This window comes from Dipteris shenzhenensis, chromosome 12 (assembly GCF_047967505.1).
Source record: "Dipteris shenzhenensis isolate YYH24624 ecotype China chromosome 12, Dip_SZ_1.0, whole genome shotgun sequence".
Lineage (NCBI taxonomy): Eukaryota > Viridiplantae > Streptophyta > Polypodiopsida > Gleicheniales > Dipteridaceae > Dipteris > Dipteris shenzhenensis.
The window spans coordinates 23348909-23409856 of record NC_141607.1 but is presented as its reverse complement, the minus strand read 5'-3'; the positions used below and the strand labels follow the sequence as shown (position 1 = coordinate 23409856).

At 41.3% G+C, this 60948-nt stretch overlaps 1 protein-coding gene and 1 pseudogene across 4 annotated transcripts; both read left to right on the top strand.

Annotated features, from left to right (window-relative positions):
• The first annotated feature begins 1125 nt into the window (after positions 1–1125).
• Positions 1126–5656, top strand: LOC147895994 (pentatricopeptide repeat-containing protein At4g39530-like; annotated as a pseudogene). Its single transcript, XR_015541910.1, has 3 exons — positions 1126–1382; positions 1502–1578; positions 1671–5656. The product of XR_015541910.1 is annotated as a pentatricopeptide repeat-containing protein At4g39530-like (transcript).
• A 12791-nt stretch (positions 5657–18447) lies between these two features.
• Positions 18448–29401, top strand: LOC147895993 (uncharacterized). Of its 3 annotated transcripts, XM_087383218.1 has the most exons (11): positions 18448–18568; positions 20078–20103; positions 20668–20727; positions 20819–20887; positions 26936–27048; positions 27213–27246; positions 27356–27392; positions 27504–27574; positions 27658–27808; positions 27925–27995; positions 28275–29401. In XM_087383218.1, the coding sequence occupies exons 1-11, from the start codon at positions 18475–18477 to the stop codon at positions 28908–28910; spliced, it is 1362 nt and encodes a 453-aa protein (XP_087239344.1). In that variant the 5' UTR covers positions 18448–18474; the 3' UTR covers positions 28911–29401. The 3 variants fall into 3 exon arrangements, with proteins under 3 accessions (XP_087239344.1, XP_087239345.1, XP_087239346.1); XM_087383219.1 differs by lacking the exon at positions 20078–20103; XM_087383220.1 differs by lacking the exons at positions 18448–18568; positions 20078–20103 and adding an exon at positions 20138–20405.
• The last annotated feature ends 31547 nt before the right edge of the window (positions 29402–60948 follow it).

Genomic DNA, 60948 nt, shown 5'->3' with positions numbered 1-60948 from the left:
ATCCCATTAAATTGGACACCAATACATACAATCACGTGTGACTTCCAAATAGGGAAAAACTACTTGAACACAATTTCGCATACACAATTCCCAATACAACCTACTGCTGCTCAAACAATCCATTGTTTGCAAGGATTGACACTGGATTCCCTTGCATTTGATCCTTCGTCCATCAAAGCACATGGCCTAGTGTATACAGCACTCACATATACGGAACCCAAACAACCTATACCTCCTAAATCCAATAGAAGAAAAGCATATCAAAGTAGATAAGAAATGTTATCAACGAAATGCAACACTTGCGAAATGAATGACAATGGATTGCACAACAAAAACACATCTCAACACATAAAAAACAACAAAATACATTCCAATCTCTTAACACAAGAGCCCTAAACTCACACTTTGATGACATATTACAAGATAAAAGCCTATTAAGGGCCACAATAATTTGTTTTCAGGAATTGCATAACAAATTCAACACACTATTGTTACCTAACTTCACATGCCTACAAAAAACAAATGGAGTAGGGATTGCAACATGTTACAAAAAAGAAATGCAATTGCAAGAAGAATTATACATACAAAACAAAGGTTGCGAATGCTTGTTAACTACCTTCAAAAGCACAAACATGGACAATTTTGCACTCATAAACATATACAATTCTCCTTCATCATCCGCTTCCACACTTTTGTATTCACTTCAACAAATTCTTTCAACCATGGAACCAAACACACCAACAACAATCTTAGGAGACTTCAACATTAACTATAAAAACTTTAACAATAAAACTAAAGACCTACATACATTCATGACAAGAATACATATGACACAATTAATTCACCAACCAAGGATTGTTCACGGCTCAATTATAGGCCACATATGGACAAACAAACCAGAACAACATACTCTAGTGACACTCACTCATTTAAACGAACATTCAATAACCTTAACTGGAGGCCTTATGAATGTAATTCAACTTGTTTGTGTGTATCTGGGAGGATCCAAGTAGGATGTAGCCGTCCACTCACATTTTTGGAGGATGGCGGAGAGTTTGTGCGTGCAAATTGTACGCTCTAAAATCACATCCGTGATACGTGAACAAACGTGATGATGGACCGGGAACAGGAATTTACGTGAGGTTCTTGCCGTTCCCCCACTGCAATAATGCTGAACAGAGAACTTGCGCTAATCATGAACCTGTATACGGGAGCAGTTAGAGATCCCTCAACCTTAAGCAAACCATCCTGCGCTCAGGTGCATCGTCCTGGGTTTTTTCGTAGCGGAGATCCACATTCCCACTGGCCGGCAGCTCATCTGCACACGCAATCGAGCCCTCTGATGGCTTCCCCCGAGGACAGTGGAGAGGTGGTGGAGGAAGGTACTGCTGTCCTTTAGTGTATTTTTCTCCCTATTTACATGAGTAATTTAGTTATAAAACAATTATGGAAAAGAAGTTTGCTGGTACCACCCAATTCTGGCAATTGTTTTTCGTTGTAGGAAGGTCAGGGACCGACCGCTTGTGGAAGAAGTACTTCACGGATCCCTCCCAGTGGTGGGACAACCGAGGGAGCAAAGTAGGTGTGCGACGAGTCTGAACTGCATGATTTGCACAAGTAAATCTGTAGATTGTCTGGTCTGACGAGTCTCTCCTGAATCCTAACAACAGCAAAACCCAAGATCTCCAGATTTCAAGCATAAGATTACCAAGGAGTCGCTATGGATAGACGGCTGGTACAATCCAGGTTGGGTTAAAGGCATGCTAGATCATATGCCCAGAGCGTCCACTGGTCGGGCTCAAGACCGTGGCTTGGTGGAGGAGTGTGGCAGGGCTGAAACAAACGTCAATTCATGTCAGGCACAAGAACTGCACGAGAAGAGTTTATGGGAAATGCTTAGTTTAGAGGAGGCCCTCACGTCTATGGAACGGATGCCCCAGCCGCCTTCAGTTCAGAACGTTACATGCATCTTGTATAAGTGCAGAACAAAGAAAAATCTAGCGTATGCCAAGCGCTTGTATGCCTATCTGTGCAAAAACGGGCTAGAAGATCATAGATCTCTTGGGAACCACCTCATCCAAATGTTTGTTCAAGTTGGAAGCATGTACGATGCTCAGCAGGTTTTTAACAAGGTGGTTGATCGGAATGAGTATTCTTGGACTTATCTCATCTGGGGTTATATTGAATTTGGGGATTCAAAACATGCCCTCGAAGTCTACCAGAAAATGCAAGAGGATTCTGTACAACCTAGCAAGTATACCTTTGTTGTCGTATTGAAGGCTTGTGCGAGGCTGAAAGATGCAGAAAGAGGCCGAGAAATACATGCTGAGATTGCCAGAAAGGGGTTGGAAAAAGATCTTGTTTCTGGGAACACCTTGGTGGATATGTATGCCAAATGTGGCTCGCTTGCTGAAGCACAAGAAGCATTTGACAAGCTGCCAGTTCGAGACGAGGTCTCATGGAATGCACTGATCACAGGATATGCCCAGCACAGGCTTGGTGAGGAGACACTCAAGTGTCTCGAACTGATGCAAGGGGAGGGTCTCTGTCCAAATAATGTCACATTTGTTTCAACTTTGAAAGCTTGTGGCAGCATAAGAGCCATGGAGAAGGGCCGAGAAACACATGCCGAGATTGTGAGAAAAGGGCTGGAAAGAGATCTTGTTGTTGCCAGCACCTTGGTGGATATGTATGCCAAATGTGGCTTGCTTGCAGAAGCACGGGAAGCATTTGACACGCTGCAAGTTCGAAATGAGGTTTTGTGGACTGTACTGATCACAGGATATGCCGAGCATGGGCTTGGTGAGGAAGCACTTAATTGCCTTGAGCAGATGCAATTGGAGGGTCTCTCTCCAAATGCTGTCACATTTGTTTGCAGCTTGAAAGCTTGTGGCAGCATAGGAGCAATAAACAAGGGCCGAGAAATGCACGCTGAGATAGCCAGGAAGGGGCTGGAAAGAGGTCTTGTTGTTGGTAACACCTTGGTGGATATGTATGCCAAATGTGGCTCACTTTTAGAAGCACGGGAAGCATTTGACAAGCTGCCAGTTCAACACGAGGTCTCCTGGAATGCACTGATCACAGGATATACCCAGCATGGGCTTGGTGAGAAAGTGCTCAACCATCTTGAACAGATGCAATTGGACGGTGTCTCTCCAAATGCTGTCACATATGTTTGCAGCTTGAAAGCTTGTGGCAGCATAAGAGCCATCGACAAGGGTCGAGAAATACACACCGTAATAGCCAGAAAGGGGCTGGAAGAAGATATTGTCATTGGCACCACTTTGGTAGATATGTATGCCAAATGTGGCTTGCTTGTGGAAGCACAGGAAGCATTTGACAAGCTGCCAATCCGAAACGTAGTCTCATGGACTGCTCTTGTGGCAGGATATGCCCAACATGGGCTTGGTGAGGAAGCGCTCAACTGTCTCGAACAGATGCAACTAGAGGGTCTCTCTCCAACTGCTGTCACGCTTGTTTGCAGCTTGAAAGCTTGCGGCAGAATAGGAGCTATAGAGAGGGGCCGAGAAATGCACACTGTGATAGCCAGAAAGGGTCTGGAAAGAGATGTTGTTGTTGGCAGCACCTTGGTGGATATGTATGGCAAATGTGGCTCACTTGCAGAAGCACAGGATGCATTTGACAAGCTGCCAGTCCAATACGAGGTCGCATGGAATGCACTGATTGCAGGATATGCCCAGCACGGGCTTGGTGAGGAAGCGCTCAACTGTCTTGAACAGATGCAAGAGGGTCGTCTCTCTCCAGATGCTGTCACATTTGTTTGCAGCTTGAAAGCTTGTAGCAGCATAGGAGAAATAGACAAGGGCCGACAAATGCACACTGAGATAGCTAGAAAGGGGCTGGAAAGAGATCTTGTTGTTGGCAATACCTTGGTAGATATGTATGCCAAATTTGGCTTGCTTGCGGAAGCACGTGATGCATTTGACAAGCTCCCAGTTCGAGATAAGGTCTCATGGAATGCACTCATCGTGGGATATGCCTCGTATGGGCTTGGTGAGGAAGTGCTGAACTCTCTCAAACAGATGCAACTAGAGGGCCTCTCCCCAGATGCTGTCACATTTGTCTGCAGCTTGAAAGCTTGTGGCAGCATAGGAGCGATAGACAAGGGCCAAGAAATGCATGCCGAGATAGCCCGACGGGGGTTGGAAAGACATCTTGTTGTTGGCAGCACCTTGGTGGATGTGTATGCCAAATGTGGCTCGCTTTTGGAAGCACAGGAAGCATTTGCCAAGCTGCCAGTTCGAGATGAGGTCTCATGGACTGCACTGATTGCAGGATATGCCCAACATGGGCTTGGTGAGGAAGCACTGAACTGTCTGGAACAGATGCAACTGGAGGGTCTCTCTCCAAATGCTGTCACATTTGTTTTCAGCTTGAAAGCCTGTTGCAGCATAGGATCAATATACATGGGTCGAGAAACACACACTGAGATAGCCAGAAAGGGCATGGAGAGAGAGGATCTTGTTGGCAGCACCCTGGTGGATATGTATGCCAAATGCGGCTCTCTTGCAGAAGCACATGAAGCGTTTGACAAGCTGCCAGTTCAAAGCGTAGTCTCATGGAATACATTGATTGCGGGGTATGCCCAGCATGGAGAAACTCAAATGGTTTTCCATATGCTTGAGAGAATGAGAGAAGAGAGAAAGCCGAACGGAGTCACATTGTCTATTGTTCTTACTGTATGCAGTCACACGGGTCTAGTGGATAAGGGCCAGAATTACTTTGAGGCCATGAGCAAAGACTATGGCATCTCTCCAACTGTTGAGCACCACCTGGGCATGGTTGATCTCTTTGGCCGTGCAGGCAAATTGAATGAAGCCGTAGCAATGGTGAAGAAGATGCCTTCTCATCCGGATCTTGTGGTGTGGCATACAGTCTTGGGTGCTTGTTGGAAGTGGGGTAATGTGGAGCTTGGAAGAGTAGCCTTTGAACATGCAGTGCAATTGGATGAAAAAGATGCTGCATCTTATGTCTTGATGTCCAACATCTATGCAGGTGCTCACATGCAGGAGGGAGACAAGAAAGTTCAGGCAATGAGAATAAAAATAAGCATGGAAGAAGCCAGGACAGAGTTGGTGGACTGTTAATAGGAGGATTGTGCATCATTTTTGGGAGGAGCACATTCCCACAGCAAAACTATATATGCAAAGCTAGAAGATCTTATCCTCAAAATGAGGAAGGAAGGTTATGTCCCAAATTTGCATTGGGTGTCACAAAACGGGTCATGTGGGCACAGTGAGAAGGTGGCTAGAACGTGTGCCATTCCCTAATCAATACACCCACGGGGACACCCATGTGTCAAAAATCTCTGGGTCTAGAAGGACTGTCATGTGACCATTGCACTGAGATAAAGATAGAGCAGAGAAATATTCTTGTTGAAGATGCAATCCGCTTTCATGTTTTCCATGAAGGCAAGTATCCTTGTGAGGACTATTGGTGACACTAGATACAGTGAGAAGACCTGAATGGGTAGAGCCACCATGCATGCATCCACCCCAAGGCAACTATTATCGAAAATCCATCAAAAAGATAGATATCCAAGCTGATTTCATTGAGACAGTCCTTTGTATGCTGTTTGAGGGACCAGATCCACGCTGCTCTCTCCGCGTCCGGCTGCATTGTCTCCCTGAGGATTGCTGGTCTGTGTCATCTGACTGAACAAAATCAATAATGACTAGGTTGTTGTTGTGTTTTGAGATGATGATGATGAAGAAGAAGACGACGACGAAGAAGAAGAAGAAGAAGACTCCGATTGGGCCTCATGGTCTGGTCTCTGTAGCTTCAGCAGCTGGTCTCTGGGTTTTAAGCTACCCATCTTTGATCCGAATAGACTAGGAGGCTACAGAGGGGTCCAAATCCATCTTTAAATAGACAATGGGGACAGCCTCAAATCTCATAGTGCATAGGACATCTAAAAGCAAAGGGTTCCTCCGACTCAACCTCTTGCTAGTTTCATAGGGTGCAAATGCGGCCCTCCCAAGGGATGCCCTCAGCCCATCCAGTCTCAATGCACAGTTTGTGAGAAAAAATGTGAAACTGCCCGATGGAGATTCTCAAGGCGTGGGGAGGTGGATTTGGATGAAAAGGTGGCAAACCATCTACAAGTTCAAGCATACCCTTGGCTGATAGCCCCGCTCGAGCTTTGTCACAGCCTTCCAAGTGATCACATACCTCCATCGAGTTAGAGATTTTGGTTCCACGATCTTAGACCGACCCCCCTACCTACATTAATGACATTGATAGCCAAGGAACATCAAAGATGTTGGGATTGAAGTCTTATTGTGGATTACCTGTGCAAGCTGTAAAACCTGAAGCCTCTCTATTGGAGTCCAATCCTTTGATAGGTCGAGGCCCCAACATGAATTGCCATACATATACTAGCTAAAGGGTAGAAGAGAAGAGACTTAGTCTTCGGATCCGGAAGTAAGATTGAAAGCATTGGTGCTCAAGCTTCGCGACTGTGGCATAGCCCCTGCTCAATTGGGCTTCCATAGCTGGTCTCATTGTGAAAATCAGGCCGGACAAGAGCACTCCTAGATATGTATAGGACACAACAATCGTTAATGGCAACCTTTTGGCAAGGAATTGCTCTCTATGCGTGACTACTATGGAGTGTTGAAGATGATAACCTTGGTTTTACCAAGGTTGTGGCCTTCAAATCATGTAGTACATCTAGATACCCTCAACAGAAGAAGAGAGTAAGATGACGTCGTATGCATAGAAAGAAAGAAAGAAAGAGTCGAGAGGCCTCACGGGCCTACGAGACAAAGGGCAATCACAGATTAACTCATACAAGAGGCCTCACGGGCCTATGAGACAAAGGGCAATCACAGATTAACTCATACAAGCCACTGTGGGCTGAGGCAGAGGGTTCACTAACGCCATTTGTTGAGTACTATACTAAACTAAGCTCAAAACTCAGAACTCAAAAACTAGTACTCAATCTCAAAGTCAAAACACATAAGCAGGTACCATGGTGGCTCTCCTGTGAGTTGCAAAAATATCTCGTATCTATGTCTATGAGGTCATATGTCGTGGCGTGGGGCATAGTCTCCATTATCTCAGTATCCGGTGGGCCATATCAAAAGTGATGTCTCTACTGGGGTGATCCCCTTTGAGTAGAGATGTGATGGGCTGAAGCTCTATCGTGCGTGGCCTGGTTCGTCTCTGCATTGTGTGTGGTCCTTGTGTCTCTGGTTACATCCCTCCTCCTCCTCGTCTCCTTCCACAGATCCATGCTATCGTCACATTATCTATCTCCTCCTCGACTTCGCCATGTCCAGGGGCAAGCTCAAATGCGTAGAAATCTGTGATGTGTCACTGAGCTTGATCCATCTTTGTCTCCCGTGATACTATCCATTGTTGCATTTCCATCAGATAGAGGTCGATGCGAACTAGGCACTGGAATGGGAGAGAGGCCCAAAACCATACCCCTTCTAAAAGAGACAATGGTATCATCCTCAACTAGGCAAGTTACACAGGAAATGCTTCTTGTCTCCACCTCCCCTAACGTGGATAGTTTGCCACTCCTAGGACTTACATCTCATGAAGTCACCTTATCATGCGAGATCGTGGGACTATAGGCCTTCTGAAAGTCTACAAAGCAAGTGTAGATTTTCCAGGATCTTGATCTCGCCTCCTCGATGATTCCTTGCAGGGTCAAGAGATTATCAAGAGTGGAATGTTGCTTCTAGAACCTAGCCCGTCCCAGTCCTTGCTGCCCATGTGTCTTTGTGTAGGAGCTGATCTCTCTCGAGTACTAATCCATAAATCTTAGCCAGTGTATGACCAATCATGAGAATCGGTAGTTCCTAGAATGCACGGGATCCCCTGCTTTGTGTATTGGCACAATGGTGGTGGTACTCCAAGCAAGGGGGAAGCCATGGCATACAGCATAATGGGAACATTTGTGTTAGGATTGGGGCCAAGACCTCTTGTCCATGTGCAAAGTGCTTCCCTCATGGTCCTGGGCTCTTCGGTTGTGGAGCCGACGTAAAGCAACTCGCACATTCTGTGCAGTCAACAAAATGCATATGGTGGGTTTGGAAAGGGCGGACATATCAGGTGGTGTTTGAACTGGGACGTCAAAGAGGGATGTCACATAGGTGTGCCACACATCTGGGTCTGTGTTGGGAATAGGTGGCTTCCCCTCAGAGAAGAGTCCCCATGCAAAGGTGGGGTCACCTCCTCGAAAAGATTGAATCACCTCGTCCATCCTATGTGAGAGAAATGGCTTCCTCTTACGTCATGTCAGATGTCGGATGGTCTGTTGTGCTCCTGACTTAGCCATAACAAAGGCTAGCATTAAAGGAGAAGGTTGATAAAAAAGCAGTCCACATTCTCTTCATTCAAGCTAGAACTGCTTGTAAAGACAATATGATTGCATTTTAGTCTCTCCCAAAAGAGCATCTAAGCAAAAAGTGCTTAGATAATCTAGCTGACTAAGAGAGGGAAATTTTCAATATTGACAAGTTGAGGCTCATTTTGAATTTGAATGTCAGTGACATTCAAATTCAAAATGACCCTCAACTTGTCAATATTGACATGTCCCCTTTCTGCTGCCACCTCTCAAAATGTTGAAAGATAGGTCAAAGAATCATGTGGGTTGCACCTTACATAGGATCTGGATTCACAAGAAACTTGACCATAGTCTTTCATTATTTTTCAAGTGCTTAGCTTGTAGCTAAACATAGTCATACACATACTCTTGTTCTAGATAATGGTCATAATAAGTTCTTCTTTGATATGATTTTCGACTCTAGAGCAACTTAGCAAATCACATATCATCGTGACTTGTTAAGTCAATACAAGCCTTGTACTCACCTATATACGGGTCCAATTAGAGATGATATAGAGCATCCAATTTATGGCATTGGAGAAAATCATAAAGAGTTTTCAGGTGGTGTTGTGTGTGTTTTCCCCAAGTTGAAACATAATATGATCTCTATCACATGATTGATAAATATGGCCACTGAATTGAAACTTCCCTTGTCTGTGTGTCTAATCAAGGACGAGGAATTTGGGCAAGTTATAAGAAAAGAGATACGTAAGGAATGTTTGTATTTTCTACTTCGGAGCAAGGATGTAGACACATATTAATAGAAGCAACTGCCAAAAATAACAGGTACTTGTGGCATCGACATATATGATCCATGCAAGTCTAAAGACGCTGAAGCAAATGAAATGAGATGGAGTAGTCAATTGATTGGAACTTGAAGGTATGTGAAGCACGTGCTTTGGGCAAAATGGAGAGAAAGCCATTTAGAGGAACTTTGAATGAACAACAATGTTGAAGCTTGTTACCTCGAACATTTGTGGTCCCATGAGGGTGTGCTCAACGCAGGGTGCCAAGTATTATATCACATTCATTGATGAAATTCATCACATTCAACAACAATATCAAGACTAGTACAAATGGTGATTCAAAGGAGGTCTCCAAACAATATTGAAGAGATCCAAAAAAGTGTCCTTAAAATGGTACAGCAAGAAGTAACCGAACCTTCTAAGATTCAATGGGCAGTTGAACCACAATTGGTCAAGAAAGAAGATGGAACAATCATGTTCACAACTGACTTTCGACATCTAACGGGAGCAATTGTATCCTTTTCCATGCATAGATGACATTCTTGATAAGCTAGATAAAGAGTGCTATTGCATGTATCTAGACCTAGCTTTTACCTATCTAGCACATCCCAACGACAAAAAGAAGACATCATTAGAACCCCATACAGATTGTACCACTTCAGAGTAATGCATTTGGTTTAAGGGATGCCCTGACCACATCTCAAAGACTCATGAAATGGTTGCTTTATAGACATGGCACAAAAAGAAGTGGTGTTAGTATTCTTGACGATGTACTAATTTACACAAAAATATGGGTTGAATGCCTTGAATTGTTTAAAGAAATACTAACCCAACTTTCAAAGGATAATTGAAACTCAAAAGGAAAAAATGCAAATGGACAAACTAAATTGAATAGCTAGGCCTCTATGTCTCTACAATAGTCATTGAAAGTGACCCTCATAAAGTTGAAGCAGTGCAGCAATTCTCAACACGACAAATAGCAAGACACATGTGGTTTTTACACCTTGCCACATATTCATTGAACATTATTCTAACATCATAGCACCTGTTTAGATATTATTAAAGGAGGACACAGTTAAATTGGAATCAAGACTATCAGACTACATCGTAGCAGAAAAAAAAACACTAGCATAAATCATAGTGACCCAATCACCAAGCCCTTCTATCTACAAATAGCTAGATCAAAAATGGGTTTCCTCCTCCATTAGTGTCGTACCAAACATGCATGGTGACCAATCTAATACATCAATCATTCCAGTAGGGACCAAGTGTGGAGTGGCAAAAAACGAAATGCTTGCAGTTGTATGGGCTTCTTATATACTGCACGTATACCTTCAAGGAACTAAGGTCACAGTTCAGACTTATCATTATACCATCTCTAGCCTCATGACAAAGAAATAATTAGAAGGGAGACTCTTGAGGGGGGTGTTCACACTTCATGAATACAATTTTCAAAGTGCCATATAGAGTTGGGAAAATATCCATTGGGGATATACGAACCAAAAAGAAGTTAATGTGCTTCAACAATACCGTTGTCAACTAAACAGGTGCCCCAGTTCCAATCTCAAGACCCATTTCTTCTACTGGTTATCACTCAACCAACACGATCTCAAAACTAGCGTCCAATAGCTAAAACAAATTTAGCAAATCAATGGAATACTCTTCTGCATTCAATCGGAATGGCATCCTAAACTCTGTATTGTAGTTACCAAGAAATGGTAACATTCCAAGAATGTTCGATGCCAAGAACATGTCTGGTTGGGTGAACATGGATCTGGTGAAATTATACGAGAATATGAAAAAAACCATGTCTTATAGCTCATCGACAAATTCAATGAGGGAGCTAAGAGGAGTTGGGACTCAAGGAGGACCAAGAAGAGGGCTAGGTTGAGAGAGGGCTAAGGGAAGGGTAGGTGACAAGTAAACAACACTTTTACCACCACCACATTCTACATGGCCATCCATCTTGGTTGTAAGGCCTATTGCACACATTGACACTCTACTACTAATGGTTGAGCATAAGACAAACTATCAAGCAATATTTCCAATCTTGTCAATGCTATCAATCATTCAAATTCCCTCTAGTCATCAAACAAGAACTATATCAATCAATGCAAATTAATGGCCTATGTAGAGTGGGACCTCTCCCAACTTCCAAAAATGGCAACAACTATATAATTATCCTTATAGACTATTTAACTAGGTACTGTGAATCTCGCCAACTTCCTCTTAGAAAAAGTAATATGCAAACACACTTGCCACAAATGTATACTTTTTTATGAAGGAGCTAATTTCACTTCAAAGTTTTTAAATATTATGCATGTCTTTAGGCCATATCATTCACATGCCGATGGGCTTACTGAAATGTTTGATATGCTCAATAAAAGCAATGATTGCCATGCATGTCATCAGTGTGCATGAACTGGGATACTACCGTTCATAGTCCATCATTATTAAAAAAAGAGGGAAATGTTATAAAAGTAGATGCTCATTTGGGTTTGGGACAAAAATCTGGGCAACCATGGCATTCATTTTTTTTGGGTGGAAAACCTATATGGATCACGACAAGCTACCAAATTTTGACAACCTATATCATTTATTGAAAAATCTAAATTGGATCATGCAGCGTATCGGCTATCATAGAAGTGAATGCATCTCTATAGACAAAATAGTACACATCATTTATAAGAATTTAAATCATTTTGTTATATATTATATAACCATTTGAGATCCTACAGATCGATATTTGAGGTAAACTAGATTGAATAAACATTATCGAAAAAAGTGATGTAAGCAATGATGTCTACCACAACTAGTTTTGTCTAATTCTCAATTCACACATAATGGCTAGTATAATGGAACTCTACACTCAAATTAGTACACTAAATTGATATGAATTAAAAAATCAATGCAATATGCCGTAACTAATATCCAATATGATATAACCATTCAAGTTCCCTACTACCATATAGGTTGATACTCTGAGGTAAACATGCATTTATAATCATATTAGAAATAAATGGAACCTTTGACTCTAACTAATAGTGTGCATGATATAACCATTCAAGTTCCCTACTATCCTATAGGTAGATAATTTGAGGTAAACATGCATCTATATCAACATGACATCTAATTGAATTCTATGAAAAAAATTGCAATTCATTAGTTTTATAATGAGCAAGATATCTAATTGGAATCCATACAAAACGTGTAATTAGTTACCTTTAATGAAAATTAAACATGTTTTAAACATAATTACATTAGATATTCACAAAGAAGTAAATACATAGTAGCAAATACTTTATGGAAATATGGAAATAAATAACACAGAAACTTGCAATCCTTAGCAAGTGTATAAATATATATCTCAAGTTACATAGGAAATATACTTATACAAGTTTCATATCCCAAAAGATATGATTTATACATAACCACCACTGGTCCACAAAATATATTTCATGACCAACTCTACAAAATAGGCTCACATACATGGGGTTGATATACATCACATGTTTATAGAATATTTCACAAAAATTTCCCATGATGAACACATCTAAACATACATATTTGTACGCATGACCAAACATAGTTGTCTCCTTACTACATCCAATAACTCAACATTCTAGATGGAAAACCGATGGTTTCTTTCTTTGAGAACTAAGTAGTTGGAATAATTTAATGTTTTTCAATGTAGATTGGTACATATACTCATGGATTTTAGCACTGAGTACCATAATTACAATGAAAATAAAGTAAATATGTTTGCATGGGATATACACACTCTTCTTCGCATGTCATTCTATGAAATCATGGTAAGAGCATCTTGGAAATTTTGATATTATAACTACGTATGTCAGACCCTTAGAAATAGAGCCCTCTAGCCAAACATGAAAGAGATGCATTACTAGAGCAACTAAGCTGCTCTAACCACTCGCTAATTCAAACAATGCCAGGAAATAACTCTTGATAGTGTATGTAGTAATGTGTCCATACACTCTTGAGAGTGTATGTAGTAATATGTCCATACATGACCATCTGACTTTTGATCCATGCCATTCATTGTTGATCCTTTCGGACTATGTGGAAGCTAGAAGACAATATTGCCATTGTAATTCCTTGGCAACTCAATCACTTGCTCTAGTCCTTTTTCTATTCTAAGTGCAACATGAAATAGCACTTTGAAGTGGTAGTCTTTCCAAAAGATTGATTGCACTAATAGGGTAACTGGTGATGCAATTTCCTCAATTGGTACAACCACAAGAGAGTAGCCAGCACAAGAGTTCTAATCCCCTTACATCCATATTCACTCCCTTGTAGTTTCATCAAATAGTGAATAAACCCAATGTCATGCATTCTTCTCTTTTCTTGTAGACATAATGCACCACATTAAGCCCAAACCATTCCTCAAACTCTCGTAGCAACAATGACACCTCAAGGAAGGGGAACCATAATCATCAATTATTGAACACTATATCTAACAACCACAAAAGGAAGAATTTTCATGTGAGGAAACACCACAATGGAAATAAGTGTTTTCAAAAGTATCCTCTTGAAATTTGTGTTGCTAAATTATGGAGGAGACCTGTGGAGGGAATATTGGAATTTCACCATCTCACATTACTAGTCCTATGGCTTGGTGGAGATTAAATTCGCAAGGCAGCTGATCAAGTCAAGAGGTGAGATGTAGTGGGTGAGGAATGGAAATCTTTGGGTTGTGGGTGGGAGGAAAGTGGGTTGGAGGGGTGACATTAGGAGAAGGAGAGTAGAGAAGGAGGGGAAGGAGGCAGATGGGGGTAGAGGAAGGGAAAGGGTGCCAATGCAAGAGGAGGTGGTGGTGGTGAGCAAGGGGAGAGAGGGGAAGAGAGAGAGAGAGAGAGAGAGAGAGAGAGAGAGAGAGAGAGAGAGAGAGAGAGAGAGAGAGGGTGGGCGGGGGAGAGAGAGAGAGAGAGAGGGGGGGGGAGGGAGGGAGGATCTTAATGATTAAGATTTTAGCATAGCAAACATTTATTCAAATTCTCTTAATGATTAAGATTTTATTGTCATATATTTATGGGAGAGCATCCAATCTAGAGAGTGTAGAGGAAGATGACCATTTTTAAGCTTATATTTTGCTTCATTTAGATGATATAATTGTCCATTATTTAGACTAGCTCTCAATGGAAAAACATTGAAACTTCTCTAGTGGAAGGAGTATGTATGGATGAAGCATTGGACCTTCAGACACATGTGATCTACACATGGAGTATAGTCTTGTACACATTAAAGATGAGTGCAATGCCCATCATGTTGTGCCACATGTTGGCATTGAGAGGGGATGTTGAAACGTCTTATCTTGAGTGTGTGTGTGTGTGTGAGTTTGGCTAAGCATGGGAAAGCCAACCAATGAAATGTGAGTGAGTGTGTAGTTGGGGATAAGTGTGTTGATCCTCCTTTGTATAAGTCAAGTCACACACTTGAATTGTGATAGTGAATGGAGTCTAATGTTGTAGTTGGATAAGACCTTCTCTCTCCATCTCCCATGTTTTGTGCATGTGCTTTGAGCTCTCCTATGTCTTGAGCACTCTATGCCTTAAATCATATTTTGAAGGGCTTCATAAATATCATTATACAGGGCAATAATACCTGTAGGGCGATAGAGCTAATTGCCATTTTGAGAAAGTTGTTGAGAAATATACTCGGCATCTTGCCGGCCATATGATTGCATCCACCCAAGACCTACAGTCAAGGACTATGGGTTGCAAGGCATGTCTTGCAAGGTGCTAGGTTTTAGGAGTTCTAGCATAGGTGTGTCATTTGAAAATAAGGTAAAGAATCTGGGAGGACTCAATCTACATAATAAAGTTATATACAATTAGGTGGTAATCGAGGGTCAAAATATCAAAATTGTCTTGGAGGATGATGTCCTTGTGAAAATAAGCCATGGTTATAATAGCATACATGCTCTACCTTTTAATTGCGCTATGGGGGCCACTCTTTCATGCCCATGAAGCATGTGTTACAAATTACCCCTATTCTTGCATTTTTACATTTTCTCAAGTAATTGGTTAAACCCATGTATGTGTTTGCATTTTCAATCTTAAAATTGTGACACCCCTTCATGAATCTACATATATAGATTATGTTAATTTGCTATTTTATAAATCCCCTCATGCATATAAACATCACGTAAGTCACCCCATTAAAACAATACCCCTTAGTGTACTAAAGTGCTATGTTACATGTTTATGAGGGACCCTCCGGGGTAATTGCCAAACTCAAATGGGGTTACGCTAAAATAGTCCTTAACTTTGGACTACTCAATTTCAAGAAATGTGACACATAAATCCCCCTTTTCGGTAATTTCTAGTTCAAGCAAATTTTTAATGGGACATGTAGATTCTTTCTTTGTTGCTTAAGTTTCCTACCACTTCAACAAATTTTCGCTTGCTCTTTCGGGCTCGCTCAGTTTTTCCTGCTCGCTCTGTCAACTACCTCATCATCTAGAGGATTGAAGTTCAAGGAGATAAAATTATCCCTCTTTTTCCAAAAGTAAGGGGTTGCATTGAATACCTTTTACAAAGCCTCTTTGGACTCACTCTATCAAAAATGGATCACATCCTATTCTTTCTACAAAGCCACTTTGGACTTACTTTATTCAAAAATAGTTTATGCTTTTTATCACATATATTGCTCAAGATTTACAAATACAAAATTGGCCCATGGCCACATGCTATGCACCGTGTGACACTTCAATTGGAACCCTCACAATAATTCCAATCCTCAACACTAGTTCCATCACCTGTACTCAAGCCGTCAATTACATTAGTTGTTGTTAACAATGAATTGAACGAATCACTGAATCAATTAATCCTAATAGAATTGTGCCCAAGGTACAATAATCAAACATAGCATGAATCACATTAGTGACATCAGTATTAACATGGAATCACCCACAATATCGGCCATCTAGCATGGCAAATATCAGGCTAATTAGGCGTCCCCAATTAAACCACACAAAGCATCCACTAGGACCCCCATCACATCCGGTGCACTCCTATGGAATACTTTGCCATAGTCACACTTGACTAAAATAAAATAATGTCCATAGCAAGAAATATAAAAAATATGATTTCCATAACATCCCTCTTGCTTGGATTGCAACTGATGTCAGTTGCGTGTTTGATTATAGAAACTGATGAGGTTTGGAAAAGCTTGAAAGAACTGCTTAGGCATCCACTGAGCATCATCTCTCAGATGGTTCTTAAACTTGAGCAAATATTTGACATACACATTTCCTTTTTGGGTTGTGATTTGTTAATGAATCAACAATGGATTCTGGTTCAAGTATTTCCTCTTCATCAACAATCAATGGAGCCTCTTCATAAGTAGGATATAGAGGTAAAGGTCCTTTGAATGGCTTTAAAAGGATAATGTGAAAGGCATTATAGATTTTCCAATGATCATTTAATTCAAGCCTATATCCAACATCATTAACGTTCTAAATCATTTTAAATGGTCCGTACAGATGTGGAGCCATTTTGATGAGACGGGCCATTTCTCAACACTTTTTAATCTTCTTTTCTCAATTCGTAAAAGAACATAATCACCTTCTTTGAAAATCATATGTTTTGGTTTCTTATTGGCTTGTCTAGTATATTTCTCTTTAGCAATAGCAAGGGCTTCTCTAACCTCTTTGAGAATATATAGATAAGTATGAGTAAATGCATCAGCTGCTACTCTATGGGCCAATCTAATGATAGGTATAGGTAGAACTTTCCCATAGATTATTTCAAAGTGTGCTCTTCTAGTTGCCGAATAAGGTGTATTATTGTAGGCAAACTGTAAGAGATGAATATACTTGTGCCAAGTCTTTAGTTGACTGTCCACATAAGCTTTTAACATATCAAGAATAGTACTATTTGTGAGTTCAGTTTGTCCATTGGATTAGCTAAGGAGAAATCTAATTTAGTGCCTAGATTATGAAAGAGTGAATTCCAAAAATTACTGCAAAGCTTTGAATCTCAATCAACACTATGATTTTTGGCAAGCCATGATGAACAAATATGTGCTTGATAAATATATGTGTAACTTGCTTGGCAATTAAAGTCTTTTTGCATGGGATAAAATAGGCTTGCTTACTAAAGCAACCCACTATAGTCCGTATCATATCATTTTGATTTGCAATAGTAGATAGACCTATTATGAAGTCCATGGATATTTTTTCCCAAGATTGCACAGGAATAGGCAGGCTGATATTGAATCATGGGCTTCAAAATTTGTATTAATGATGCCCATTTGATGTGCCTATTGGATATTAGTGGCTAGCTCAATAAATGCCTAATACTTTGTTGATCTGTTTCGATGAGGAATTTAGCTCCCAAATAATGTTTCCACATCTTTGAGGCATGTGCAATAGTGGTTAATTCGTTATCATATGTACTATAATTACATTCCGCTAGTTTTAATTTCTGGCTCTTATATGTTATAGGATGTCCATCTTGCATAAGGATGGCTCCAATTCCATATCCACTAACATCAATTACAACTACAAAGAATGGTCTAAAGAAATTTGGTAGTTGCCCAACACACGAGCTTTCATGAGAGCTTCTTTCAAAGATGCAAAAGATTTTTCTTGACACTCGGTCCAAAGAAAATGCTTAGCTTTTCTATCAAGTTATGCCAATGGATGTGCAATGAATGTGAAATTCTTGACAACTTCCAATAAAAGCTATAGAATCCCAAAAATGATCTTAATTCATGTATATCTCGGGGTTTAGGCCATGTGGCTATACATTCGATCTTCTTTGGGTCTACTTGAATCCCATCGGCTGCTGACACAGTGTAACCCAAATACTCTATTTGATCTTCAAGAAACTACCCTTCTCAGGATTTATATATAATTGATTTTCTTTCAAGAGTGAAAAGACTAACTTTAGATTAGATGTTCCTTATGCTCCTCAATGTCTTTACTAAATACCAAAATATCATCAAAAAATACTACTACACAATCTTAGTGTTAAAAAAAAATCCGATTTATCACTCTATTGAAAGTAGCTAGAGCATTACTTAGCCCAAAAGGCATAAATAAGAATTCATAATGCCTCGTTTGAGTTCAAAAGGTAGTCTTGTATATATCCTTCTCTACCATTCGGGCATCGCTCGACAGTGTGGATCGGCCTCGAATGTGGGGCTGCCATGTAAAAGGCAGTGTGAGACGGGTGTGGCCATGCCAGGCGGCGCCACGAAATTTTTGACGATTGAGGGGTACAAGCAAGCACTGAGGTGAGCGAGTGCGTGGTGTGAAGGTTCCCTTGTTTTAGAGACTAGTAGTGAGACCCTATATAAGATCTAAGCTTCTGAAGTTTTCGTTCTTCCCTCGCGAGCTTGGCTATGGCTTCCTCTGACTCCACTTCTGCTCGCGATGCCCTCCTCAATTTCAACTACGATTTCAATCCTCAGCTCCAGCTTCGCCACATCCACACAGGTTTGCCCTCCCTTATTGCCTCCTCGTGCTTTTGCAGCACTATCCGAGCTCTGGTTTCGCCGGTTTTTTATGTTTTGGCCCCGTCGGCTTCATGCATTTGCTTGCGATTCAGCCAAATCTGCAGTTGCTCAGTCATGCATTCCTTTAGGCCGATAAAATCGGGTATCGTATCTGTTTGCCTGTAACAGACGAGTGAGGATAGTTGCAGCCAATTTAGGAGAAGAAGCAAATCGATCCCTTCGTTGTTTTAGAGGAGCTTCTTCACATGTCTTAGGAGTGTCGATAACCACATATCGTAACACAGAGGACTCGAACGGCGACTAAGAACGACAGTGCTAACAGGCAGACACAAGCAAATGGAATCACAGACCGTGAGGCACTGCGACATATTTTATTGACATGAATCGCATCTTTTGCAACACATCAGTGATTGCGTAATAACACCTGCAACCCTCCGCCTACTTGTCACCCCCCACCATACTGCCTACTTTTCATCATCCACGTGTCAATAACTCGTCAAGATATGTCGTGTCCATGCCCAGCAGACTTGCCAGTCCAGTCACCTTGCCATTAGTCAACACACTAAGAATCAGCAACCCCATATCTGCCTAACTTTCCAATTTTGTCAACAGAATACTTCCTGGTCATATAACTTGGGCATTGCCAAGGAAGATGCTTTTAGCAACCCTGGGAACTCTTGTCTACAGTAGTAGATGCATGTTGACAATTTCTATCTTTCCATAGATATCCCGTAGGCAAATTTCGTTCTTATTATCTTGAAGTACAGATTTCTGGCACCCCTAATCTTGCAGAAGACGAATGAGAAGTTCCAATCATCCTCTTTATCGAACAAGTACTTCTTAAATACCGTTTATCAATGCTAGCTTTTTTCTGCCTGTATACAAAATACTTCCCTCTCGTGTTTATAAACAATCCGACCAAAGCCAGTTGAAAATGTGCGATTGCTTTACGCAATGAATTCAATAGCAGGACTTACCATGGCAGGGAGAAAGTATGCCAGTAGTGTATATAGTATTTAAACCCTGCCAGAAAGTGGGCTGTTGGGAGCCAGAAGTTCATGAAAGGTTTCAACAAGTTGCGGGTGCGAATTAATAGTGGGATCTTCATTGGGAGATTGAAGGCCGGCAAAATGTCTTTTGGTTTGTCATCTAGTGCATAGTCTGGGATCTTTATAATTTCTAGTACAGCACAGAGGCTTATGTTTAGTTGCATAGTAGATTTTGAATAGATATCACTGTCTCATAACTTTTTGGAGTGTTAACGTCTCCATGTCACTTGATACAACGATTTCCCACGATGAAGGGCTATATTAATGGAGCTTGCTTGTCAATATTGCTTGCCATGAACACGCTGGACATTAAATTCAATATGGATGCCTTCATACTAGAGGGTTGGTAAATTGAATTTAGCGGGGATTGTGCTCGGATTGTGTAGGTACTTGGTAAATTGTATCTGATTTTAACTTCGAACTTCTTTTTTTCTTGGCAGGTCGGCCATTCAAGTTCATCGACCAGGTTTCTCTACTTTCATCTCTGCATCTTTCTCGCCATTCTGTGTGTTTGAGAAGTTGAAAAGTTTTAAATTTTATCCTTCTTGAAGGCTAGAATTGCACATTCTGAATATTACTGGTTAGGTTAGTTTTGTTCATGCTTATAGTCATTTCACTCCTTTTACCTTCTACAGTGTTATACAAAGCTTTTTCCAAGCAGGTCACGTGTCACATTTGGGAGATTTTGGAGTCTGCCAAAAGAGAACAGAGTTGCTTATGGATTTTTGCTATTCTCAAGAGCATTTGGCAGATGATAAGCATACTAGAGTCTGTGGCTATAAAGCTTTATGGGTTTTTAAATCTATATACGTGTATAGGATAAGTTTGGGAATTTACATGTACTTTTGCTTGATATACAGTCAAACTTCTATTCAACAATCCCCTTAGTAACTTCTCTCCTCCTCTTTGTGAAGATGATTCATGTAGAATACTTGTATGGTAGAGCTTGCATACGGTACAGACGATAGCTTGTGGGCTTGACGTGTGATTATCAACAAGAGGTTTACGCGGTCTTGTTTTTTGCTCTCAGAATCACTATGAGGAGCTTGCTGATGCTGTGGCAGATTATGTTCAAGAAATTATGGTCAAGGTGATACTGGTTCTGTATATTGTGCTAATTAAAATAAACTCTCTAGAAGTTGGGATGTGTGCTCAACTATTGTCTTGCTTTTGGCCCATAGGATTATGACATGATCAAAGTTGACCTGCCATTCCTGGAGCATTTGAGCAGTCACAATGAGAAAGCCCAGGTAATGTGTTGTTAGTGGATGACTCAATGTGTGCAAATAGTTCTGTTTCCACATATGCTTATTTCTAATCTTTCATAGATATCATGAGTTAGAACTTAGAGAGAGAGAGAGAGAGAGAGAGAGAGAGAGAGAGAGAGAGAGATTACCTTAATTCAGAGTGCATGCACCTACTAAGATATGTGTTGCATCATGTTGAGACCCAAAATATACAAGGGATTATTATGTCAAGACATTCATGAGAGGAACTAACATTTCCAAACTAGATTTTACGAGCTCTCTGTCATCTTTATATGTCTAGATTATGTCCTTTCCTTCTGTTTGTTGCTTTATAAAAATCTTACTTGATTTAATTCTCATGTGAAATGTTTTTTTTGCAAAGGTATAATTTGTTTTGCATGCTACTTACTTTGAATTTACTTAGAGATCGTGGAAAACCTCTTTTCTTGATTAGTTATATTGTTTGGTCTCGTGCATAGCGTTTGCCAACCAAGACAATTACCGGGGGATAAGGTGCATTGCACTATTGCACGTAAGGGGATTAGTTTGATTAGGTAAAGTGCGACTCACATCACTAGATCCCACATTAGGCTTATATAAACTGCTTTAAGATGAACTAGATCCCATGTTAGGCTATTCATCTAACAAGCATGTCAACCTAAAGCATGTTTAAGACATAGAGCCCATTCTCCCATAGTCTTGTGTCTATGGTGGCATCAGTCTAAAGCCTGCATTTTGGAGTATGTACTTGTCCTCGATTCTACATGAGCAATTTTACATTTTGGAGTATATACTTGTCCCCAATTCTGCACGAGCAATTAGGCAAGAATGGCATGAACCTCGGGGGCTACGTGTAGTAACAGGATGCTCTTTGTGGGGAGGCCAAACCTTGGAGCCCCAAGTGTTCTTTGCGAGCTCTCCGTCTGCAATTGATCACTGGCCAGTAAGGAAGGTATTTCAGTGCTTGGGAAAGAAGCTTGTTCATGCAAGTGCTACTCTGTAATAGATGAGATTTCTGAGGAGGCGGAATGGGGTTGCAAGAGCCCCCTCTTTTTGGTAGAGAGCATTTGCTATCTATTACCGAGCCAAAAGGCTGATTACAACTGTGGCCTATTGGCGAGAACAATTGTATCAAGGTCACTGAGGATGCAGAATGGAGATGAGGTAGACTGCTCCTCCCCTCATCCTCCTGCTGCTGTCGAAACGGGGGCCTGCTGCTAAACTGCATCTAGAGCTGGTGTTTGGGCTACTCTGACCGGTCTTTTGAATGAGGGGGGGAGCCTTTATAAGGTTTGGACCCCTCCTGTTAACAGCCAACTGAATCCCTGACCCCTCCTTCCGGTGGACTCGACTGGGCTGCTACCTACCCGACTTGCCATGTGACAGGTTGGGAACTTCTGCACCTAGGCAGTCGTCTGCACAGTTCCGTGGCAAGTCTGGTGTGACTGTCAACTCTGACCCCTCCTGCTAGATTGCTGATGTGTAACGTATTGTTTGGATGCTTTAGAGAGCCGTGTTAGTCAAAGCTGACACCAGCACATGTCAAATATCCCATGCGTAAAAAGGAGGTTTTTCCTGTAATTCATGCATTGAAGTGATTTATAGGTTCCCAAGTTTGTGGTGTGTGTTGATAACATACGACTTGAGTACTTCTATAATGCTTCAGACTTACGTGGTTATAAGGTTAGATGGTCTAAGCTTATGCAGGATTTTGACTTTGAAACCCGATATGAAAGAGGTTCCTCTGATGTATTGGCTGATGCATTAAATCGCATTGGTTTTTTGAACTTTATGAGTATCATTGAGATGGAAAGTGATCTCTTTGTGATTCTTGTTTCAGCATGTCCAGTTGGAACCAGATGGTTCAAGTTTAAGGGAGAGAGAAATATGAGCCATTTTGAATGGTCTCTTCTCCCGAAAGGTGTAATTATGCATACTTTATGTCTAATATGCAAGGTCTCTTCGAGTGTCATGACACCCCCTTGTGCCAGACCTCTTGGTACCCAAGGTACATTGGCTTTGATCAAGCAAAATTTTTATTAGCCTAAGATGCGGATTGATGTTGAACATTATGTCCGAGAGTGCCTGCGATGCCAAGTCATTAAGGCGGAATGCCTAAGAAAAGGTGGCTTGCTGCATCTATCGGAAATCCCATATAAGAATGGGAAAGGCATTCCCATTGGATTTTATAGTTGGATTGCCACGAACCATGGGTATGATGCCATATGCGCACTTGTGGATAGACTGACCAAGATGGCCAAGTTTATTCCAATGGAGTCTACAATCTGCACTTCACACTTGACACATGTGTTTGTGAAGAAAGTATTAGTCTCTATGGACTTCTAGCTGAGATCACCAATGATCATGATCCTAAGTTCATGAGTCAGTTCTGGCAGGAAGTGTTCAAAAGGTGGTCACCAAACTAACAGATTCTCGAGTATATGCTTCATGCATGTCTTTTGGAAGCGAGTTTGATTGGGAAGAATATCTATAAAGAAAATACTTGGAGACAAATAAAACAATACTGAAGACAATCAATGGCTGAAGAAGATATATATATCACAAACGGAACTTAGTACAAGTGAAGAGAAGCTCTGGAGGAAACAAACTTCAGTCCTGACAATTGTAGTGGACTTCTGCACTAGCTCCACAAGTTGGAACTGAACCAAATCTGAGACAGCAAACTGATGAAGGGGTTGCTGCAGATTTGGAATAGAAAGAACAGAATCTGGAGCGGAAGTTGGAGATAGATCTGGAGCAGAAGTTGAGGGCAGATCTTGGAGCAGAAGTTGGAGCTGATCTGATGCAGAAAGGAGAGCAGAACTGAAGCAGAAAGGAAGGCTGTTCTGGAGCAGAAAAGTGGGCAGATCTGGAGCTGAAAAAGGGGACAGATCTGGAGCAGAAAGGAGGACAGATCTGAGCAGAAAGGAGGGGCAGATCTGGGGCAGAAAAGAGGGCAGATCTGGAGCTGTAAAAGGGGACAGATCTGGAGCAGAAAGGAGGACAGATCTGAGCAGAAAGAAGGGGCAGATCTGGGGCAGAAAAGAGGGCAGCAGAGGAGGCAGCCAGGAGGCAGAAGTGGCTCAGGGTGTGCAGGAACCTCTGGAGCTGGAGGAGAGATAATGTGTGAATACCTAGCCCCCCCCCCCTTTAAATAGGAAGGGGCAGAAAAGTCGGTCAACCAGCAGGTTGACCGACCTGGTCAGATTTGACCGACCAGGTCAATCTGGTCGGCCAGATCTGGTCAGACCAGAAAAAAAACATTTTTTAAATAATTTTTATTTTGTTTCTCCTCTGCACCGGGGCTTTTGACATTTCTTTGGTTGTGGTTTTTGCCTCCGATTCGAGGTTTCTTTGACAGGATTTGGAGAGGCACCAGTGGTGGTTGTACCTGTTTATCTGGTCTTGGAGAATTGGAGATTGCCTGGCTTAACAATATCTTCCCATGGCTGTAAACATACAACCACTAAGCTGAGTCCATTTGTCTTTATGTATGGATTCCAGCCTAAAGCTCCGTGAAGTCTGCAAAACATAAAGGCTTGAGCGGCTGCTGTTTTTTTGCAATTGCAGCATGACACGTTGCAATTTGCGAAGGAAAACCTCAGGATAGAGCTCAGTTTTATGCAAATCATAATCTCTCACCTCATGTATTTGCAAAGGGCCAGTTCGTTTATTTTAGAACCCCAAAAAATTGGAGCTTTATGAACTGTTGAAAATTGCAAATTGTCAGCTCGTTATTGCAGACTTTTCAGGGTTATCTGGGTGATTAATAACACAGCTTATGTCTTTTATGTAACTCGCCTACAGGAAAAATTAGGCGCAGTTGACAGCCTAGTTCCAGTAGAGGAGCTTGCCCGATTACAAGATGTGTCGGTATATATTCTTCATGAACTTGAGGCAGTTTTGGATTATAGGGTGGTACCAAGAGGTGATCTCGGAACTTTTCACCAAATGGAAGGACAGATCTAGTGATGACAACTCTTGGGAGAGTTTCGTGTTTGTGCAATGATAGTTTTTAGATTTCCTAGCCTAGAACATGTTAGTATAGGTTGTTTTGTGGTGGGAGAAATATTATGAGCCCAATGGTCATAGCATGAGCTGGCATGGTTAGGTCCAAGCAGTGTTAAAAGGGGTCGGTTTATACTTTAGGACTATTCCCTATGTATGATTGCCCTTGGATTAGGAACACCCTTGGGAGAGTCTATGTGTATGAGCGGTAAGGGATCCCTCAGGATGGACTCTTTGGGATACCTGGATGTAATGGCAAGTTTGGCCTAACACTTAGATTGGTGAATACCGTGGTATGGGACAAAAGGCTTGTGGCCATTTACGCGGTGTGGTGCTAGGCTAACCTTAGGCTCGGAGGGTGATTCTTTATACTAGGTCTACGGCTGGGTGGCGAGCTCCCCATCTCCTCAATGTGGTCTTTATAATCTATGGTTGTTTTGCAAGAACCTAGATTACAGCCAAGCTTGGGCCTAGCTAACCCTCGCCATGAGTGCCTGTCTCACTTCATACTTCATTTGACTCTTTCGGTCCATTGACAGTACGAATCAGTGCATGATAAAGTGAGAATGTGATGAGTATTATTGCTTCTTTGCCCCAAGATAGTTCATTTTACATTGGCTTTTTGGGTCCATTGACTGTATGAATGAGTGCTTGATAAAGTGAGAATGTGACAGTATCATTGCTTTGCCTATCAAAACTAACAATGTCTTACTTGTCTTGATCTATGAGATTTGTTGCAGCTTTTAGCTCCACATTGAGTAGTTGGGGCAGCTAAGCTTCTCATGATTTGGAAGTTTGAGAATATCAAAGTAGAGGAATACTTGGGGGCAGGGGTGCCTTTTTTTGGAGGGGGTGTGCAGGCGTGGGGGGGACTATCGATTGTACAATGTCCCCCTTTTTATGTAGGAAGGTGGGGAACTACGGTGTTCACAATCTGTACCCCTGGGTTGGGCTTAACGGCCGTCGTGACCCTTGGGTGACCTCATGACTACGGGTTCGTGACCTCATAATGGGTCGGCTCTCCCACTCTTCATTTCTTGGCACTTGCACAAAGTGCATAATTTCCACTTTAGTACTGATTGGAGTTTGCTCATAAACCTGACAATATTGACTGATCTTGGACTCTGATCTCACTGCTAGCTCTGCTTCCTACAAACTGCCACTAGTGTAGTTGAAGCAGAGGGGAGTACTTCTTCCCAAGGTTTCTCACTTCTACACACACTCCCAAAACTCAAAATCTGCTCTCGGATCACACAACACAAGAACAGAAGGGGGGGGGGGGGGGGACAGTGTACTCCTTCCTGAGATGTAACTCACATGCTCCAAAAGAATTGAACTCACCGAGTAAAGGAGATGCTCTCCACTTCAGGCTGAAGCAGAACTCTGATATCATACTTTCACAATATGGGTGAAGGGGATAGTTTGTGCCACGTAAATGAACAACTTCTACATTAGGAATCATGAACATGATATCATATTCGACAAACCCTAAGAGGCCTTAAGACTATAAGGACCTATTTACAGCTCGACATAAAGTCCACTAGGTTACCCCAAACATCCCACCTATTTACAGCTCGACATAAAGTCCATTAGGGTTACCCCAAACATCCCTTTATAACTAGGCCTAAGCAACCTCATGTTGTACTATACACACTATGTATACAGTAGGAGACCAACCAAAAGTGCATAAATCAACATCCTGTCTATTTTGCTGGCTGCTCAGCTCTTGTTGGCTGCTGCATTGCAATGTGCACCTTCTATGCTAATCCAATTCTGTCTCTTGTTATACATCTTACGTGATTAGCCTTCAGCGTTACATCTATTTGATTTTTTTGCTTTTACCTGAGGTTACATGAGTTGTTTTTGAGTTTGTGCGCTTCTGAGATGATTCACCCTGTGAGGAAGCCATTGTCAGATGTCTCATGCTGCTTCAACGACTCCTTTCCTTGTTTTAAAAACATATTTTTTGATTTGGTTTAACTTTCATTTTTTAATTTCTGGGAGAGATGTCTAAAAGTAATTGTTTTGAAATTGAAATTTCAGGAAGATGATGAGGAAGGAATTGTTGCTTGTATACAATGCCCAATCTTCGTTTCATCAAATCTGAAGGAAGCAGAGACAGTACTGATCCTTTTGTGTGGCAGTGGACGAGTCGCGTTAGTAGTTCTCCTTTGCTATTCTTGGACATATAATATCAGCCTGTTTTTCGTTTCCCTGTGCTTTCCTGTCATTCATCTGTTGCTTGAAAAGTTAGTGGTGCCTAAACTCTTGCTCTTTGCTCTTTGATTAGTTTTTGATTCACGATTATTATCCTTTGCAGATCAGGGCAATGGGCAAGGAGGCTATGTATAAATGTAAGCCATAAAGTTCTTTGTCATTCTGTGATTCTGTTGAGACACAAGGTTAGTTTTTTCCTTGTGCTTCCTGTGCCTTAAATGTGAGAGCTGGGCACATTTCCTGTAGGATTCATTGAAGACTGGCAGTGTACTTCCTTTTCTAGGTGAGCAGTCTCTTTGGCTGCCTTAACTTGTAATCTCAAGCATTCGAATTTTAACTACTCTGTAAGTTTCAAAGGACAGGCAGCCAACTATATATAACTGTGTTGCACTAGATTGGGCGAAGGAGCGCTCATTTGGTGTAGTTGTACTCAATCCAAATAAAAATGTCGTTGAAACATCAGAGGTATACTCTCTAATCCATGGAATGTCAAGCATCTTACTGATCATATGTAGAAAGCTGAAATACATCTGTTACTTTGTTAACAGGGACTATGTAGGATTCCATATAATGAAACCTCAGAGGCCCATGTGGATTATGCATGGGAGGCCGTTTGTAAGGGCCTTCCAGCAAAACATTTTGTCTTGGTTGCCCATTCATATGGGGGTATCAGTGCCTGCAAGCTTTTGGAGAATCATGGTTGTTGAACTTATCTTTTTTCTTTGGTCATTCTATAACATAAAGCCTTTGAAGATTAATTTAGTATATATGCCAGCCACTATCATGTGTGATTAATGCCCTTATTTTTTCCTCAGGAACAGAGGCTTTGGAGCGCTTGCGATGTATTGCTTTTACTGATTCCGTTCATTCAGACTTTTCTGTCAAGGTGAGAGGTCATGAATTGTTCAGACCGTCCTCAACTCTTGATGTTTCATTCTTCCCTTTCCTACTCTATAAGCATGTGGTGTGGGAGAGCACCCACATGCACGGATTTGCTGCCACTTGCTTTATGAGGGGAGACAGTGGCACAAGGGAAAATGATCAAATGCATGTAAACAATTGGTTGTATTAGTTTTGAACATGTGAACGTCCTCTTTGTGATGCACACGTTTGTTTCTCCTTTCTTATGCTTAAAGCTTGTCATGTATATGTATATGTTGTGCAGAGCTTATCAGAAGAAGCAGAGTTGTTTCTCTCAAAACGTTGCATAAATTGGGCAGCTAGCCAAAAATCTCTCGATACTGTTCTAAAAATGCCTCGAGGAAAATTTGCTTCTAAGAGTGACGAAGAGTCCAAACAAACACAGGGATTTGAATCTGGATATAACGTTTCCACTGTAGGGAGGGAGGCAAGAACAGCTGACTGCAATACAGAGAATAAAGACGAACGTAGCGATCACTCTGCTATTGCTCATACTCAGGATGGCAATAATTGTGCCGCAGTCAGCAGTGCAGGAAACAAAGGTGAACATGCTGAGCAGTCTGACTTGGGTGATGATCCTGGCTGCTCTAGTGTGGACTATTCACAGAATTCTCAAAAGGAGGGGGCAGATGGCTGTTGGCTTTCTGAGTTGAAGGATTTGCCTGGACTAGCAGAACCAGCAACCAAGTACAGAAAAAGCTCCAATAGAAGAACAAGTGAAAAAATTTTGGATTGGTTTGGAGCTCGTAGTAGCACATGCAAAGTGGTCTCAGCTGGTACAGATGTTCATGAAAAGACGACAATGTCAGCCTATTCTTCAATCTGTACGTTCTTGCTTGAAAGTCTGCAGTCAGCTGGTGCAGTCGTGGAGGTCCATTAACAAACTGAAAGATGAATCAATTTGACCGACTTTGATAAAGAGGAGAGGGAGACTAGTTTGAAAACTGCTGCATTGCTTGTATTATGTATACTCAAATCTTATTTGGGTGATGCTCACAGCAGTGAAGGTATTCGGGCTCTTCATTGACCACATGTTTGTGGTGAAATTGAACAACCTTTTGGGTTTTCATTTACTGCCAAGGCTTGGCTTATTGAGGTGATGATGTGGACCAAACAACACAGGATACAAGACACAGAATTGTATGAGTATAGGGTGCACACAGAATATTGCAATGCTATTAAAGCATGGTCTGCGATAGACTAAATGAGATGCAATTAGGTCTCTGTGACACAGTCTGCAAATCGTGTGTACACTCCTACAGTTTTATGACATCTTTCCATCATATTCTTGTTTAGTCATGGCAGTGTAGAGGAAGATGAGCATGTTTATGCTTATCTTCATTTACATGATAGAATTGTCCATTATTTTGACCAGCTCTCGATGGCAAAACATTGAAACGTCTCCAGTGGAAAGAGCACACATGCAGTGTAGTCTTGTACGCATTGAAGATGAGTGCAATGCTCATCATGTTGTGCCACATGTTGGCATTGAGAGGGGAAGTTGAAACCTCTTATCTAAGGTAAGCAAGACCTGAGCATGCGTGAGTTTGGCTAAACGTGGGAAAGCCAACCAACGAAATGTGTGTGAGTGAAGTTGGGATAACTATGACGATCCTTCTCTATACAAGTTGAGTCACCACACGAAGTGTGATAGTAAATGAACTCTAACGTTGTAGTTGGGTAAGATTCTCTCTGTTTTGTGTGCGTGCTTCGAGCTCTCTTGTCTCTTGAGCACTCTCTCTCCTACTTTCTAATAGGTGCATCTACCTCGATATACCCATGAAGATCAATGCTCTATATCATTGGCCTTTAAAGGTTACCTCGGTAGACACATATCCTAGTTTCCCATTCCTCACAATTGAGCCAAGTATGCTACCTCCATAGGCAAGATAGATAATAGTAGCCATTTGTTGCCAGTTCACACTAGCATACTAAGGACCTTGAGTATTGCTAGGATTTGGATCCTAAGGGCTTGGTCCACTGTAAGTTTCAAGACAAGGTTGGGTCCTGGCTCCGTATGTGGGTACTCCTAAGATTCTCAGCTCATGGTTAACTCGGTTAGCCAAATTGCTTATTAATTGCATCCTCGAAGATTGGTGGTTTCAATATGAATTGCTTTTTCTTTTTGAGCATATGTCAATTTGGTTGGTAGCTTGCATTATTAAGTAGACTGTCTGAGTTGCTCTTTTGAAGGATTCTCTAGTAATTCTTACTCTTCTTCATCAAGCTTTTGTATAGGTGACTTAGTAATCGGTGTGCTTATCTTCTTTGTTTTTCATGTTTTCGATTTTGATTCTTCCTCAATAATTACATCTCTGAAGATTATGACTTTTCGATTGATGGGATCACACAACTTCTATGCTTTGCTCTCTTCACTATAGGCAACCACGATGCATTTACACGACTTCATATCCAACTTTTCGTGATGATTGTGATGAATGTGGGCATATGCCATGCACAACCAAATATGCGAAGATGTCCAATGTATGGCTTGTATCGAGTGAATGCCTCATAAGGTGTCATAGCTTGAGTCGGTTCGGTTGGAAGGTGATTAAGCATTTTGCATTTGCAATTGCATTGCTCAATGCTAAGTCGAAAGATGCTTGTCATTGAGCATTGCTCTAGCAGTGTCTACTAAAGTACTATTCTTTCTTTCAGGAATTGCATTCTGTTGAGGAGTATTTGCATATGTAAATTGTCTTCAAATGTCATTACTTTTGTAAGATTTCATGAATGTTAAGGACATGTATTCACCTCTTTCATTTGATCTCAAGACTTTGATCTTTCTACCTGTCTGATTCTTTACCATGGCTTTGAATTCTTAAAATCTAGAATAGAGTTTAGATTTCTTCTTCAAAAAAGACCCAACAATATTAATGTAGTTGTCGATGAAAGTCAAATAGTAAAGTGAACCATGTATGCTGTGGGTCTGTGCATAACCCCATACACGTATATGAATCAAATCAAGAATACCTCTTGATTAAGAGGTGCTTCTGCCAAAATTGGTTCTGAAGTTTGTTTACCAAAGCAACATGCTTTTCAAACTTTTCTTAGAAACTAAAGTTTGAAATTTCAATTGCAATATTCTAATTTCTTAACTACATCAAGCTTATGAAATTAACATGGCCATATCTCTTATGCCATATGCAAAAACTGTAATCGGTTGTGCTATTGAGCTAACATGCCATGCAAGTCTGTTACTGAGCTAGCATTATGAATAAGTGTCCTTCTTTGACTGCTTTTCCCACTTGATAATATCCTATGGATTTATATTTGATAGTGCATTCATCTCCATCAAAGATGACTCCATAGTTGTGCTCTGTCATTTGCCCAATCAACAAAAGAGTACATCTTTCACCAATCCTTTTGTACCAGTGAAATTGTTCATAGGGACAATGCCTCTTTCTTGAATTGGATTTGGTGTATTATCTGTTGTGTAGATAACATTCTTTGGTCCTTTTAATGGTTTCATCTCTGTGAATCATTCCTGATGCTTTGTCATATACAATCATGCACCACTGTCAATGTACGAAGTATCTTGATCTTCTTGATCAACTTGATAGCTATATTCCCCTTTGGATTCACAATCAATGTAAATGGAGATGGTGTCAATCTTCTCACTTGCAAGGTACATAGACTTAGGTTCATTGGCATAATGATAGTGACTTGAATGTCCACCACTATGATTTCCTCTTCCATGAAAATTTTCTCTATTGCTGCTAGATGACCTCCTTGGTCGTATTGCTTCTTGTGGCAATCTCTTTCATAGTGTCCAAACTTTTAACAGTAGTTGCAATGAATGTTTGACACGGTGGATGCATTCCCTCTTCCTTGAAATCTTTCTTTGTTGGAATGATTTCTTAGATGTGATGCTGATGCTGTTGTTGCAGATGTTGATGTTGATGTTGATGTTGATTTTCATGATGATGACCACTTCTCTGAGATATTTTACCTCTGCCTCTACCTCTGCCTTTGTCTGAGGCTATGAATTCTTAATCATTGGAATGAACTTTTCGTGCTTGAATGGCCTAAGTCATGAGTTCTTTACCAAGTAACACTGATTGTAACTCTTCTAGTATTGGCATTTGTCATTGAATGACAATACTTTGGACTAGAGTCTCATATCCCTCTCCTAGTCCATTTAGGATGACTTGAACCATTCCTGCGAGATTCCTCTTAGCATTTTTCATTGAATGGCAATACTCTGGACTAGAGTCTCGTATCCCTCTCCTAGTCCATTTAGGATGACTTGAACCATTTCTACGAGATTGACAGTCTCTCCAGCTGTTGCAAGTTGATTGTTGTAATCCTTGATTCTGAGTATGTAAGCATGACCAGTTTCATTGTTATTGCAAAAAATCAAGTTAATTTGGTTTCTTAGTATAAGAATCCTTAGACTCATAAAGAGCTACGAACATATTCCATGCTTCTTTAGATGTCTTCACGGTGTTGAGCTATTCAAGCATGACATCTTGCACATTTGCTTATTCAAACGAAATGCATATTTGTCTTTCTTGTCCCATTTTGTCTGTGCTTGGGCAATGGTAGGATCTACTGCAGGTGTGGACATCATTGGTGTAGGTGTAGACCCTTTGGCTTGTGTTGCAGCAATGGTGGGAGTTGTCGCTAACGCACTGGATGGTCTAGGTGTAGACCCATCGACATTGTCTTGAAGTACAAGAATGTTCTCCATTCGGTATTTCTATGTGCCAAAATTTGAGTTATCCAACTTAGAAAATGCCCCCAAATTTAGGTTGCTAGCGGTAGATATGGTACAAAATAGTACCCAAAGCGCTTGTGAAAAATATTTTCTGAATCAATTGCAATCTAAATTGTCGGTGAAGATGGAACTACAATATGTTACAATTTGTTACAAGGCTTATGTGGCAAATGATGCCAGGAATAGCCAAGAGGCTTTACAAGGCTCAGATGATTTTCATAAATGTTGGAAAAATACCCAAAAAGGCTTTACAATGAAGGCATGCGAGTGTAAAATGAAATGATGTGCAATCTGTCCACTGAACAACCTACCATGGCTACAGCCATGATGGATGAGATGAATATGCCATTGAGTTTTTGGGCTGAAGCGGTGGATACAATCATGTATATCATGACGGTCAGGTTTCAGGACATGTGATGATGTGAAACCGCATGTGAGCATAGGGACTAACTCCGAGTAGGAACTAGTCATGAATTTTTGGGCATGGCTTTGATTGGGATACTTTGGGGATACTTTGGAGGTGTCTCCTCTATGGTTAAACTAATATGTTCTAATCTAGAGCTAGACCAACCTTTGAGCGATAAAAAGCAGCACATAATTTCTTTTCCCTTTGTTCCTTTAGGTGCAGGGTCAGATGCATTGAGATAGAGGCTAGAATGTGCACAGAAGTGGATTTGATGCTGAGGCTAAAAAGTGTGGTACAAGCACCGAAATGTGTGCTAATGTGATGACCGTATAGAGCACAAAAAATGAGCACCCTCGAATTCTTCCTAAATCAAGAGAAACGACTTGATCTAGGTGGAGGGGCAAAAAAGGGTGAAATGATGATGTGATAGGTGGATTCACATGCAAAATAAAAAAGTGTGCCTGGCAAGGGGTGTGCCTATGGAGCATAGTGTGATATGGCAGATGGGTGTACATGCAGCATACAATGTGTGCTTCTTATGGGGTAACTATGCTTAGCAAGGGTTATGCCACATGACAATGATGAGGTGGCATAATGGCATGGCCTATCCATGTGACCTGGTGACATGGCATTGGTGAGGTGATGGATGACATGGAAACAGTTGACATGGCTTGATGATGTGGTATTCTTATGATGTGGCAGATAAGTGATAGCGAAAGTGAGAGAGGGAGAGAGAGAGGACTGCACATGATATAGCTACCTGTACACTAAGTGTATAGACAATGAACATGAAGATATACATGTGAACCACCCTTAGGGTTAGGGTTAGGGTTTGCCCTTATGCTCTATGTGGATAGTGCAATTGACACTATCTTTAACACCCCCTTTTAAATTGCACTAGGTAAGTAGAGGGTGCATGTACAAGACCTTTTTGTGGATTTCATTTGGTGCATATGCTAGCATCCAAAACTGAAAAGAAATCAGAGTAGTATGTGCATATGTGAGCACAGTGACTACGTAGCAGAAGCATGTACAATGAGTACAACTTATGTGGTCCTGTACAAGGTGTGGATTTCCCCCTCTTAAGTTGTGGGTCATCCTTCACCTTTGGGAATAAAACCCAGAAGATAGGCCGAAGAAGAGGAAGGGAATATGTAGAAGGTCAAGTCCACCTGGATCAAAGACCTAGTCAATCAAAAGATGACTGTGTGAATGTCTACATGTATGGCTACGTACTGAACATGCCAAAGCTAAACATGTCATGAGTCACCGTAGACTGTGCAGGTGCTCTGAAGAAGAGGCATCCAGATGTGAGGCTAGTCGATGTAGCGATGGAGAAAAAATCCGGTAGGTTGTGACAAACAAGGGTGTCACCAACCCAAAAGAACTGATAGCAATGTGTAAGGTATGTTGCAATAGAAGTATAATCTTTGTCAAATGATGCGGGGTCGAAGAAGATTGCATAGTCGGTGTGGACAGAGTGATCCAAGGGTTGAAAATCTGGGGCTGAAGGTGTAAGTATGATACGCTACTCTACTAAATAAGAGGCCCATACAAATGACAAGGTATGGCAATGTTTCAAACCTGTATGCTCAACTGTCATGAGCTAGAGGTCGTCTGATGTGTGCATGGCTAAACATCCATCGGCATGTGATGTAGCATCTGTCAAAGGCTCGTCAGGAAGGAGCTGACAGTATAAAGGCCTAGAAGCCTGAAATGCAACTGAAAAATAATAAGATGTCCCTGAGGCATATGTGGTGCCGAATGCTGATGAAGGGACAGATCTGAAGTCGTGGATCCAACCACTAATCTGCATCATGTAAGGACTGTATACTACAACCATAAGTGCATGCTGAAACACTGAGTCTCCCTAGGTTGCGCTATGGTTGAACTTGATGATGTCTACTACTAATAGTAGTACCCCTTCTCGACAACGTATGTTGTGATAGTTTCTTCCATGACATTAGTTAATTCTCCTCATAGGGGTATACAATCAACAAATCTATTGATCTCGGTCCTTTTCCCTTCTTCCATTTCTTATCAGAGTTCATTGGGCTCAAGAAGAGTATAGGCAACATCCCACACAATTATGTTCAATTAGCAATTGTCGGGGTTACTTGACCAACCAGGTAGTGGATTGGCTCATAGTCATCACAAAGGCATTTGACCACCCACTCTGGTATGTATTCAATTGGCAAGCACATCAAAAGCTTGAACCCCATCCTAGTTGCCTTGCCTCACATCCTTCTTTCCAGTACCTAAGCCTCAGCATCTGCATCTACTTCCAAAATCCATTGTTGCCACGTACCTGCTCTATCTTCCACTGCCTCTACTACAATATTTGCCATGGCATCTACCCAAATATCTATTGCTATGCCCGCCACCATTGCTACCACTACTGCAAGCCCACCACCATTGCTACTACTACACCTGCTATTACTACTATTGCAAGCAGTTCCCTCCCACCTTATCCAATCACAAGCATACTGCTTCAACCTCATGCTATCAGGCCATTTGCCTTATTCAACATGGAGATGATGATATACCAAGAGCTATAGGTGCAAGGTCCTACACCAAGTGGGACAATTGTGACCACCATTTTTATGGGACCCATTATTCATGTGGTAGTCTTCGAGTTGGGGATCCATCCTCCACTATTCGCTCGGACCTAGTGGGCCAAGCTATTGCCCCACTTCCAACCACCAATGCAATGTCTTTGCTCTTGCCCCTAGTAAACTCCATAGCCTCACTTCTTTCCTTGGCTCTCGCTCCCGTTGCTCCCATTCTGCTTGTCCCCATTAGTGATCAGGTAGCTCGATTATTTGGCTTTGCCAGGGGGAGACCCCTCCAAACGCACGGCCAACTATTGCCCAGAGTCTTGTGTGGGACCAACCTCTATTTCCACCGCTAGATGCTCCAAAGTGACACTGCATAAATGAACTTTTCTTTTTTGATGAGTTTGGTGTGACTATGGACTAGTACTCAAAGATACAAGGATGCGGCTCAGTGCAGAGGGAAGCAATGCAATAAGGACGTTGTACTAGTTGGTCAAAATTTGGATGCTCGCTCGGTTTGTTTGGATGTTCCAACGAGGGTTCATCGCTTGGGACCAAGTGCAACAAAGCCATGCAAATTCAGCTACAAGTGGAATATGACTCTCTGAAGGTGGCCTTCACCTTTTTGATGGATGTGTAGTCTCAACGGTGACTCATGTGTTGTTGGGATCATGAAGGAATGCCGTCACGGCCTCCTGTCCAAGCTACTTCTTGTGAGAAAAATGCAAAGCACAAGCCATCCACATGTGTCTCTCAAGCGGCTTCTGGATTGTTGCAATGTGATAAAGAGGGAAGGGGGACAAGGGAGGGAGAAGAAGAAGTGAAGAGGAGAGTGAAGGGGGATGGAGTGGCAAACACAAAGGCACTACAAGGAAAACAAGAGAACACCCAAAGATACTCTTGGAAGAGAAGAGGGAGCTTGTATTCCAAAGTTGTGCAAACAACAATGAAGAACAAAGTTAACCATTTGGCCTTTATACAAGTCACATTTTGAAGGGAGGGCTAACCCTTTTCCTTTTTGCACTATCCCTCTCTTTACATTCACAAGGCTCTTGGGCCCATATGTTGCCAAGGCATCTTCTCTATCCTTTCCTTCCCTCTTTCAATTGCAGCTCTTGTTGTTATGCTTCTCTGTGTGTTGAAAACAGCACTTGTGTTAACCATATAATAGCATTTGGGACAAACTTGGCATTAGGAGGTGCTCCTACCAGGGTCCCAAATAGTGCTTGTGTTAACCTTGCCAATCTAGAAGGTTCCGGTGCCTGCCTTTGTCCTAAGCCATTTGAGGCTCAAAACCCGGATGGTAAGGTCGATCTTGAGCCATTTGGGACTCAAAACCCATATGGCCTATAACTATGCTCCATGGCTGCGGCCATTAAAGCAAATCATGAAGTCTAATCACCTCTAATCACTCATTACCATGCATTCTATGGCTGTACCATGCATTTTGTGGATGTGGCTGTTAACATGTCCCCCTTCCTGTTGCATCATCGACCATTGCTATACTTGTGATTGTGTGCAGCCCATTACCTAAACTCCAAGCTGGTGGGTGGAGAGGACCATCTGTAGGACTGCGTAGCGGTCTAATTGGCAAGGGGTGATCCGGGTGAAGTATGAGTAGAACTTCCAAAAGTGAGTGGCATCCATGTCCTCGCACGTGCAAATGTGATGGCCATGGAGGTTGCGGACTCGAAGGTAGAGGTGGAGGTCCTGGAACTGAGAGGGGCCGATGTTGGGGTTGAAGACAATTTGGTTGTTGAGATTACGGAGCTTGTTGTGAATTGACTGATTGTGTTGGGTAGGGAGATCACGAAGAGTAATAGGATGAGGTGGTTGAAGTGGACCGCTGCAATGATCACGAGGTCGAGAATAGAGTTGTAGGTGTCATTGAATGACTAGATGCGAAAGCAAAATACCTCCTGGGTCATTTCCTTAGGGAAATTGTACTTCAAGAAGTTGTACAAAATATTAAGGTCCTTCTGTTGGAGCTCATGGAAGTAGGCCTAGGTCCAACAACGTTCCATGGGCACGTACAAGAGGTGGACCTGCCGGTCGACGTATGCACTTCAAAAAGAGAATGCACAAACAAGGTTGAAGGCCGGTGTCAGAGTCGGCGAGGGGGATACTTGCATCGAGAGCAAGGTGGTATCCGTCGCGTGTGCACTTCAAGTGGGTTTGTCACCATTTGTTGAAGGAGTGGGTAATAAACTAGGTAAGGGGGAAAACTTCCATAATTTTATAGAGGTGGAGGCGAGAGCCTGTGTTTTCTAGTGATGCATTAGGGAGATGTCGGGAAGATCTTGGAAGGACTATAGATCGGGTCGCCATTGAACATCTTTGGGTGGGGAGGAGGGGGGTGGTGGAGGGACATCATTGTCATCCATAGGCATGGGTTCCTCTTTAGTAGTCCTGTGGGTGACGGGACGATGAGCGTATGTACAAAGCTCACTAGCTTGAGGAGCATGTTGAGTGCCAGGTCGACATGGATGTTAGAGAAGATGGACTGGGAGGTCCCATGCTATGCAGAGCTCGTGTTGGAGGAATTGGAGGAGTACTCAAGGAGGTTTGTGCATGGGAGTGGGGGCGGGACAGGATGGGTGGTTTGTTGGGGGGGGTGGGCAAGATTAGCTGGAGGTCGCTGTGAGATTTTAACGAGGGGGTGGAGTTAAAGACTGCTATGGCTTCCTGCCCCTCCTCCTTGGTGACTTCTTTGGAATATGCTACATGGATTGTTTCAAAATTGCTTACCAAGGACTGAAGAGAGTCCTGGAGAGCTTGTCGCACTCGGTTATACAAAATGACTATGCTGAGGGGATGGTAGGCAGTGGAGCAGTATGCAACTAGGTGCCCTTGCATTTGGATAGCTGATGCCTGGCCATAGATCTACATCTAGTTGATATTAGCTTGGAGGCTGTTAGGAGTCCAGACCCATGGGCTGAGTTCATCAGGCTTGGCTAGTTTCATCCCGTCATTGTCCGGTGGATAATTAGTGGACTCAATGATGACCCAACACCATGCTTGGAAGTTGAGCAGGATGGGGTGGGCAACAAGGGTCTGAAGGTTGGAGGGATGGAGGAAGGAGAGGCTAGCGGGATGAAGATCGAGAGAGAAGTATGACATGGCAAGAATGGTGTGGCATGTAATGCAAAGCTGGGCACTACATATTCCATTGGCATAACTCCTTCAACCTCAAAGGCTAGGCTAAAGGGGGTGCAGTCCATGGCTACTTTATAAGATGTTTGGTAGGCCCACAAAGCTGCGATGAGCTTGTGCTCCCAGTCGGTAGTACGACTGCTTCAACAGTGCAAGTTATAATCTTGTAGCATGTTTTATTCGAGCTCTCAGCCAGGCCATTTGCCCTGGGGTAGTATGGCATCGACTTTCTATGTGTAATCATGAATTCACTAGTGAGGATTGCTATAGTTTTGTTGAGGAAATGAGTCCCTCGGTCACTAAGCGATTCTAAGATACACCCGAACCGTGTGATGACATGCTCATATCAAAACTTGGCAGTGGATCGTGCATCATCTTTTCTTGTGGCTCTCCCTTCCACCCATTTGGTGAAATAATATGTGGCCAAGATAATGTATCTGGCTCCTATTTTTTTAGCTGCTAGGCTTATCGGTCCAATAAAATCTATTCCCCATTTCTCAAGGGCTGATCAGTTAATATTCTTGTTAGGGGCATCATGTCCACTTTATGTGGGATTTGCACTCGTTGGCAGGGGTCACATCGCTTGATAAATTCAGCTGCATCTCCGAAGAGAGTCGGCCACCAAAGGCCAACTTGCACCACTTTATGTGCCATAATGTCAATGAGATGAAGTGGTGGGCTACTATCCTTGAGTGTGCTTCTTTGAGCATGTTGATGTATTGGTGCTCACACATCCATCTACATATGATGCCATCCTTGCCCGTGTGGTATAGTTGGCTTGCAATTAATTGATATGGTGTTGCGTCGTTGATGAGTTTGCAAACTCTCTCCCTCTTGAGGGCTTTGTCCCGAGGAAACCCATTGGCCAAGCAGTGACCTATTTTGGTTACCCATTCAGGAATGATATCAATGAGGAATAGGGAAGCATGCGGGAGATCATCCTCGACTCCCGTCATAGCTTCTTTGTTGGGATCCTTGAGAGGTGGTCGAACTCTAGAAGGATTAGCATCCACCTTGTGATGCATCCTGTCATGCAGGGCTTGTTAACCAAATACAGTAATGCTTGATAATCCACAAAAAAGATGATTTTGTTGGTTCTAACAAGTAATTCTTGAACTTTTTAACTACATAGACCATGGCTAGGCCTTCCCTTTCTGCTGTTGTCGTGTAATTGACCTCAGTAGCATTTAATTTGCAGGCTAGAAAAGTAGACAAGGTAGTCCAAGTTATACTCCCGTGGTTGGGCTAACACACACCTGATAGAAAAATTGGAGGCATCTATGTGAACGTGGAATATTAGATTCCAAAAGTCCGAAGCCCGTAATACCGATGTTGTGGCCAGAGCTAGCTTGAGGGTTTCAAAGGATTTTTGACATTCCTCAGTCCACTCAAAGACTACTAACAGCTTGTACAATGGCCGGGCTATGTCTGTGTAGAACAAAATGAACCTTTGATATTAGCCCGTATGGCTTGTAAATTGTTGTATACCCTTAGCATTGGTGGAGGGGGGGTAATTCTAGAATGAGCTTGATCTTGTTGTAATCCATGGAGATACCAATCTTGGACACTATGTGGCCAAGAATCACACCATGTTTGACCCAAAATTGACACTTGAGGGGATTCAGGGATATATGATACAACCTGCACCTTTCCATGACCAATTTCAGGTATCTTAGGTGATCATCCCATGTCAAGTTTATGCACTTCATCCAAGAAGACTTCCACAAATTCCCTTAGGTACTCCTTGAAGACAGTGATCATCAACCATTGGAAGGTGGGACGGGCGCATTGGTAAGCCCAAATATCATTACTTTGGCTACATATACACCCCAATCAGTTGCAAAGGTAGTTTTATGTTGATCTTGCTGGGTGATGGACACCTGATTGTATCCTCTTTCCAACTACTCTTTCTAGAACATGTTTCGTGAATGGCAAGGGATAGTGGTCATGCCTGGTGGCAACATTGACTTTTATCAAATCCACGCATACTCGAATCTTTCCATTCCTCTTTAGGACTATCATGATGGGTGATACCTAGTCTGTATAATCTATCTCATAGATGAATCTTGCATCTATGAGTTTTTGGATCTCCTCTCTCACTATGAGCGCATCTTTGGGATTCATAGGGTAGGGACGCTGACGCACTAGCCTAACATTGTCAAGCATGGGTATCGTGTGTTGCACAACCTTAATGGGCACACCCTTCATATCTGTGTATTTCCAGGCCATGCAGTCCTTGTACTCTCAAAGGAGGGCAATTAAAGCACTCTCCTTATTGGGGGTGAGATCATCTGCGATGAATATTGGTTGGGGTCCTCCACTCCCGGCACAAGGTTTACCTCCTTAACCTTAGTTGGGCCATCGTATCCTTGAAAGCACCCTTTTTCCTGAGTTCTCTTGGCTTGTTGGTATAAGATCTTGTGATCCTCAATCATGTAGGCCTTGTAATGGGTAGGGTCCTGTCGTAGATCCTCCTTCTCTTTGTCCTCCTCCTTCGCTCCCCTTTGGGGGGTATTCCCCTTGGCCTCAATAGGAGCCTTTGGGCTTTTGGAGGTTGGGAGATTCGGACCTAAGGGGCCCTTCTTTATGGCACTTATGGAGCCTCATGGAGAGGTAACCTTGCTGAACCATGCTCCCCAATTGAAGGAGAACTCATGGTGAGTGGTAGTGGCACCCTCATATGTTAGCCAGTGAAGGTCCACGATTTGACCCTTACTATCCCCTTACTCACCTCGCGGGGTTTGAGCATGTTAAACATTCTGAGGGGAACCACTAGGCTCAACCCTTCGTGCTCGGGGATTGTTAATTGGAACCCTATTCTCTCTGGAACATCAATGTTTGCCAGAATGTGCATCCAATTTTGAGAGAACTCTAGCTCAAGAAGAGGGGCATACCAAAATTCATCTGCCTCCCTCTCGTCCTCTTCTTTCCCATAGGTTTGGAATAGTTTTAGGGATGCAAACCTATCGATTGTGTTAGATTCCACAGCAAATAGTTGTCTTAACAATGGGTGGGTCTTGTATGTATGCAAGTCCACTCACACGATTTTCTCCTCATGCCATAAATAGATGTGTCTATGTGCCAATTGTGTACAAGTCTGGATGGGTTCATATCCAGGATGTTGGGTGAAGTCTGGATGGGTTCATATCCAGGATGTTGGGTACGTGAAGCCAAATACCTTAATGCTAATGCCTATGAGGACTCCCAAGGGTTCAATAGTTCTACCGTCAGCTAGCTTCACTACCAGGTGGGTTTGCTTGAGAGAAGGTTTTCCCCACCTTTCTCAGTGTTCCTTGGTGCACACAGTCACACCCGCTCCCCCATCCAAGATGGCATCAACCTTTGGGTTTTGGTAGGTTATGGGGATAGCCGCATTAGTATCATCATCTTCGAAGTATTGCCTTAACTTATTGATGGGGACCTTGGGTAGGTTCTGGCTTTCCTCCTACGGTTGGTGGACTCTAGGGTTGGTATGTCGTGGGGGCAAGAATTGTCCGTTCATCCAATTTGAGAGGTCTCGCCAGAGGGTAGGATTCCCTTTGAACAAGGATGTGATGGGCATCTTAACCTCAGTGGAGAGGAAGGCTACTAACCCGGTGCTATCGCATGGTTCTTGAGAGGTCTCCCTACCAATATATTGATAGAGTAGATCCTCGAGCCCATAAATATTTCCTTCCTCTCATAGGTTATGTAATATCAGATCCTCTTGAAACATTCGTTGCATCAAGTCTAGAGCCTCTGATTTACTGGAGTTGGATCATTCCTCTTCTTCCACCCTCTTTGGCACCTTAAGTGCCTTTGCTCCTCTATGAGTGGTTAGGTGGTCAGGGTGGATGGTATCCGACCCTCTACTAGCCTTGAGCCTATGCTCAAACTTCTCTTGCCATTCCCGTAACAAGTTCTCAGCATCTATTACATGCTATTTTTACATGGCTGGTGGGTCCAGATCAGTTTCCTTATACTGAGGTGGGGATGTGAGGCCTTGGGCCTGCACTGGCTTGTTTCATTAGGAAAAAAGGGAGCTCATTTTGGGGCCTTTTAGAAGAGAGAGAAAATAGGCTCTCAACCAATCAGGAGTGGGCCAACGTAACGTTGAAAATTCAACAAAAGAAGATGAAAATAAGAAAAAGAAATAGTACTATATGTTCGTAGAAGCATGTCACATTAATGAGGTGATCTAATTTGAATCTTTAAAAAATTTATTTTCTGTGCTGAATTTGGTGATTCTGACACCGCAAACGCATCCGGAACGGCCCAAAACCCCAAGAACGGCACTAGAAACGCTGGAATCGGACATCCGGAGGCTCGGAAACGGCCAAAAAAGGCCGAAAAATGCGATCTCAAAAGTAGCAAATTGCGTTTTTCTGCAAATCGCATTTTTCAGCCTTTTTTGGCTGTTTCCGGGCCTCCGGATCTCCGATTCCAGCATTTCCAGTGCCGTTCTTGGGGTTTTGGGCCGTTTCGGACGCGTCTACGGTGTCAAAATCACCAAATTCAGCACAGAAAAGTGTTGCTCTTATATGAACATTGAATGTAAAGCATGTGAAAGAATATATTTATTCCTTTTCACACTAACATTTCTCATGCAAGTATCCATATTTTCTTGCTTTTGTAGAGAGAGAAAAAAGAAAATAGTGAATTTCTTACAGAGACCCAAAATGAGCTTCCTTTTTTCCTAATGACATATGGGTATGGAGGCATACTTATGTCATCCTAGGAGAGGGCTTGTCCGGAGGCAAAGGAGGTGGTGAGTTGGTTGTCTACTCATCAGAACCATCTTGGATGAGCAAACCCTTATACGAGCATTCACTTGCCTTGTGTGGACCGTGGCAAGTATAACATTGGATCGGGGGCCTTCACATTATAGTGTTCATGTCCCTTGCCCTAGCAGCCACCATGAGAGCTATCTGGAACACTCGGATGTATTGATCCTCATGTAGAAGGTAGTTACTTATGGTGCCACTTCCCTCCTTGCAAGGGTAATAGTCAGGGTGACCGTGGTCCTATTCTGGATTCTTCTAATCATTAGGTAGTTCCTCCACCAACAACACTTGATTGGCTGTGGGGGAGCTTGCAAACCCAGTATGGTCCTATTCTGACCGTGGTCTTGTTCTGTTATGCATTTCTCAATGGAATTTGACAAAATTGCATCTAAATTGTTTTACTGTTGAGGAGAGAGACTTGCAAATGAAGAATCCACGTTGTTGGATCAAGCAAAGGCACTGGCAGAACTGGTGGAAGCAAAAAAAGGAGATTTTGTGCGGAACAGCCTTGCCCCACCCCATCTGTCTTGCCGTTTCCTCCTCCCCCCCCTTCGTCAGCACCTCCTTCTTCTACGGGCTCAAAAGTCGACCTTGCTACACTAATGGTTCCCCACTGGGCCATCTCTCCTCTTGTTCATCCCTTCAATAGGCCAATTTCATGTGCGGATCCATCCAACGCCTCTTATAAGGTTCGTCGAGAAGCACTCACTGTACATAAATGGATGCACTGAAAAAAACTCAATTCATACATGTGCAATGCTATTTAAATAAATCCAATATTATTTATCACATTGCATTGATTTCTTTTTGAGTCACTACCTCACAATGAGGCCCATAAAGCATGTGAAAGGAGGCTCCATTTCTTTATCCACAATTTTGATGCATGAAAGTTTACTTAATGGTGCAAAAGGTCATGATAATCATCTAAATCATGCCTTGCCATTTGTTTTGATATGTAACATGATCCCATTTGTATTTGTAAATCAAAAGATATAGGATGTCAAAATTCTCATGTTTTGGGCCAAAACAGGGAGCGTATTAACGTGCTCCCTCTTTTGGACCAAACATGAGAATTTAGGCATCCCAAATTCTCATGTTTTGGTCGAAAATATAGAGCATGTTAATGCATTCAATGCCTAAATTCTCATGTTTGGGTCCAAAAGAGGGAGCGTGTTTAATGTGCTCCCTATTTTGGCTCAAAACATGAGAATTTTGACGTCTTGTATCTTTTGATTTACAAATCCAAAAGGGTCATGTTACATATTGAAAAAATGGAAAGGCATGATTTAGTAAAATTTGATGCATCAAAATGTGAATTTAATAAAAATTTAGCTAATCTATTGCATCCGATCTAAAGGACAGTTTACCTAATCAGGACCATATCAATATGTTGTCTATTTTGGCTTCTACTACTGATTTCTATAAGCAAATATTGATTTGTTTTGGAATTTAATTCATTTTAAAGAAGTGCAAGACTCCATGGTGATTGAGTCCACATTTTTTTTGATGATGAATAATTTTTTCACTTTTGGTAATAACATAGTATTGTTCTAGCCTCTCATGATGACTTCGCTCAGAAAGCTCTCCATTAGCGTAATAAAATTTTTGTTCACATATTCTTCCATCATCTCCAAATGATTGGGCATAGTGGAGTGCTTTGACATTGGCCACCCCTATCCCTTGCGGACACCAACTACTGCCTTTAGGCAAGTATGACAGCTTTCCTCTTTAGCATTGTTGCTCCAAACCTCTATCACAAGATTTGTGAGACTTCAAATTCTTAGCATGAGACAAAACTTGTGATGATGTTATAACAATCTAATTTGATTATCATATCATTAGGAAGGTTTGTCATGAAAAACCAAGTGTGTCCCCTATGGTGCAAGCCTTTTGACGCAACCTTTATCAAAGCCATGTGGTCACCTATTTGAGAATTCCATCTTTAGCTTGGCACACGTAAGATGATTAACAAAGGGGCATTGCTAGAAGAAGAAAGTATAGGGAGAAAGTGAATACCATACACTAATGCATAGATAGAAGGAATGGACCACTTTGCTTAGTGAAGTAAAAGAAGAAGGAATGGATTGCTTTGCTTAATGAAGAAAAATAAGCTATAGAGTGAGATATATTTGATGTGAAGTAAGGGTGTACATCTATTCAAGCCCAAGAAGAATGGCCAAAACAAAAACAAAGCAAGACGGTGCAAAACAAAACACCAAACTTGCTCTATCATCCCTACGAACTTAACATAGTTGCAAAAGTTGCTATTCTTTTCCAATGTTTATGAGGTTGAGAAGTAGTTTATGAGGTTTATGAAGTTGTTGTGCTATTCTTTCCAAGTATTGAGACAAGATTTCATTAATAGGAAAAATACATGAGAAGAAAAGAGACATGAGTGAAAGACTTGCAAGGAAAAAATGTATATGGTGGGGCTCCCAGACCTGGGGCATAAACCCCCATACCATGCATCTCTCCATAACGTGGGTATACAATGATATATGTGGGGAATGAATGCATGTCTATCTCCAATGTTCACTTGCCCCTCCGTAAATGCAAAGATATTACTCTATGTGGCTAAGTTCACCAATGTGCCCATGCTTGGCAGGGACAACTACCGACCATAGACTTGCTAGACTCATTAGAGTCAAAAGAGTTAGACCTACTATATTTACAAATTTTAAAGGTCTTGTCTTATGAAATTGTGTGTGTGTGTGTGAGAGAGAGAGAGAGAGAGAGAGAGAGAGAGAGAGGGAGAGAGAGATTTTGCAATAGACTATCATGGTGTGGCTGAATTAATAACCACCACCATGCTAGTTGCAGCTTGCAGACACCATGCTACTACATAGGTTGTCAATGTACTCTTTATAATTTTTTGGATGAACAAATGGATCTAAACCTATGACTTAAGGCTAAGAAGCCCAACATAAGGATTGGATAGAGGAGCTTTGAGCATTGTAAACCTTGGTATGCCAAGAGACTCAAAGATAGATATGTATATTGCTATAAAGCACACATAGAAATTGAATGACTTGAGATGTGGTCATACTAGAGTATTGATTCATTGGAGATAGATGCCCATGTATTGTAGGTGAATTTTCCATCTATTTGACACTTGGATTCTCGTGGTGTGTTTGTGCAAGGGCAAGAAGTTTGATGCATTAATTTTTGTGTGGGACCTAGTAATTTGGTCAAAGGGAGATATTGTCTCAATTCTGAGTGGCACTACATTGACAAAATTCATGGCAAATTCCCATAGTGTTGTGCGAAGGATGTTTTGAAGGAGGAGAAATTTTCTCGGCCAGTGCATTCAAGGAGGACAACCCTCCCATTGTAAAATGGAGGAGATTTTAAATGGTTGATGTTATAGGATTAGATAAGAAGAGATGGCTACTTTTGTACAAGATCACTCCATCACAAAGTATAATCCATCCCAAAATACGTGCTTCACAAGTTCATAGCACTTTGGCAAGACAAGCTCATAGCACTTTGGCAAGACAAGCAATCAAAGACATGCCTTGCCAATTTCCACAAGGACACAATTATCTCTATGATTGTTTTTTTTGAAAATTACTTATTTCAAGAACAAGATGATTTACAAAGTGCACAATCATACAAGAAGTAGATAACAATTTTGGTGCATATCACGTACATCCACCTACCACATTCTTCTACATTCTAGATGGTAGAGAACATGACACCTTCTTGTTGAGCATGCTTTTTGACTGCACTGGAATTGGTTAACCAAAGATGATTCCCAAGTAAAGGAAACATTAGTGTGGTAAAATGGTGCTTCCTCTCAATTTAAATTAGCCCATGGTTTCTATTTTGTTGCAAGGTTTAAATCCCTCATTGGTCTAAACATGTTGTGCATTCTTTGGACCTAGCCATGGCAAGTGGGAACATCATGGATGTGGCTCCATTATTAAGTGAGATTTTTATCGACATCAATTAATAGGCCTTTAAGATAAGTTGTAGACTGACCACTTTGCATCTAACCCCTCCATAGAGGCATAGTTGACATATAGTAAATAGAGCCTCAACAACAGCTTAGTGCACAAAGTGGTCCATGAGGTGGTGGATGAAGTAGAAAAGAGAAATAGATATGATGGTGACACCATTGATGGGACACAAAGTTTACACATCATATTGGGGTTTCAAACAACCACCTTTGTCTCCAAAATGGCAACTGTCTTGCTTTTGCAATGCATGCATCATGAGAGGTTCTGAGAAGTGTGAGGATATTGTAACTATGAAAGAAACAATGCAGCTATGCCATATTTATAATCTAGATGATGATAGCATTGAAGAGACAAATATTGGATACAATTTAGGGAGGAATTCAATGAAGCTATGCCAGATTTATGCTCTACATGATGATAGCATAAAAAAATAATGGATTCAATTTAGGGAGGAGTTTAATGACCACACTGATGCACTAGAAGAGAAGAATAACTTTATAGTTCATTCTTGCTACTGTGACGCCAAAAATTGATATTTTTAATTTGGCATTGGTATGGTTTTTCTCTATGTTTGATAAGAGTGTGAGTATCAAGTGATAGCCTAGCGGCTCTCACTTATTTCTATTTTCTATGATATTGTATGGGATGGAGAGGATGAGTGGAATGGCTCATTGTAAATACCATAGGTATGAATTATAAATACCTTGGTATGGGGTGAGAGTTATTTGTGTATGGGATATTATGAGTTTTTTAGAAAATAGGAAGAGTGAGTCATATAAAGAGGTGGGCTCATGTCCATGTGTTCCAATAATATAAGAGAGGCCACATGCCAAGCGTGTGGAAGGCATGTGGAGGAGTGTGAAGTCAAGAGGAATCCTTCTAGAACTCCTATGTGGAATAAGGAGGATGTGGACATGTGGAAAAGAGAGGGTCCCTATGGGCTCCATGTGAGGAGACTCTTGACTTTCTCAATATTTTAAGAGTCTTAAGAATCTTTTGATGGGACACATGGCAAGAGTAGCCAAAAAGGACATGGATGGTGACATACGTGCTTATGTGATTGATGGGGAAAGGAATCTACAGGCAGTAATTGTAAATGGGTGAAGGAGGGTAACAAAATCTCTATAAAAGGAGCCCTCCTCTCCCTTGTTCATCAATCTCTTCCACCATTAGGCCTCATGTTGTTGTAGCTCTAGTCTCCCCAAGCCTCTTTCATGAGCCTTGTCTCCCTCTTGTAGATATTCTCTTATGTAGACTCTTGAGTCCATCTCTCTCTAGTTTATTCTCTCTCTATGAGTAGTCTTGGAGCTTCCGCTCCCTCTTGTATATATGAAACCTCTTCTTCTCCCTTGTGTTTGTAGTGTTGAAGTGGATTCTCACTCTATTTGTAATGAAGGTCACTTCAGGTTCTCTCTCTCTTGAGTGTCTCGTCCCTTTTCTCTTTTAAAGCCTTGAAAGTTCTTTCTATTCGGCCGCTCACTGTGCATACATGATCCATTTGTTTCTTGAGCCACCATGCAAACTTCTCCCCCTCTTCTAGGCAAAATCTATGAGGGGTGGATCGTTGATGAAGGTGGAGTCTTGAGGGAGCATCCTGCTCAGGCGAAATGAGGGCGAAATTAGCCTGGGTGGAGGGTAGTTTTCATGACAGTTTGACCCCTTGTTAGTGTTTTGCTCATAAATTTCTGCTCGGTAGTCCGATTGTAATGAAATTTATATTAGCGTGAAGCTCTCTTCAAGACACATGTTTATATGTGATCAGATCTTGAATCAGATACTGATGCAAAAAGTTATGAGTCTCTGTGTCTGACAGTCTGTTTTCATGACAGTTTTTACCCCTGTCTAGTAAACTATCCATAACTTTTTGGCCGCTTCTCGGTTTCTTACAAAACATATATCAGCGTGAAGCTCTATTTAAGACGCATGTCTTTATGTACTTAGATCTTGAATCAGATACTGCTGTAAAATGTTATGAGTCTCTGTGTTTGATAGTCTGTTTTCATGACAGTTTTTACCCCCTTCCAGTAAACTGTCCATATCTCTTCAACCGTCTGTCTGTTTTCAATGAAACTTATATCAGCATGAAGCTCATCTCAAGGCGCATCTCTTTAAGTGCTTGAATCTTTGATATCATGTCTCTACTGAAAGTTATAGGCCTCTGTGTCTAATAACAGTTTGTAGAGTGTTTTGAGCTAAGTGTAAAGGTGTCTATGAAGGAGGTGCAATGTTTCCTCAGAATCTACCCATCCGACCTAATCAGCCCCTTCAAACTCCTCGATATATATCAGTTCATGTCATGTTGAGCCGCAAGATCTTCTTTCAACAACGTATCGCTCTTCTCTTTGGTGCAGACCAGCGGCTTGCTGAGATTATGGCCTCTACTGATCCTTTCCTTCTCCCTATGCTTGATTACAACAACACTTGGGATGTTACCATCTTCATTCTCATCTAAGGGAGGAAAGTATGGTGTGGTATCTTGGCATAAAAGCTTCTTTCTAATGTCCCATTCTCAATAATAAATATCTTTGGCAGTCAGTTCGAAAGCAGCAGGAAGTAAAGAGGTGCGTGAAGTTTATTACCCCCAACTTCATGTCACACTACCTCTAAGGAGAACAAGGAAAATGACCCATACTTTGTATTACAGTGTAACAAACCCAAACATAAGGTGAAGGAACAGACAGGTTGGGATGAGGAGCCATTGATATTGGGAAAGTATTATCTCTAAAGTTCAACTGATTGGCCCTCTGCCCTTCAGGACTAGGGGGCCAATACCTAGGTACCCAGGGTTCAGAAGTCTTGTAAAGGAGGGATCCCCCTCATAGAACTATATGTGCAGCCCTGAGGGTTTTGCACAACTGATGTGGGTATGGGGTTGTTGGGTGCAATACCAGATACTATGGTTGGTGGTGGGTCTTGCTACTCCCTTGCTACTTTATTTCATCTGGAAAATGGATTGATTTGTTTGGGGTCAGCCAAGCCAAATGGTCCCATGATATTGGAGAATGACTCCCTTATTCACGAGGCTGTGGTTGATGGGGTGGGGGATCGGGGCTTACTAAGCTAGAGTTGGGAGCCATGAAGGCCATTGGATCTAAGTTCATATTTTTTCCCATCTCCACATCGAAGCTTATAGCATCCTCCAAACTTGAGGATTGTACGTGGGACCTTGCACTGAATATGAGCTTAAGGTTGAGATCCTAGATGGTACTGAAAGTTTGATGCTAGTTGGACCGGTTAGGACATTGTTGGAAGTGTTATCCTCCAGTTTGGGTTCAACTCCTATCACCCTTCTAGACCTTAGGTGCATGTGTCACCTGCTCCACCTGGCTGCCCAATCAAAATCAATCATTGTGCCTTCCAGGACCTTAACACTTCAGTGCTACATTAACCTTAAGGCAGTGACTCAGGGTGTCACTACATTGTCAATCATTGTGTTGATGATATAGTAGCAACTAATCATAGCAGTGGTGACTCATTATAGTAGCTACTAATTATAGAAATTATTGATTAACACAACGAGACTGATTATAGAAGCACTGATTAAGTCATTGCATTACCAATAAAGCAACGAGTCCTCAATCATTACGCTAGCAATAAAGCGGGGATTGACCTCTAAAATGACACCTGTGAGTTCATTAACTGCCACATGGAGTCAGGTGAGGTGGGTGGGGCAGGTAGCGAATTTTTAATATAGTCTGTGTTATATAGTATCGACAACTTATTCAATCGTTGCCTTATATAGCAATGATTACTTGAGTTGATGCTTTACATTTATAGCAGCGACTCCCAGTCTGGCAAAGTCCCATGATTGGTTTTTTATGCTCCTTGGAGATTTTGAAATTTCTATTCCAGATCTAAGGGCACCAATGGAAATTGAACTACCTAATCTACCTACTTCAAACAAAAAAGCACAAAAGACAACCACTTGGAAGCATCAAAATGAGGATTTTTGAGGGCAGTGGCTAAGAACACCCTCTTGTGCCAACTTGAATTGATTCAATCTCATTTTTTGGTGTTTACAATTGAAATATGACTCCATACACACCTTAGCAACATCCCTACTAAACTACTCCTACAATATTGCAGCAAAAGACAACAAAAAACAAGCTCAAATGAGCAAAAAATACTCTATGGATGGAAATGGCAGTTTCTATTGTTCCTACACCAAAACCACTCTCATCTCCATCCAAACTAGCCTATACTCCACTAACAACACCTCTAGATAAGCTAGAAGCATTTTGCAATGGGTTGATATTGATAAAGTCTTATGAATTATGGAAGCATACCTCGAAGTCCCTGGCAGTGGTGCCAAAAATGTGGTCTCCGATGGTGACTCAAATGTCGTGGGGATTTTGAAGAACGTTGTCAAAGCCTCTACTCTCAAACAACTAGCCTATACTCCACTAACAATACCTCTAGATAAGCTATAAGCATTTTACAATGGATAGATATTGATAAAGGCTTGTGCATTATGGAAGCATACCTCGAAGTCCCCGACAACGGTGCTAAAAATGTGGTCTCTAATGGTGACTCACATGTCGTGGGGATCTTGAAGAATGCCATTGAAGCCTCTACTCTCGAACAAGTCTTTATGGGAGATCCATAAGCACAAACGACCTACTTGTGTCACCCAAGCATCTGCCAATCATGTGCAAGTGATTTCTTCAGGGAGAGGGAAGAGAGGGGAGGGGAAGAGAGCATGGGAAAGGGAGATGGGGCTAAGGGGACGTGGCAATCACAAGACAACTCACAAGGAAGAACAAGAAACTCAATGCAAGAGAATGAGAGAAAGGAGAGCTTCTCTTCCATTGACCAAAGTCAAACATTTGGCCTCTTATACAAGTCATCTATTCCATGTACCACTCTCTCTCTTGCTACAACCACTTTGTCCCATCTAGTGCCAAGACATATGCAAATCGTTTCCACACTCCTTTATCTCAAAATGGCTCTTGCATTATCCATACATGGGATCCAAATGGCCCTTGTGTTATCCTGGCCATTTCAGGCCATCTCGATGAAGACTTCAAAATGGAGCCATTTGTGGCTCAAAACTCGTAGGGTTTGGATAGGCCAGATTCATTAACATGGTCAATGGCTATTAACAAGTAATCATAGGGTAAAATCAAGTACCATACTAACCTTGTCCTCGAATCTCACAATTTGGTGTGTATCAACAAATCATGAACTATTTTGAAGTGACAATAGTTGGCAGTGAATCTTACCAAGTAACTCGTTAATCTTACTGCAAATGTGGCCATGATCTACTTATCATGTCTTGATAAAACTCTTACACTAGGGTCTTGCACAGACTCTATGAGCCAAAAATCTCCATTAAATGGGTGGAGTTGATCAGCTAGTCTGTTTTAGACTACCCTAGTCATACTATTTTTGAGTCTAGTTCTGCATCAACTTGAAGCCCCATTTAATTCGTAATCGATTTCTTTAGTCATGCATGGGACCCATTGGATTTTGAAAGATGTTCTCAGAGAAAATATTTTATTTTATTCTCCTCTATATATAAACGTTTAAATAATTAATTCTCTCTCTCTTCTTTTCTTATATTTATACTTAATCTCTTTTTATTATTTTTATTTTCCTTATTTAGATAATGTTCTTTTTTCACTTTCTTTATTTCTCTTTCTAACTCATAACATCTTTCCTAAAACAATTTTATGTCCTTTAATTATCATTGAATTCTCATTAAAATTTTTTGACAATTATTTAATTTAGCATGAGCCTCATACTTAAAAACCACTCTCACATAGTCTGCAATCCTACTCTGTGAAAATTCTCTCAAGCAGGTTCTACTACTTAAGATTTTTCAATGCATTGCTCAACGAGATTCGACAAAATTTGTCTTCAAGTTATAGTACACATTCCAATATTAAGCATGAGACCAAAAAATTATTGAATAAAGATCTGGAATGAGACCACTAAAGCATTATAAGTGCTATGTTGCAAGTGAAGCATGTGTCCTCAAGAGTATAGGATATAACAATTAATTCAAAAACATCAAGATTTTGTTCTATGCATACATGCAGCCAAGTAATCATTCAAAACTACACTACATGAGATTCTCCTCAACCCAAGGGCACACCTAATTGAGAACTTAAAGTGTGGTTTAAGGGGCCTCCAACATAGTGTTAAATTTTTCCATACCGATTCGAGGACACGCTCCATAACTTTTTCTTGATTTGTTGAAAACCAAAACGAATGGAAAATTTGGAATCCAAACTAGTGGGACTATTGCATGGTAGCCTTAAAACATTGATAGTTGGTGATATTGTATCTAGATTCACCCTAGAATGGAATAATTTGAAAGGGTGCAATTTGTGCAGGTGCAAATATCTTTTAATAAATCCAACACTATTTACAATTTTGTATTGGTTATTTTTCCATGCACTTGGTTGCTATATGGCTCATAATTATGTCAAAGTTCATTGCTTTTCATCGTTATACATCATCAAGCCCCCATCAAACCAAATAGCATGCTATTTGGCCTATTTGTATTTTGAATCAATTTTGGCCATATTGCACTTGTTTGAGGGCAACCGGTATATCCAATTTTGTTGACCTTTATTGTCGGAGGGGAGAAATCATGGCATGGTTGAAAATTTTGCTATCCCCATGCACTTTTAAAAAAATTCACCTCTCACCCTACAAATCTTTGAATGTTAAAGTGCATCCTCATCCTATCGCCTTGCAAAGTACATTCTCCTCCTGCGAAGGAAGAAACAACGAAAAGAAAGAAAACTCCTTACAGAGTAGCAATAGGAGGTAGTTAGATGCACGCATTCGATCATTGTCATTGGAGTGAAGAACATGAGCTATGGTCTCATAGTTGGTGGGAGCATTTGAGGTAGCAACATCAAGCCATTCAGGTGAATACCAATCTTGAGTCCTCACAAGCTTTATCCTATACCTTAAATTTTGTAGAGTGACAACAACCCTACCAATACGTCAGGAGATGCATGCCCAAGAGCTCAACCTGAGAAATGGCCTACAGAAAGTGAAAGGTATGCATCGCTTAGATAAGCTAGTTGCAAATTAAAGGGAGTGACATTGGCTATGTTGGTATCCTCTAAAACAAAGGAGAAATGGCTTGGGTGCACAATGTCAAAGATGTTGTCAATCAAAGGACCAACATGGCTCCAATGGACACAGAGTAAAAGCAATGCAGAAGCATCCCAATCCAATAAGTCTTTGGACTTTAATAGAAGGCAAGAAAAGGAGAAACAACCTAATTGTGAAAGTTATTGATCGAGTGACAACGTTCTGGCACAAGAATACGAGATTTTCTCGAAATAAGAATGACATCTACAAAAAGCAGACAAGCTACAAGTAGTGGAATGAGCACATCATACACATACACGCTACAACAAAGGTTAGTGGTTGCCTAAACCAACCCAATGGTTATCTATGAAAGAGTTTTGGAATAGTTTGATTATTTAACTTAATTAAACTAGGCCGGCTTGAACTTAATGTGATTGTCCTAAACTAGAGCCCCGTGGTTGAAACATCATGCAATATATCACCCTACTAGTTTAGGTCAAACACAAGTTATGTGATTGTCCTAAACCAACGTGGTTGAACAACAATGTATTTCACCAACTTGTGGTTGTCTATGAATGAGTTTTGGAATAATTTAATTGTTTAATTTCTAAACTGGGATGGCTTGGACTTAATGTGATTGTCCTAAGTAGTTAAATACTAAAGTTTAATTTTTGGGCGGGTTCATAGCATATACTCATTAATTTCTAAATCGCGGACGAGCTTGGACTTAATGTGATTGTCCTAAACTAGCCCAATGGTTGGAACATCATGGAAATATCACCGAGCTGGCTGGAGTCAAACATGAGTTATGTGATTGTCCTAAACTGGCATGGTTGAAACAAAGATATATAACACAAACAGAAATAATGATGACCAACCTAGTGGTTGGTTGAAATTGTTGTGTTTTATAGCAGTTAAACTAATTTAATTTAATTTTTGGGCTGGTTCGGGTCGTATACTAGTAATTGGGCTAGCTTGGACTTATGTGATTGTCATAAACCAACCCAGTGGTTGGAACATCATGCAATATATCACCAAGATGGTTCAGGTGAAATATGAGTTATGTGATTGTCTTGAACCAGTAAGGTTTAAAAAAAAAATCAGGGATATATATTGTAATCAAAATAATTGATGACTAGTCCGGTAGTTGAAATTGTTGTGTTTCCTAGTAGTTAAATTAGTTTATTTTACTAGTAGTTAAATTATTTGGGTCATGCTTGGACTACGACCATTGAAAACTAGCCCAGTGGTTGGAATAGTAATATATAATTCGATTGGTTAATGTGATTGTCATTTAGTTGTTTAATTGTTTTATTTTCTAGTAGCTTGATTAGATTAATAAGTAGTGTGATTGTCATAAACCATCCCAATGGTCAAAACACTGACCTGATATAGTTATGTGTTTGTCCTAAACTAGCCTGGTGATTAATTGTTTTCTTTGGTAGTAGTGAAATTGTTTTTCTTGCTAGTGGCTTGATTAGACTGCTTTTTGTTTCAACAAAATTTTATTTCCCACATGTTGGGTGAGCATACGGAGTTGTATCTAAAGTTTATGGCCTAGAACCCTAACCTTTCGATTGGGCATAGGAGCTTTGAGCATTGTAATCCCTAGTACACCAAGAAACTCAAAGATAGGAATGTGTGTTGTTGTAAAAAACACACTGGACTTTGACCTAGCCTAGCAAGCTTTGAATGACTTGAGATCTGGTCATGTTGGAGAATTGCTCCATAGAGATAAATGCCCATGTCTTGCAGATGAATGTGCAGCCTCTAGGCCACCAATATCCTCATCAAGTGTTGTAAGGGAAACCAAGTTTTATAGCCTAAGGTCTTCGTGGGAGCCAATAGTCTATCCAAAGGGAGAATCTAAGTTGCACTACATTGAATGCATTCATGGCACATGCACGGATTGTAACCTAAAGAAGAGGAAATATCATGTGTGCCCAAAAGAAATGAGGGAAGACAACCCTGTTGCTCTTAAATGGAGGACATTTGAAAATGTTAATGTTGAAGCATCGAAGAAAAAGAGATGGCTACTATCGTATAAGAGCACTCAACTTAGGGAGCTTGTAGAGCACTTCGTTCAATCCATCCCAAAATACATGCTTAACATTTTATGGCTAGTTGGCAAAATAAGTAGTGTAGAAAGTGCCTTGCTAATTTTCCCCATGACACTATTGTCTCTGTCATAGATTTTGCCAAAAATTACTCATTTCAAGAACAAGGTGAGATACAAAGTGCTCACTTGTGCAACAAGCAGATATCAATTCTAGTGCATATCACGTATGGTCATTTGCTTGTTCCTTGTACGATTGATGCCAATCTACTTGTTGACTTGGAGTCTAGATTAGTGCACCGCACAGACCATTTCTACATTTTGGATGATAGGGAGCATGATACCTTATTTATGCAGCATGCCTTTCTATTGCAGTGGGAATGGCTAAACAATAATGATCCCCATGTACAAGAAAATATAAAACAACACTCGGTGTGGTCAGATGGTGCTTCCTGTTAGTTCAAATCAGCCTATGGATTCTGCTTTATCTCAAGGTTTAGACCCTTGACCAGTCTAAAAATGACGTGGAATTTCTTTGGGTCTAGCCATGGAAAGGGGGAACATGATGGATGTGGTGTTGTTATTAAGCAAGCTCTATTCAAACGCCAACAAACATGCCCTAAAGAAAAGCTCAATGATGCCCACGGTGCTGTAATATGGCTCATAGCCAATCTCTTTGCACAATCAGCATACTATAAACAAAGCCTCAAGAATAGTGTTGCACCCAAAGTGAAAGTGAATGAGGTGCAATGGAGAAAGAGACATGATTGTGAGTCCATTAAAGGAACTCATGGTTTGCACAGCATATGGGGGCTTTTTAAACAACCAAGTGCTCAAAACAAGAAAATTTTATTGTTTCTTTACTAGGTGCATCAAAGGGGATCCTAACAATTGTGAGGACATTACAACTGTGAAGGGACAGTAGACAAATCAAGTTTTCCCTCTATGTGAAGATGGAGTGACAATCAATGGAGAGACAAACGATGCCTCACCACATAGTTTGGGGAGCCTTTTGATGACCTCACTGATTGTCTAGAAGAGGGGGATAATCGCTGACTCTGGGGAGAACAAGGAAGAGGAGGAGCCATACTTTGTGTTGTAGTGTACTAAGCCCAAGCACAAGGTTGAGGAAGCATTTAAGGATCATTAGGGAATAGGCTACAAGAAGTGGTATGTAGTAGTTGAAGTTATCTGGTACAAAAACAAATCCAAGAGAGGCCACAATTACGATTGTTACATAAGAGTTCGCAAACATCTATGTACTCTCATCTAGTAAGAGCTATTAAGTTCCAGTTGTGCAAGCTATTCCTAGACAAAAGAAGGGAAGGAGTCTCTTTAAAATGGATTTACAAATGCATGAGCACATCATGGGGTGTCTTGAAGTAGTAAGGCAATACAATAAAATGCATTCTAAGAAAAACGTATTCGACTCATCCTAGAAAAATAGATAAATCCCAAACCCAGTGCACTTGTTTTATAACCATTGTGCTTGTTTTAGGTAAATCCCAAATAGTAAATCCCGTCCGTGCTTGTTTTACAACCACTGCACTTGTTAAAAGTAAATCCCCATCGCACTTGTTTTATAACCACTACACTTGGTTTTTACAATAAATCCCAAACCCACTGTGCTTGTTTTACAACCATATCCCCATTGCACTTGTTTTACAACCACTGTGCTTATTAAAAGTAAATCCCAAATAGTGAATCACCATTGTGCTTGTTTTCTACAGTAAATCCCAAACGATTGGATGTAATCTAGTATTACAAAGGTATGTATAAAAATGAATAAAATGTATGCCACCTATCTTGTAAAACCATTGAGCTAGTGACCATAGTCTTCTTGTAATAAGTTTGAAGGCCACCGCGATCCTAAAACAAATTGTATAAATGCAATTGTTGATATGGCCTTTGAGGGGTCCCCTTTAGGGGAAAGGTCAATAAACATGCCCTATATGTCCATAGGCATGTCGATATGGACCTTGCCCCTAAAGAGGACCCCTCAAGGGTCCATATATCATATGCAACCAAACATTGTGCTAGTGATCACTTATCTTGTACTACCACCTTGTTGGTTGCAATCCTATGCTACCACCTTGTTGGTTGCAATCCTAATTTGTGAGACCACTTATGCTATACTACCATCATGCTAGTTGCAATCATAAAACAAATTGTTTGTATAAAGGAAGATCCTAAAACAGCTTGTTTGTATCAACAACTTTGGCAGTAATTAAAGAGTGGTTTCATTAATAATTGAATAGATACATCTCATATATTGAAGTCTTTCAGCTAATCCTTTTTCTTGGAGGTCTTTTAGGTACATCTGGTCACTTGGAGGATTGGCCCTTCTCGCTCCTTTCCTTCAAGGGGCTGTCTCCACATTTTACTTTCTGGTTTGAGCTCCCTTCATCAGGTTGCTTTGAGCTCTTTGGGCTATGCCTATCCCCTGATGGGAGGATTGGCCCTGATGGGGGGATCATCCCTTAATTTTCCATGTGCGATGTATAGATCAGTAGGCATTGGTTTGACGAATTTAATTTCATGTAGTCTTTTTGTGATTTTATGAATTTTCTATATGTGAAAGCCATTGGCGCAGCAAAGAAATCACAATGTGAGAGAATGCTCAAGGAGGGTGTAGAAGCCAAGGTGGAGGAGACAGAAGCGAAGGCCTTGAAAGCACGAGAGCAAGTTGAGTTTGCCACTAAAAAAATGGTCGAGATGGAAAATCATAGAAGAGAAGAAGATGAGAAGCACATCAAGGTACTACATTAGCAACTTGATAATGTTAGAATGGATGGGGACAAAGCAGAGCAAGAGCTAGTGGGGATGAAAAGAGTTCTTGAAGATCGAGAGCCGACAAGGAGGCTCTTTACCAATGGCTCTACAAAATGCAAAATGCATTTAACATCGATAAAGACAACATGATAGAGCAAATGAATAAGGAGAATGTAGAAACCAAAGCATTGATGCAGGAGCTGCAAGAGATCTTCAAGCCAAGTAAGGATGCAGATAGGCAAGCAACGAGCGTCCATGATGGAGGAGATAATAAGAATGTGCAATTTTGGAAGGTTATGTACAAGTCCGTGAATTCGGATTACACTAGGTCTCTACAAGAGCTTGCCATGGCTCTTGAAATTTTTGATAAGTAGTCCTCCCTCATGTCTGCAACACAATAAAGAGTGGATCTCTTGGAACATGCCTTATAGAGAAGCTGGTACACAATTTCACTAGGTTCAAGAGCAGTTGATAGAATCAAATAGAGCTATCACAACAAGAGAGCTATCACAACAAGTGGGGGTGCTACAAGAGAAGGATGAGGCAGGAAGGAATCAAGAAATAGATTGCTGATGCACAGGGTCAGATTGTGGTATTGACGGCCACAATAGTTAAAGCGGATGACTATCCCCTTTAGATGCGGTAGGGCAAGAAGTGCATGGTATTGTATTGCTCAAAAAGTGATTTAAGGGAAGTGCCCACCATTAGGTGCATAGTAGCTCTGATTGTCTGAGATGACAAATTGGATTTGCCATCCTTGCAATTCTTCAAGTTAGTCATCATGCTCTTGGAGATTGCATTTGAGAAAGAGACCATATTCTTGCTCAATTGACCTCTATTGCTTGAACATGGCAGAACTTCACGGTTCCTCTCGTATTACCTAGGAAAGTACTGCCTTGTCTTTTCAACACATCCTGAACATCAATTGGCAAGCTCGAACCTTGACCCCACCATTTGTACTAATCTGAGTGTTTGGGTATAAATCTAACAGATCTGATTTAACACGGGAGCCTGCACCGAGCACACCTCCATGACCTTCACACATGGGAAGTCCATCCTTAAGTAAAATTTTCCACCATCTTTGTGATTTCTATTTTAATCTATTTGTGAGTTAGATTTGAGGTTCACTTTTGCATTTTCTGAACTAGTTACATATTCTAAACTTTTCATGAATGTTGAAGAGGGAGTAGCAGTGCCTGCTCATGGCACTCATAGAAGAGAACTCACTTTTACACCATTGAAGGTCGGAGATGCAGTACATGAGCATCGATGTGTTTTGAGCAAGAACGAGCATCTCAAGCGAGAGGTTGAATGGCTGACCATCTTGATTGCACAGACAGGGAGCACTGCTAGATGCTAAGAATGTGCTCTGAGAATAAACACACATTGCCACCCCTTACCATCAATAGGCAAGGGATGTGCAACAAGCCCTTCAACATATAAACGTGGGTGGAGCCATCCAAGATATAGATTCTGACTTC

Bases quoted from the DNA above. Each gene is read 5' to 3' on its own strand.
- LOC147895993 (XM_087383218.1), top strand. From the start codon at position 18,475: ATGGCTTCCTCTGACTCCACTTCTGCTCGCGATGCCCTCCTCAATTTC. The intron at 27,575-27,657 runs GTATACTCTCTA...CTTTGTTAACAG, and splicing joins ATGTCGTTGAAACATCAGAG to GGACTATGTAGGATTCCATA. The intron at 27,996-28,274 runs GTGAGAGGTCAT...TATGTTGTGCAG, and splicing joins ATTCAGACTTTTCTGTCAAG to AGCTTATCAGAAGAAGCAGA.